This window comes from Staurois parvus, unplaced genomic scaffold (genome assembly GCF_062004578.1).
Source record: "Staurois parvus isolate SC_StPar_1 unplaced genomic scaffold, SC_StPar_1.0 ptg000136l, whole genome shotgun sequence".
Lineage (NCBI taxonomy): Eukaryota > Metazoa > Chordata > Amphibia > Anura > Ranidae > Staurois > Staurois parvus.
In genome coordinates, this window is record NW_028317932.1 from 8,179,856 (window position 1) to 8,248,275 (window position 68,420).

The 68,420-nt window shown below is 40.0% G+C and overlaps 1 protein-coding gene across 1 annotated transcript; it reads right to left on the reverse strand.

The window, feature by feature from the left end:
• Positions 1-15,535: 15,535 nt before the first annotated feature.
• On the reverse strand, positions 15,536-59,240 carry LOC149465933 (ATP-binding cassette sub-family B member 5-like). The gene is made up of 27 exons (XM_089673157.1): positions 59,128-59,240; positions 52,882-52,942; positions 52,608-52,758; positions 51,544-51,586; positions 50,376-50,567; positions 50,059-50,230; positions 49,316-49,440; positions 49,016-49,190; positions 48,362-48,475; positions 44,790-44,900; positions 42,761-42,886; positions 41,519-41,722; positions 39,847-40,017; positions 39,571-39,732; positions 39,281-39,430; positions 38,017-38,160; positions 37,658-37,762; positions 35,696-35,773; positions 35,517-35,600; positions 33,459-33,662; positions 29,172-29,272; positions 28,416-28,556; positions 26,603-26,759; positions 26,303-26,500; positions 21,219-21,425; positions 20,436-20,582; positions 15,536-17,570 (listed from the first exon to the last, which is right to left on the reverse strand). Exons 1-27 carry the CDS (start codon positions 59,208-59,210, stop codon positions 17,373-17,375), a joined length of 3,804 nt encoding a protein of 1,267 aa, XP_089529283.1. The 5' UTR covers positions 59,211-59,240; the 3' UTR covers positions 15,536-17,372.
• Positions 59,241-68,420: the final 9,180 nt, after the last annotated feature.

The window sequence follows — 68,420 nt, forward strand, 5'->3', positions numbered from 1 at the left end:
GGAGCTTGCCCCTCTTTGTTTTTCGGTCTCTTCAGAGTTCACCTACCCTCTCATTTTTCTGTCTCTCCAGAGTCCTCCTACCCCCTCTTATTTTGCCTTTCTAGTTCTCCACCTTGGACAGCCCTTTCACAAAACCACAACATTTTTTAAATCAAAACTGACTGGGATTATGACAGATACACAGATCAATAGATATACCTGTAGCGCTACTCCCATAGGAGCCGCAGGAATACTGTCCAGGTCCTCCCAGTTACTTTGCCACACTGTAGGTTCAAGCACACGTTTTTCCAATAATCAGTCCAGAGGTATTGTTTTTGTTGTTTTTATTATTTTAAAAATTGGGATAGGGATGAGGGAGATGAGTGGGATACTCCAAATTAGGAACTATGTACATTAAGGACTAATCTTCAGAGTAAGCTATATATGAGTCCATGCTTGAATCAAACAGTGGACTTTAGCTTAAGGCAGTAGCAACAAGTAAGAACAGTAACTTCTTTAGAGCTTAGAGCAGTGTCCCTTTAAGTAGTAGTTGACCAATGGACATAGTTTTTCGGAACACCAGCCAGTATTCCCTTTGCTACACCCTCAGCTGACTTCCTAGCACCAGACGGGGTTAAACAACACACAGTCTCTAAGATCCTTAGGGATGTCTGTACTCTCAAGGCCCAAGAGCAACTGGACCAGATCTTCAGTAGACGGCCCCTCAGTCAGCCCACCTGAGGCCAATGGCAGCAACTGCCTAGGAATGCAATCCTACCAGGAAAGACCCAGAGCCCCATGTGCTCACATAACATATACAGATACCCAGGGTGCCTTAGAGCCCCTCTCTCTGGTATAGGCTGGGGCTGTATCAATATTCATGCTGCCATATACATAGCTCCACACCTATCATCCAGAAACATCTGCACTTTGCTGGATACAGAAGAAGCTATGTAGACTAGCACCACCTGAACACACAGAGCAGACTTAACTAAATGATCCCAGCTCCCTCAGTACAATGAGCTACCTATGCCTGTACCTAACAATAATTACAGCCACTCTACTTACAGAGTGAAAACTAAATTTACCTATCAATAACACAACTAATCCTATATATCTAATGCCAGCACCTACCTAGGAGGGAGCTGGGATGGCCAATAATCTCAACAGGCCAGAGATGCAGGGAACCTACTAGGGAAGCAGAACTAGAATAGGTCTGGCAGAAGAGAACCGGTATTTCTGCCTGTACAGTGTACACTTCAGTACAATTCAGTCTGAGACGAGTCACGAGTTCCATCCCCAGCTCTGCCCAACCACTTCCTCCTCCTGCAGTTCTGTTACCTCATCCATATCAGGGTTAGGAGGAACACTCGCTTCTCCTCCCCACACAGCACTAAACGATGATCTGCAGCAGAAAAGTGGATTATTTTAGTTCCACATGCAACAGTCCTCCCGAATCCTGTGTGTACCATGTGTGCAGAGCAGAAGGGACCTTGTGGAAGTTCTGTGTGCAGTGTGGGATGGGAGGAAGAACTCAGATCTACACAGCATCCATAGCAGCTGGGTGGGAAAAGGGGGACACAACTGAAATCTGGGGGGCACAGCTCACCCCAGCACTTTCCTAAATCCAGTCCCGCTGAGCATTCACTTGTGTACAGGAACCAATGTACGCCCGTGGACATTTTGCATCCAGGGCCACTCATCTATCACTGTACACGAGTGAAAACAGATGAAAAGACATATACAAAGTAGAGGTCAAAGAAAGATCATAAAAAGGAACAAAACACAATAGTCCTGCAATAATAAAACAAAATATATTACTGTACATCCTAGCTTAAACTAAAGGGTTTCTGCATAAAAATAGCAAATGCAGACATGGTGAAAAAAGTGGACAAAACACTGAATATTTTCAACATTGCAACCAAAAAATATGTGTAGAAAACAGAATGAGAGTGGTGCTGCGCTAATCCTCTATAAGTGTATAAACACTATATTCAACTGATGAAAAAACAAAGATAATGGGGGAAAAAAAAATAAAGCAAATGGAAAAATCGTGAAGAAGTGACAATAAATGCGTGATCAGAAAATACATAAGCAATGATATTCAATAATTTGTAACATATTATAATACCAGAATAACAAGCAATGTGTTAGAACTCTATAGTAACAAAGTGTCTCAAATGAAAAATTACAAAATAGTCACAAAAACAAACAGTGCTCAAGGTCAAACATCCCAAATGTGCCGACAATAAACGTGAGACTGTGAATAACAACCTAGACAGGACATGAACAACAGATCCACAAAAAACACTGACACTGCACAAAGGTAGAAATACACAGAAACATATATAATTTGAATCAATGCTCCACAACCAGATATTAGAAACCCAAGGACTCAGATGTATAAAGAGAAATGGTGGTGAGAGCCTCAAAACAAACACATCGTCCCAGACAAAGGGAGTGGATGTGGAAACCTAGTAAGGCATCCAATAAGGAATATAGGGATTGAACATAGTGTGCCCACCCAGTGCACCAGTATGTACTAGCCTATGCTGTCAAGAAAAGGAGGGTAAAGTCATGGAAGATATCATATAAAGATCATACAAAGTATCCAGACAAGAAAATGCCAACAATAAACTGCATACATCAACTTGCATACAAAGGTTTAAAAGCTATAAAGCACATATACTACGGTACAAGCAATAAAATGTCAGTGCTATAAACTATGATTGAAAATGGTTAACAGGATGGGAGGAGGAAGGTACTCCCAACCAGGAAAAGGGATATCTACTCAGACATACAGTGTGCATCTAGAAACCATAAAAATATGATATACCACACCACACAGTCAAGCATTGCACATAAATTGCTAGATACGGCCAAACACAGCAATACACACATTTATGTCAGGGAGCTTCCTGAGGATATCAAAACCACAAGATGACCACACAAGTATAAAGAGGCCCATCGATCAGATACTCACCCAGTCAAGGAACTAACTGTTCTACCCATCATTTCTCGGTGCATCAGAATGGTAAAGGCATCAGTCAGCAGTCACCCAGAAGTTCCAAAGGATAATAAAAAGCAATTGAGACTAAGCTGTGTATTAAGTCCCTTAGGAGCTGACATTTGTAATTCATGGATCCATTAGTTTTCCCTTTCTAATAACAGGTGATGGCCCTCACCCCACTGGGCATGCACTTTAAAGTCAGTATAGAAAGGTTTTGCTCTAAATAGATTTGTGCAACCAACTCATTAGAAATCCAGCAATTGCCTGGTGGATGGCAGATCTGTGGCTGTCTAACTGGTCCCTAAAGGGAGAGACAATCTTGACTATATAATACATTCTGCAGGGACATATTCCAAGTACAGGAAAGTCTGTGTTTAATATAGACACACTTGCCTAATTGTGGGTGTAGAAATAAATGTTCGGTGAGCATATGATAATGTGGTACAAAAAACAATACCAAAACAGGTCTTTCAAGCTTTGTATCCCCCAGTAACTCATGATAGGGGAAGGTGTGTTAGCTAATGTTAGGCCTTGATTACTGGAAATGATCATCCAACAGGTATAGACCACATTCTCCACTGTATGGCCCTCTTTTAAGTAACAAGTGGCAAAATAAGTTTGGTTTTATAGGATGTTGTCCAAGGAGTACAAAAGGGACTCCCCAGCACTTGCGACTCGTTTTCTTGAGTAGCCACATTCAGAAAACTATTCCATCATTTTGTCACACTGTAGTTCACTATTAGGGGGATGGAGGGTGGGCATTATGTGCATGGAGCAAAGTCTTTTTGTCAATAATCCTGATAAGATCCAGGAAATTGATGTCAATATGAGAAGCTGTAAGGCCTAGTTCACACTAATGAATGGTCATGGCGGCCTATTCATTTGAATGGGCAGTTGTGCCTGCATTTAGTTCAGGGAAAAGGTTCCTGCAGCATTTTTAGAATGCAGCGGCAGGGAAATTTCCCTGTGGTTCCAGAACCTGCAAATGTGCTGCATTTTTATTTGCATGGAGGTACAATTAAGAACGAATGGTAGCCCCACATGTTTTCAAACTGCAGCACATTTAGCCAGGTGTGGGAACAGGTGTGATTCCTGCACCTGCAACCACCTGCAAAAGTGTGAATCAGGCTTGATAGGTGAAGTCATATAGTCGAGCTCATCTTCATGTAAGGTCATCACTACTTCCAGGCCAAAGGAGCAAGAGAAGGAAGGGAAGGGAAGAAAGTAATAGGTGATTTGGCATATTCCAGTTTCATAAGGGCTTTGTGTACCACCTGAATCCCTTCATAATGTGGGATGACAGTAAAAAGGCTCTTCACATCTAAATTAGCTAACACACGATCAGATCTGGGCCAAGTACCTGGAGTAGGTTTATAACCATTCCAAAGTCCTTTAGAAACGCCACTATACTTTTTTATAAATTCTCCTCTGTATAATTGTTGTTATACATGTTATATAAAAACAACTAAAATATATATCAATGTTTTAGATAGAAACTACAAATAGGAATATTTAATAAAAAAAATCCTATGACTAAATAAAGAACTGCAGTTTTAAATAATAATATATAAAGTTTAATAGCTTAGGAAGGAGAGATGATAAATAGTGGTCCTCTAGTGGGCCCTGTGCACTGGGTCCTGGGTTCCTCCTGGTGCACAACAATGCCTGGCCTTGTGGCGAGAGTATGCAGGCAGTTCCTGGAGGATGAAGTAATTGATACCATTGAATGATACCCACACTCACCTGACCTAAATCCAGTAGAACACCTCTGGGATATCATTTGTCGGTCCAACCAACGTCGCCAGGTTGCACCTCCAACTGTCCAGGAGCTCAGTGATGCCCTGGTCCAGATCTGGGAGGAAATATCCAAGGACACCATCTGTCTTCTCATTAGGAGCATGCCCCGATGTTGTCAGGCATGCTTACAAGCAGGTAGGGGCCATACAAACTACTGAGGACCACTCTGAGTTGCTGCAATGAAATTTCAGCAAAATGGACTAGCCTGCTGCATAATTTTTTCACTTTGATTTTTAGGGTGTCTTTGAATTCAGTCCTCTGTAGGATAATTTTTATTTCCATCAAACGATGGGGCATCCTTACATTCCTAACACATTACCCAGACCATATCAGTATAAATATCCAGCATGATATTTTTCCCCATTGAGATCTGATGTGTTTTCAAAGTGTTCCTTTAATTTTTTGAGCAGTGTACCCAAGCCAATTAGTATGGGAGCAGCGCTGCCTTTGTTACAAAACAAACTCTTCCAGAAAATATAATAGATAAATTTAAAATGCAATAAAATATAAAATGCAACACATGCAGTAAAATCTACCAGTAAATAGCAAAACATTAATGTGTGTACACATGTGTTGTATTTTATATACTATTCCATTTTAAGTTTATCTATTGTATTTGCTGGACTAGTTTGTTTTGTAACACAGGCAGCACTGCTCCCATACTAATTATACCTGGAAAGGTGACAAGGGGAGAGCAGTGGTGGAGAATGAAACTGCTAAGGTGCTGGGAGGCAGGGAAATTCACAGTCCGGGGTATAGTAATAAGGATGTCATGGGGAAGGAAGCTTTAAAGTTTGGGGGTGCAATGGTAAGGGTGCCAGGAAGTTCAGAGTCAGGGCTACAAGGTGGTGAATGGCAGGTAGAAGCAATGTCGGGATGCAGAGTACTAGGGATATTGTTTTTTTTATAAAATGCAAAATCTCTGCGGCGTGGTCTGCCGAGGGGGGCGTGGTCTGCCAAGATCCAAGATGGTCGTGGGGCACAGGAGCTCCTGCCAGCCAGAGACCTTGCATCGATATTAGCAGTAGAGCAGGTGAGACAGAGCCATTACATGATGGGGAAAGCGGACCGGAAGGTCACCGGCTCCCATTCCCGCTCTCCGCGTGCACATAACCCCCAGCAGTCCAGACATATTCAGGAGCTGTTCAGCTCTCAGTTGAGGGACAGACCACATGCAGCATCCCCCTTTCCCTCCACTACAACAACATGTGCTCATAGCACAGACACGGGCTGGCATGGAATCTGTCCCACAGCATGATCTCTCTTCAGGCTCACATACACTTTCTTTAAGAGATCTGCAGGCAGTTGCAGCTGACATTAAAGCTACTTTGACCACAGCCCTCATTGACCTAAGAGAAGACCTTCATTTGTTAAGTACAAGAATAGAGGAGGTGGAATTCACAAGCAGATCTAATGCTGATGCCATAGTGGAGATACAGCAGTTGTCAGCATCGCACTCATCTCATATTTGTGATTTTTATAGACAGATTGAAGATCTGGATAATAGAGGTCGCAGACATAATATCAGATTGCGTGGCTTGCCTGAATCTGTGGAGCCGAGCGACATCCCCAAAACAATAATTGCGATCTTCAGTGATCTGCTGGGCCGTCCACCTGCTGCACCCATTGATCTGGAACATGCACACAGAGCGCTTTGCTCCAGAGGTAGAGATTCTGACCCCCCAAGAGATGTGGTGTGTTGCTTGGTCAGCTTTCCAATCAAAGAAGACATTCTCAGAAGGGCCAGAGAAAGAAGACGCCTTTTATTTCAGGGTAATGAGATAGACCTGTTCCAGGACCTCTCCTCCATAACCTTGCAACAAAGGCGAGAACTTCGCCCCCTGCTGGACACACTTCACTCTCATAACATACCATACAGGTGGCGATTTCCATTCTGTCTTTCCGCTCAAACTCAGGGGCGCACAGCCTACCTGCGAGGTCCAGAGGATCTCCCCAGCGTCTGTTCCGCACTGGACATTCATCTAATTGAGCTTCCAGACTGGTACAGATCTCTGCGTCTTCCAAATGCTACTGAATCTGGTCGAGTACCAAGTGACATGGATTGGCAAGGCCCCCATCTCCTCCGAGACTTCCTGCCAGAGGCTCCGCTACCAACAACAGCCAGACGGCCTCTCCCTGCCATGATGCCTAAAGGCCTTTCTTCGATCTTTTCCCTGACTTTCTCTCATCAGCAATACTTATCCAGACTATGATCTTACCAGATCCCTCCCATCTGACTCCAGGACCATGCCGGTAGCACCTGGGGTCCTATTTGGCCCCTTAACTGTACACCTTCACCCTTTCATTTTCTGCTCTCTAACCCATCTGCCCTGGTCCAGGTCTTTTAATGCCCCTGCAGATGTTGCCAAATTCGCCTCATCGATCATGAAGACCTTTTCCCTCTCCGTCTCAGCTTCTCCAATGAACTGCCAATCCTGATATACCTCCGCAGGCACCCTCCATGTCACTGGCCTTTTTATTGCTGCATTTTCACTACCTCTGATGGAAGCCTGGGGGATGGTCCTACAGTCTTTCTCTAGCCCTGTTTGTAATGTATATGCTGATTTGTCCGCTGCCTAGAGTCTCTGGATAGTATGGATCTCCAGACCCTCTATGCCTGGCCCCTGTTTGGTTGTATGGCCTCCCAGGGGTCTTTTGTTGGTCTTGCAGTGGTCAGGGGTGATTTCCATGCCCTCCATTACATATTGTCTGTATTTCCCTGACCATGATCCCTACTGTTCTTCATCAGAGTTTACTGTGAGAGGCTTCATACTCCAGCTCGCCTTTATACCTTTTCCAGGGGTGGTGTGGGATGGCGGGGGAGGACTGGGTTGGGGGGAGGAAGGGATCCAGGACCCGGGCTGTCATTTCCATACTATTATTATGTTACATATCTGCTTGAAATAAAGTATCACCTCGTTACACTCTCCAGGTGTTGTACCCTGCGGGGTCCGGCCCCCTCCTCCACCTCATGTCATAACACCCATCTAAACCACATTTACTGCTTACAGGTTTTGAAACCATCATTTGGAGCTTCTGCTGAGCTCCCCCCTAGTCCCATCCTCTCCCCTCTCCCCTTGCCTAGCTACCGCTATTTTTTCTTTTCAGACATGAGGTGCTACTTGATTTTTAGAATGTCGTGGAGTCCTGCGGGAGCGGGGTGGGAGATGGATGGTTTGAGTTTTTGGGAGGAAGTCGGGAAGAGAAGAGTTAGGACAGATGAGAGATACCTTAGGATTCCAAAAAGAAATGGTGCACTATGTCTCATTTTTCCCAACTGTTTCCTTTGATGGTTGCTTTTTTTTTTTTTTTTCTGAGTGGTTGCCCTGATGTTTCTGTGATGTTGCAATGTTTTTGCCCTAAACAGATTATGATACGATTTGCTTTTCATCTTAATGATATGCAGGTTTTCCATCTGGCTTTCACTGATGTTTTATTTTCAGGCTGGACTCGCACACTGGCCCTACCACGGCACACCTACGATGCCACAACTCTGCCCATAACTTTAGGATCATGCCTCGACTGCATTCCACTTAGATGTGCATTTTCTCATTTCCCTACATACAATGCTTCCACCACGATACGCCCTAATGATATATATTCGGTCTCCTTGCCCTCATGACATTTGTTACATTTTCCTTCTGATATCCCTAAGCTTGTTGCTGCGTCTTACCTCACCCATTATGCTGGACGATGGTGGTTGTGCCCCCATCTATATCTTCATTCAAACGAATTGTGCTCACCCTCCCTCCCCTATTCTTGCATTTTTTTAAGGTCCATGGCCCGGTGGACTCTTTCATTTTGGATCTAAGTCCACCGCGTTTCCCACACAGCGAGCTTTGAGAGCTCTCACTGAACTTTTTCCGTCCGTCTTTACTCCCTTGTCCTCTGCCTCGCATCTCCATACTCCCTTTTCCCATCCCTTTAGGTTCCCTTTACTCTCCTGGACATGCCTTCTCTCAACTCCCTGTCAGGACATCTCTCGCTGAAAGTTCTGTCTATTAATGTGAAGGGTCTGAATACCCCTGAAAAGCGCTCTCTCATGCTTTCGCACCTTTTTAAACAGAGAGCGGATATTGTCTTTCTTCAGGAAATGCACTTCCGTCACGATGCCATACCCAAGCTTACTAACTCCCATTTTCCGACAGTTTATCATGCTCCTAACCCTCATGCTAAATCTAAAGGCGTTGCCATTTTGATTGCAAAGCACCTCCCTCTGGCTATCTCGGAGTCACTTCCGGATCCGGATGGTAGATTCCTGTTTCGAAAAGGTAATTTTGCCAATAGGCCCATCACATTAGCAAATCTTTACACACCCAACACTAGACAGGTATTCTTTTTCCGCTCCATTACCTCTTCGCTTTCCTCCTTCCAGACGGGTATCCTAATCTTGGGAGGTGATCTTAACGTTCCCCTATGCCCTTTATTGGACTCTTCCTCGGGAAGCTCTTTCTTGCCATATAAATCCATTAGACAGATTCACACTCAACTTCAAGATCTGCAACTTCACGACTCTTGGCGAGTCCTCCACCCGAATATCAAAGACTATACATTTTTCTCCCCTCCACACAACAAATATTCCAGAATCGATTACCTCTTTATCACGCAAGCTGACCTCTCTTTCCTCCATGATTCCTCCATCGAACCGATGATCCTCTCTGATCATCACCCTATCACTATGACATTACGATTTCCGGAGAAACATTCCCGTTCTAAGATATGGCGTTTGGATGCCTCTCTTCTTTCTGACTTGGCCAATGAAGCAGAGGTTCGCTCCCAATTAACGGACTACTTTTCGAACAATCAAACTCCAGATACCTCTTCGTTAACTCAATGGGAGGCACATAAATGCGTCATTCGAGGAGTCCTAATAGCTATGGCCACAAAATGTAAAAAAGAGAGACAGACTCGCTTACAACTCTTAGATCGCATTAAATTCCTGGAAAAGGCATACAAACATAATCAGGCCGCCTCGACTTTATCTGATCTTACGAACACCCGCAAACAGTTCTTAAACAAACTAGGCAGCTAAACGCAGATTCATTCTGTCGCAAAAACTTTTTTATGAGTTTGCTAACAAAAGCGGGAGATTCTTAGCCAGATCCCTCCAGACAAAAAAGTCGAGTTTAACGGTTCACAAGATTAGGGGCTCGGATGGCTCTTTGGCCACCTCAAATGAGGATATAGCATCTCACTTTGAGCAATACTACAAAACATTATACAATCTCCCTCCAGAACGTCACCCTTCTGAGGCCAATAAGCCCAGAGACACCCTAATCTCTGACTTTATTCGCCTCTATAGTCCTTCCACTGTACCTGATGATACTGTTCAGGATTGGGAACATCATATCATGATGGAGGAACTCTCCCGAGCCGTCCAGCAAATGAAACCTGGTAAAAGCCCAGGCCCTGATGGTCTTTCTGTGGCATATTACAAGGAGTTTCTAGATATTTTGAGTGGACCCTTCCTCTCTGCCTTCAACACTTTCTCTTCACCCTCCACGCAACAGCATCGCCTCCTGGAAGCTCATGTCACTGTCATCCCCAAAGAAGGTAAAGATGTCACTTTGGTTACCAATTATAGGCCCATCTCTCCTTTGAACATAGACATCAAAATCTAAGCAAAGATCCTAGCCAACTGTCTCCTTCCCTTGTTACCCTCCCTGATTGACGTTGACCAAGTGGGCTTCATCCCGGGAAGGGAAGCAAGAGATAACACCAACAAGGCTCTTAACCTTCTCCACCGACTTCACGATTCTCGCAGTCCAGGATTTATTCTTTCCCTAGAAGCCTTTTGATAGGGTGTCCTGGGATTACCTAAAGGCATCCCTACAGGTGCTTGTTTCAGGGGACACCATGCTGAATTTCATTATGGCACTGTATTCTGGTCCAACGGCTCAGGTCCGTGTGAATGGACATCTATCTCATCCATTCCCTCTTGGGAATGGTACGCGCCAAGGTTGCCCCCTATCCCCGCTTCTTTTTGTGATATCACTAGAACTATTGTTACGCAAACCTTGCTTAAACCCAGATATCAGGGGTATTTCCGTGGCGAACAAGGAATACAAACTTGCTGCCTACGCAGACGACATTCTTTTGTTTCTGACTGAGCCCCGGATTACCTTGCCCAACCTACTTAAGGATTTTTCCTTCTTTCAATATATCTCGAACCTCAAAATTAACCTATGCCTTAAACATTACTCTTCCTTCAGACCTGGTTTCCTTTTGTCAGTCACAGTTCCCATTTCAATGGGAAAGGGACTCCCTTACCTATCTGGGAATAAAGCTTACGAGTAACCTCTCTGATCTTTATGTCAAAAACTTTCTTCCTACCCTTGGTGCCATCCGAGCAGACCTAACTAGGTGGCATCGCCCATGCTTCTCCTGGTTTGGTAGGGCTGCTATACTAAAAATGAATATCCTACCGTGCCTCCTCTATCTATTTCAAACCTTACCTATCCATTTACCACCTGCATTTTTAGTTTCATGCAGAAGAATGTGCTCTCTTTTTCTCTGGAATCGTAAACGGCCACGTATTTCCTTCTCCCAACTTGTGCTCCCCAAATCCAAAGGGGGGATTGGACTACCTGACCTGCAACTTTACCATCGGGCCTGCCATCTTACTAGGATAATCGATTGGACTATTCACTTTACCACCAAAGCGTGGGGTCAGCTGGAACACTCTGACCAAACACATTCCTCAAGACCTCCTCCTACATCCAATAATCCTTCCTTCCCTTAAAACCTTTCGCTTAGCCTGTAAATCGGCCTCCATTTCCGATGCCCCCAACCCACTAACTTCTCTTCGCCTCAATCCGGACTTCCCTCCAGGTATGCATAAGTCCTTTCCATCAGCACATTTGCCACACAGTCAAGTATTGGCGAACCACTTTTTTCACAAAGGTCAGCTAATGTCTTGTTCTTCCCTGGCAAGTACTATGGGTGATCTCACCTTTCCATTTTGGGCCTATCTTCAAATCAGACATTTTCTTCTCTCTCCTGCATATCGCCATAAATGGGTCTGCCTTCTCACCTCCTTTGAGTCACTCTGTTCAAAGGCTGAACCACGAAGGCATTTAGTATCATTTACCTATCTGCTTCTTCTTGGTGACAGAACCTCTGATTCACTTCCCACCTGCAAAGCTTGGAAAAGAGACTTAAATATTGACTTTTCTTCCTCTGATTGGGACCAAATCTTTACCTTTTCTCATAAATGCTCCTTGAATGTTTCGGCACAAGAAAACGGATACAAGTTGGCGACACGTTGGTACAATACACCTTCTAGAATCCATCATTTTGATCCATCCAGACCTAGTAATTGTTGGAGATGTGGGGCTCCTGTTGGATCTCTTCTTCATATCTGGTGGGACTGCCCTATGGTTCAGCCCTTTTGGCAGGAGGTACATCGGATTACTTCTTCGCTGTCTACTCTTGATATTGAGTTCTCTCCGGCCCAACCCCTCCTCCACCACACTTCGCCTCCCAAACGTCTATATTTCAAATCTCTGGCTATGCATATGCTTAACGCGGCTAAACTCTGCTTACCGGTTCTCTGGGGGTCTGTTCACCCCCCCACAGTGCGAGATTGGTTCATACGTTTGAACAGAATTGCTGAAATGGAAAAGTTGATTGCTTCTTCTCTGGATAACCTTACTAAATTTTCTCATACGTGGTCCTGTTGGATTCACTTCCAAACAACCCCTGAATATCGTTCTTTCATGGGCCTTGCTGACTGATTCTGAACCTCTCTGATACCCTGTAGTGTTTCTGGCGATATATCGTCTCTCTGTTTTTTTTAAGGTTGTGATTGAGGTCCTTTGTCTCGATGTCCTGTACTGCTTGGAGCTAGTTACGCTTGGCATCCTGCTACGCCTGCAACTGTCCCCAGCTTGCTTCTCTGCCAGGGTTGCGCATATCCCTCAAGTCCTGGGAGTCTTGAGTAAAGGGGGCTTACCTACCCTCCTACTCCTCCACACCTCCTCCCTGTCCAACCCTTCCCCAACCCCCCATCTCCCCCCCCTTTTTTTTTCATTCTTCCCCTCTCTCCCCTTCTTTTTCATGCTTATTCTTAAATTCTTAATCCCCATTTCCTTGCTTTCCTACTCAGAGTTTAGCTTTCATTCTCCCCTTTCTATTTTGGTACACTATGCATAGGAGCCCTACTCCCTATCTGCAATCCAGCTGCACATGTTTTACTTTTACATATCTCCTTTCCCAATCCCTTTACCCACATGCTGGCAACCTGTAGTGGGTTACCTCAGTTTCATCAAAAGTACAAGGCCATATCCTACAAGCCCTTGCACCACCCCCTCCACACCTACTCTATACATTTCAAATGCATACCTTTGACTCACTGGCCCTGCTCTTTGCTGCTGCTCGGTAAGTGAGGTTATATATCATCGACCCTGCCAGTGCTGTGATTCCAATATGCTGAATAAATGCTTGAGACCAGATATTCCTATAATGTTCCTGCGTTTGCATGTCCTCATTTTTCCCGTTTTCTTTTCCCTGGGATGACTTACGTCTGATTTTTGCCTATGTATTGCTATGTTTTTTTTTGTTTGCGGTATGTGTATTACCTCCTATTGTATTTCTGACTGATACCTTGTATTACCTGTACCTATTGTATGCTCTGAGTTTATTAATAAACTTTATGGAAAAAAAATTGCAAAATTGATCTACTTGTATGTCCACATGGAGTCTTCTCAGGCTGAGTGTGGCATGTGTGCTATGCACATGGGCAATCAAGGCATGGAGCTCTGATCTAAGGGGGAGGGAGACTCTGATGTAACAGGGGACTGATCTAAGGGGTTTCTATGTAAGGGTAGACTCTGATGTAAGTGGGAAGTGATCTAAGGGGGGGGGGGATTCTAATGTAAGAGAGGATTTTGACGTAAGTGAAAACTCTAATCTAAGGGGGGACTCTAATATAAGGGGGTTCTGATGTAAGAAGGAACTCTGATCTAAGGTGGTACTGCTATGTAAGGGGGAACTCTTATATAAGAAGGGGCTCTGACATAAGAGGGCATTCTGATGTAAAGGAGGACTTAGATAAGAGAGGACACCTATGTAAGGGAGTACTCTAATGTAAGAGGGGACTCTGATGTAAAAGAGGGGGGCATGAAATAGGCAGGGACTCTGATGTAAGGTGAATTCCTAATTTGAAAGGGGGGCTCCTGATGTAAAGGTTACTAAGTTGTCACTACCTTGCTGCTTGGTTATGTCGTGCATTGTCAGCCCAGTCTTGATCAACTGACTGCCTTAATACAGCACATTAATGTGTATGCCAGTAAAACAGCAATGGAACAACATAGCGTGAAGGGAGGCCTTTAGCATTTTCACTGGTTCATCTGGCCAAGTAATGTGTGAACTATGGGGACTTAGGGGCATTGATCAGTTTCCTGATCCCATAGAAGTTTATGAGGTTCTGCTGCACATGTGCAGGTACCCTGACCCAACATTTACTGACAGTGTTGCTGATCTCTTCTGGCCTGAAGCAACCCTTCCACATACCAGCAATCAGCTCTACTGATGAATGCCACCAACATATTATTAGTGATGGGAGACTTCTTCCTGAGCTGGTAGCTGATTTGCCAAGATGACTGCAGGTTAGAGGAGAGCTGCAGCACTGTCATTAATGACAGGTCCTCTCTAGGGTTGGAGTAGTGTTTTCAACATTGTGTTACCAGCACACATAGACATGGTATTGGCACCATTCTGACCTCTCTCTAAGATACTACTGCACATGTATATGAGCATCAAAATTTACATGTAGAGCAGTACAGTCCACAAAAGCCGTATCAGAGCAGTCCCTGAAGAAGGTAGTTTTTGTTGCAGTGGGACTTGACCTTCTAATTTCTGTCCCCATTGGCTCACACCACCTCTCTACCCCGTGGATTCTGCTGCTGCTCACACAGGCATTGTAATATCTGTCCTGGTTGCTCCCACCACCAACCCTCCAGGCCAAAAGGATTGATGCCGACACCTGAGCTACAGAGGCATCATTCATTACCTTGCCTTCCTGATAAGCTAGCCTCTGTTGATTTTGTTTTGCAAGAGATGGAAGGCAAGCATTCGTAAATAGCAATAACAATAGGGGAGCCTAAAAATGTTACAACATTCCACATGCAAAGGCAAAACATAGATTAGCCCTTTTGGTAAATTCACCTTCTTTTAATCTGTGTAGAATTCTGATTTGGGCATATCATTGTGTTCATTGCTACTTGTCTAATGAATGGACATTTTCATATTTGAGTCCTTTTACACTATACTTTTATATTAACCTGTTTCTTTCGGCCATACACATATATGCAGCCACCGGGTGGGTGGGCTTTAATGCTGACCATCTACATATTTTATATAAATCCATGGAGAAGTTTTCCATGCTAAGATTGCACTTACTGCATGCTCTCAGCACAGTAACTAAGATGTCACTGGAAGCTTTTGTAATTGGGAGCTTTCGATCATGTGACTGCTGTGACAGCCTGCCTCTGCCTTGTGGCATTTATAATCTCTTAATGAGCTGGGGGGTGGCAGTGACAAGGGGTTAAAAGGAGGAGTTTATATTATTATTATTATTATACAGTATTTATAAAGCGCCAATAGTTCGCTCAGCGCTGTACATTATAAAGGGGGACAGAACATGTGACAGAACAAAACCAATACAATGCAAAACATGAGGGGATCGAGGGCCCTGCTCTTTCAAGCTTACATTTAACTAAAACAAAAAAATGGTTCAAGACGCAATACAACAGTTGAATACTTTATATTTTATTGATTAGACAGAATATACAAAGATATTTAGTATGATAACTTGTAGAGAATTTTGCAAATGTGCATAAGAATATAGTACTGAATATGTAAAATGAAAATATTTATGATATATTATAACGTATGATATATACTTTCTAATAGTGCATAGTTTTTTGTAATGGTTGCCGTCAGCCTTTAGGCCATTGGTGCTAAGTGCTATAAAGCTAGAAAAGACATTCAGGGACTAACAATACTTTCATTCTTGTTTTATGATAAATAATGTGATACCAAAGACACACACGTAAAAAAAAAGGACAGAAGGGTGACCAGGTCCAGTGAGTGGTAACATTAAAGACTGCATTCTTCAAGAACTGTCTTTTTTAAATAAAAAAGATAAATGGGAGAGCATTCTTTAAAGAATAGAAAAATAAATCAACAAAAGAATAGCTATAGTACATACACATTTATAAGACATGACACATCAAAGTGTCAATAAATGACATTGGTATATTTATGAAACTGTGAAAACACAGCCTTTGGTATTTCCCAAATTCGTCAATGTTTCAGTTCCTTTCCATCATAGTTTAAAAAAGTAAAATGATAATAAAAAGCATTTTTTTCATGAGTTGCTATGAGTTTTCCCATAGTTTTTGTTCTAAATTGATTTGGCAAAGGATTACAGTTAAAACAAAGACTGTTTAAGCCACTTAAAGCTTGCAGTTGCAATTTCATTTACCAATTAGCAATGTTTAGAGTGCTTGCTATATTACTATACATTTTTAATAGTGTATAATGAAGAATGTTAACTAGGAGAGATGTCATTTGAACCTTTACAGGTTCAAAAAACTACAGTTTTGTAAGGCTGTCAGGCAGAACCTTGGTTCTCTCTAAACCTTCTAGGAGTGGTCAGAGAAAGCTATAGGTGTATCTTAATGACTGAAGCCTGGATCAATGTGCTTCTCCTTATCATTAGTTATCATTCTGATTAATAATATAAATATTATAATAATATTGCAACAGTGGTTCTTTCTATTTCTTATTGTAGTGATGGGTTACAGGGGGTTTAGCATATTGAGACCCAATGGACTCCTTAGTTCAACTTAGAGGAAAAACTTTGATAATAATTATTTTAAAAAAATGTAAAGAAAATATAATAACAACTGCATTTAATAGACGAAGTACCCATCTGCACTTCGGAGTAATTAACCTTTTTCACAAAAATCTTCATCTTGAACCAGTTAAAATACAACAATGGGCAGCAAAGTGAGGAAAATTATATTTTGTACACCTTGAGGAATTGCATAGATTCATTAGCAAAAAATGGTTTAAACAAATATCTTAACATCTGAAAAATATGTTTTGACACCAAATAGTATAAAAATATCAGGAGATATTACTATTCTGTCAAGTATATTTTGTCACACAGATCCTTTTACAAAACTGTGTTTCCAAGAAGTATTTATGTTTTAAATATCAAGAGATCAAAGCTGTGCTTGACTAACTCCGTATAGAATAACCACACATTTCAGATTTTATCTTTGCACATTTCTAGATCCATTAATAACCTTTTTTGATATAGTATCTGAGCAGCGACAAGAGTCATTTATCAGTTTTCAGGCTTCCCAGCATCAGATATGAGATGAACTGCACACTCCTATCAGAACAGATCCTGTATTCTATAAACCTTTGATCCAGATCTATATCCATGTAACAATACAGAACTTCCATGCTTTGCATTGGTTTGCACCAGTCGTTCTTCAGGAGGCCTTTATGTGGGTTTTCTCTCCTATAGAGTAAACCATTAATTTATATCCACTCTTCCGTGTTTTTCTAATTACGTTATCGTTTGTGCATTCACAAGATCAAAATATGCTCCTCGATTTGACAGAAGTTGTTGATGTGTTCCAAGTTCAATTATCTTCCCATTCTTCATAACGACAATAAGATCAGCATTCTGGACTGTAGACAGTCTGTGAGCAATCATGATACAGGTTCTTCCTTTCCTGGCTTGATCAAGAGCTTGTTGTACAACCTGAGTATGAAAGAAGTTTTGTGTAAGTAATACAGAGTAACATGTATCAACCCTCTGAGACATAAAAAGTGACCTATTTAAAAAATAAAGATAACTGCCCCCCATTCCCTGCCTGTTCATGGTACCTCTCATCTTACCAAACAATAGAAATACATACAGCAAATGCTTACTTTATTGATGTATTGTATCTGTTTTAAAAGTATCAACAACCCCAACATCAAAAACATAAAATGTGCTGCATATTCAAACTGTAGAAAAACACAGGGGCTAATAGAGGTCTTATACTGTAATTATCACCCAGAAATCCATGATTTTGTAGTCTAGGCTAGAATACAGAAACAGGCACGATAAAAAAAACATTATAATGAGTGAACTCTTTAATAAATAAATATGAGAATCAGAAGCAATTTTGGATCTAAATGTAAACTGAAAAACAAAAATGTAATATGTTGTAGCTTATCATATAAAACAAAAATAGTGCCACACTTTCCACACAATACAATAATTTACAACCCCAATACAATATCCAGTGCAAAAAAAACTCATAAAATATAAAAAAAATTATAATGAATAAATAAAGTCAGACAAGTCAAACAAGTCCCATATAGCACCAGAGCAAGCATAATAATCCACAACAAACTCTGTATACATCTCTTGGTGTTCTCAGGTTACCAGTCCACCAGACACCGTGAGCAGCATGATGTCATCAAGCCCTTCCCCAGGGGAGGGGCTTGGTGACCTCAAGACGTTCACGGTGTCTGGTGCAATTAAGCACCTAAAACATGTAAGTGGCTGATTTTATGGTTTTTATGTGTGAATAAAGCATTTTAAGGATAAAGCACTATTCTCTGCCTATTTAGTTTTTATGCTGAGCGGTGGAGTAAGGAGGAGGAGGATCTTCATGAAGGAGGTGATCTACCCTAGAGAGAGTTTTGACCCAGGAAACATCATTATTAGGTCCAATAAAAGGGACATAAGTGCTATTTGACCAAACATTATATGTGAGGTCAAAAGCTCCAGGTGACAACACATCTGGGATGGAGGTGCACAACTAATGAATGAGAAGGCACTGAATGTATTTAATTGAATATTTATGTTTAGTGGCTCATTGAATGAACACAAAGAAGGACTGATTGAACATATGGGACTTGTTTGACTTTATTTATGCACTATAATTTTCATTTGTTTATATTACATGAGGTTTTTTTGCATTGAATGTTGCATTTGGGTTGTAAATTATTTTGTATTGTGTTTAAAGGGCACCACTATTTTCATTTTATATTTGGCATACAGCACATTTATATAAGTACGTGTAGGTGTGGGCAGCTTTCATTGAAGTCGAAGGACAAGGTGTTATATAGTTGATAGAAGGTGTGCAATTTATTTGTACAGAGCTATTCACAAGCTTTTACTCTTTTGTGTTGTAACTTACCATTCTTTAAATGTGGTGGCTGCAAAATTTTGATCTAATTTAATTTTCATTTTTCATGCTAAGAACATTTTCAATAAGTACAGAAAATACCTGTTGATCTTGTCAGAAATGCAGTGTCCTTGTCACTTACTGTGAGCTGAACTGATAACACAAACAATCTTACCTTTCTTTCAAGCTATCTTTAATAAACTACAGTACAAAAGTCCTCTTGCCCTCCATGCAATGGAGATGAAGAGAAGAGGATATGTTTGTAGCGCAAATCAGAAGAGCAACCTGGATGAAAACTATGGCTTCTTAATAGATGCAGTGGAGTGAGTGAGCATAGCCATTGTAGCACAGGTAGTGTTTCTCACAGGATCATGATGTTAAAAAAAGGGAAAAAAGCCCCCAAAAAGAAAAAATAAGGCACCTAATTTAAAGTGATTCTAAAGGTTTGTTTTTTTATAAATGACAAACATGTCATACTTACCTGCTCTGTGTAATAGTTTTGAACAGGGAAGTCCTAATCCCCCTCTTCTTGGGTCCCCCACGGGCGCTCCTGACCCCTCGCCCTGCCAAGTGCTAATCATAGCAAGCTGCACCCAGAAGGTTATTTATCTTCTGAAGAACCTTCTGCCTTTTACAACCACCTTAAGGATTGGTAATCTGAATTATTTTAAAGAACAACGTTATGCAAACTCTTTTTTGTTTTGGATGGCGTTAGGCCTTCTATCAAGTTTTTGGTGCTGTTTGTGTCCCTGTTGTGGGAGATTTATAACTCTTTGTCCTGCTGACAATCGTAGCCGAACCAGAAATCAAGGGGAAAGCAGAAGGTGGTAAAACAAGCAGTTGAACAACATTTTTACTGCTCCCCCAATTGGGTACCTCTAAAATAACATGACAGTCGGAGGGGTGAGTACATACTGACGTGGCTACAATGCTGACCTTAGAGGTGCAACAATTATAACTCAGCAGCAAACTCTCCCACTGAGGTCAATGGGACCATACTGCAACCACATGCAAAACGTGGCTAAGATGGTAGCGGCATGGTAGTACAATGTATAATCCAAATTGGGATAAAAAAGATTCTCCTGGGGATCAAACAAACTGCCATGCAAGAGGTGGTAGTATCACCTTCTGAAAACCTGTAAACCATCTGTCTGAAAAGGGATCCACTGTGTATCACTTTTCAGAGGGAGGTAAAGTCTAATGCCAGTGTGAAAGAGGCCTAAGAGAAGATTTCCTCTAACTTCCTCTTGTGACTCTGGGACAGGAAGTTCTGAATAATATCCCCAACGGTACACAAAAGAATAAAACTTGGCAGGAGTGTGTATATTTTTTCACTGAAAAAATTAAATATTTTGTTCAATTCACAATCCTTACAAACTCATTCAAAGTAGTATAATTACATTTCGCCAGTGAATAAGTAAAAGATTGCTAAGTTTCATTCTCACCTTTTCACTTTCGTTGTCCAGTGCCGAGGTGGCTTCATCAAGCAATAATAGTTTTGGAGCTCGTATAAGTGCCCGGGCTATGGCTATTCTTTGCTTCTGACCTCCTGACAGTTGAGTTCCCTTGCCACCAACTGGCGTGTTATATTTCTGGAGACATTAGAAAAATTGTGTATTAGAAATTTGTTTTATGGGTACAGAGTGGTATATTTAGAGTAAACTGCTATAAAACAACACAGGATGTCTGTTGGGAGTTATGAAAGGATCTTTTTTGCCAAGACACAAACATGGACATCAGGCTATTGGTTGTAGGCTATCCAACCTAATCTGAAAAATCCAACCTAGCAGTGTCAGACAATTGCTAGGGTATCAGGGATGGACAAACTGCATGCTGTGATACACAGAGACACAAAAGACTTGGTAGAGACCCAGATAGAAATAACAGAGGAAGGTTTTTTCCTTCACTACTGAGTTCTGTTCCCTATTGTAAAGGTATAAGATCTTAACTAATATGTGTATGTAATCTAGGGTTGTATTAAGAGCTGTATCAAGGAAAAAGGCAACATGCACCTACTTTACATATCCTGCCAGGGAGAGACTCTTGACAGGACATTTGTATAAATTGCTCAACAGCGATGAGTGTAAAAAGGGGCCCTAAATAGCATTTGTGACCTCTGCAACATATGTTGGCTATGGGGATTTGAAGAGTTTTACATTTCTGATTTATTTGAATAAAAGAAAAATCTTGTAACTATTATTAACACAACTCTGATCACAGTTATTTACCTCTGGCAGTTGTTCTATGAAAGAGTGAATATTGGCTGCTTTTGCGGCCTCCTGTATTTCCTCCATAGAGACCATGCGGGAGTTGTCCCCATAGGCGATGTTCTCAGCAATACTGCAATCAAACAGCACAGGTTCCTGGGACACAATGCCTATTTGAGAGCGAAGCCACTGGACGTTTAATTTCTTTACATCAACATTATCAAACATCTAAAAAATTGAAAGGGAAATTTTAAGCTATTTGTATTAAAGTTGAAAACAGATTATACTGTACTAATTAATTCTAAACAAAGTTGATTAAAAGACATACTGTAGCTTTTAAAGGGAATCTGTAAACAATGTATTTTCTGGAAAAATTAGGAACAAAGAAAAAAATTATAATGTATGTGAATATAGTCAGCTTAATGTAAATAATCCTATTAAAATACCCCAAGGCACACAGTAAGACATCTCTGCAATCATTTAGACATTGAATATATTTTTTATGCAAGCAGTAAGTACCTGAATTTGACCATTTATCAGCCTCTAGCAGTTCCTGTACAGCAAAGCTCAGAAAGGGGGAGAGAAAAGCAGCACAAGGAGCCAATCAGGTGTACTTCAGTGCAAGGAGCATGCTGATAATATGAGTGATCAGAATGTTATAATGATCGGAGAGATAAGCTCATCACTGGGCGGCTATCACTGCCCTCTCACAGGGTGTGGGTGGGGAGGAGACCAATAAGTGAAAGTGAAAATGCAGCAGAGAAAGCTCAGGTTCCCTCCCCTGCCAGGCTAAACTATGCTGTGCAGGAGAGCTGGGTTAATCTCAGGACTGGATTGGCAGAAACACAAATTCTTTGACAGATAAAGCAGATCACCTACAGTGTATGCATTGCATGTGTGTATTTGGTCTTTTGTCTGGAGTTCAGCTTTATTGGCATAAACAATAAATTCTTGCTATTGTACCAAGTTGTACTGATTAATTATATAGTGTACATGTGAATGGTAACAGAATCTTTTCTCACTGTGGTTTGTGCATTGCAGGTCATTACAAACATGGTGTTTTAACCTCCTCACTCATCCCAGAACAAGGCTACAGAAAGGCAATGGACTTATTTCAACCGGTTCTCATAACATACAGTATTCTCTGGACAGCATACTCTGTAAACAGCAATTAGCCACTAGAAGTATTAAATATATACATAGAATACAGTCATGATAAGAAGATACTTCAAGCTCATAAAGATAACTTTCAAATAAACTTTACAATTGTAATTCAAACCCTGAAAAATAAGAACTGCTCCCTTTCTATAATGTTCTATGCTTCATGTAATGTTTCAGTAGATTTTTTTCCTAGAACTTCCAATTTTTTTTAAATAGTTACATTAAAAAAAGTTGGATGATATGGACTATTACCATTCAAGAAGAATGAGACTTTTATGACACTATCATTTTTTTTTTGCATTCAGATGCCATTTCTGATTTATCAGTCAAGTCACATTTTATTGGCTCTGTATTTTCTTTTGGTGAGCATTGAAAGGATGCTTGGTGCAGGATTAAGAAAGTATAATGAAGAGTTGATTAGATTAGTATTAGGAAATTGTTTAGGGGTTAGGTTGGCATAGGGGCCAAAGATAAGGGGGTTGTTTAACAATTAGGGTTGAGTTTAGATAAGGCTTTACTATAGTGGTTTTACTTTAGGAGCCAGCGTTTTTTTGGCTGTACTTCCCCTGTGCATTACAGGAGTGCAGTTTGTTATGCACTCCTGTGACCTGTTTTCAGCTGACAGCTGGCTGAAGCCTGTTGTTGGCTGATGTCATGAGCTGGTCCAGGCTGGGGAAATACCTTGACGTTAAAGTCAGGACCCACCCCAGAGTCTGGAGTGGCACCTAGCTCTGCCTGTCAGCGATCTGCTGAGAGCCTGAACCAGCCGTTCCCTCCCCCTCCACAGCTCAGTACTCCAGTGAGCATGGTGGTGCTGGTGGGGGGGCAGAGCAGAGATTGACAGTCACCGCTCTCTGCTCACAGCAGCAGTGAGAACTCAGCGATCAGCGGTCATGTGTTATCACCCTTAGAACAAACGGGGGAATAGGGAACAGATGCAGCATTGGACCGATGCTGCATCCACCTAGGTGAGTGTTTTTAGGAAAAAAAACAAACTTCTCTTTTATGTTCTAAGATCGGGTTAATGTTTGAAGGTTGAGGCCCAAGTTGACTTAAGAGATGAGACTATTTTTTTTTTTCCAAAAAAAACGTTTTATTGAAGTATGAAAGGTAAACAAATGATAGACAGATACGGATCGCAGTCCGTGCAAAATTTCTTGTACGTTCTCCCGTAACGCAGACGGGAGAGATGAGACTATTTTAGGTTAGTGTTGGGTGTCCAGGACGAGGAAGGGGGGCTTAAAGTTACATATACCCAGTTAAGTGACTGGTCTCAGGTGACAGACAAAGATGAAACAAATCTTCCTACGTTGTACCTGTCTATCTGAAGTTTTCTCTTCTCAACATCCATTCAATGTGCAGAATTTAAAATGCTTGTCTGAGAGTTCAGAAAACAGAGATGAAATTACACACTGCAGAGCTCAGTGAGAGCTCTGAGAGCTGATTGGAGGGAAGGGATTTCACACAGCACACAGGAACAGAGCTGAGGCTGTCACTCTGCTGGGGATCCCTCGCCTGTCACTGTTTTTCTCTTAGTGTTAGGTAAACTTGTCAGAAGTGATTCATACTGATAGCAGACAAATGAGGCTGCAGAGGGAAATGACATCTAGTGATCTGGATTGAGGCAAGTCCACACTATAAAGGGATATGCTTTTTTCATATTTCATGTCTGAGGTTTACAATCCCTTTAACATTCCAAAGACATGCTGGTAGGTTAATTGGCTCCTGTCTAAAATGGCCCTATGTGTATGTATAAATGTGAGTTAGGGACCTTAGATTGTACACCCCTTGAGGGTTAGGGACTGATGTGAATGTACAATATACAGTTGTGTTCAAAATAATAGCAGTCAGACATCACTAACCTGATCAATCACTGTTTTTGGTAGAAATGATATTTCTACAAGGCAAATAATTTACTAGCAGGTGTAGTAGAGTAATAGAAATCCAACAGACCCAACAGTCATGACATGCATGCTGCTGATTCTGTGTAATTGAATCACTAATTGAAAGGGGCATGTTCAAAATAATTGCAGTGTGGAATTCTATTAGTGAGGTCATTCATTCTTTGAAAAACAGGTGGCAATTATTGCCCTTATTTAAGGAAGGAAGGCAGCAAATGTTGTACATGCTGGTTACAGTGCATTTCTCTCTGAAATTCTAAGGAAAATGGGTCGTTCCAGACATTGTTCAGAAGAACAGCGTACCTTGATTAAAAGGTTGATTGGGGAGGGGAAAACATATAAAGAAGTGCAGAAAATGATAGGCTGCTCAGCTAAAATGATCGCAAATGCTTTAAAATGGCAACCAAAACCTGAAAGACGTGGAAGAAAGCGAAAAACTACCATTCAAATGGATAGAAGAATAGCCAAATGGCAAGGACTCAGCCAATAATCAGCTCCAGGAAGATCAAAGAAGGTCTAAAGTTACCTGTGAGTACTGTTACAATTAGAAGATGCCTATGTGAAGCCAAACTATCTGCAAGAAGCCCCCGCAAAGTCCCACTGTTGAAAAAAAGACGTGCTGAAGAGGTTACAATTTGCCAAAGAGCACATTGACTGGCCTAAAGAGAAATGGAGCAACATTTTATGGACTGATGAAAGTAAGATTGTTCTTTTTGGGTCTAGTGGCCGGAGACAGTTTGTCAGACGACCCCCAAACACTGAATTCAAGCCACAGTACACTGTGAAGACAGAGAAGCATGGTTGCGCAAGCATCATGATATGGGGATGTTTCTCATACTACAGTGTTGGGCCTATTTATCGCATACCAGGGATCATGGATCAGTTTGAATACATCAGAATACTTGAAGAGGTCATGCTGCCTTATGCTGAAGAGGAAATGCCCTTGAAATGGGTGTTCCAACAAGACAACAACCCCAAACACACCAGTAAACATGCAACATCTTGGTTCCAGACCAACAAGATTGACGTTATGGAGTGGCCAGCCCAATCCCCGGATCTTAATCCAATAGAAAACTTGTGGGGTGACATCAAAAATGCAGTTTCTGAGGCAAAACCAAGAAATAGAGAAGAACTGTGGAATGTAGTCCAATCATCCTGGGCTGGAATACCTGTTCACAGGTGCCAGAAGTTGGGTGACTCCATACAACACAGATGTACAGCAGTTCTCAGAAACAGTGCTTATACAACTAAATATTAATTAAGTGATTCAAAGGAAAGCAAAATCTTCAAACATTTTTCAGTTTATATAGTGAATGTTTGAGTTTGTAAAGAAGAATACAAACACTGCTATTATTTTGAACAGTCTAATATTTACTTTTCTTCAATTGTTTTAGAGGAACAATACAAATTTGATATATTTTTCTTCATGTTTCGATTTGGAATAGAATGTGTAGTGTTTCCAATGTATTTGTGTGTATGGAAATAAAAGCTATTAGAAGGATTTTGAGCTTTATTCACTTTTTTCAACACACTGCTATTATTTTGAACACAACTGTTTATGTAAAGCGCCGCATAAATTGATGGCACTATATAAGTACTTGTAATAAATAAATAAATAAATTAGAGACATGTCCTTAGTTAGGAGCTTTTAGTGGACTTTTGTGATTTTAATTTGTTTTCAATACCCAAAACTACAAATGGAATCTTTGGACTGAAGGCTAATGTAATGAGATTTCAGTTCCTTCTTTTTTCACTTAATAAGCAAGGTAGAGTTACCTCCCTTTTCATTACCCTGAACAATATTGTGATTTTATCTGCTGTATTTAAACAGAAAGGCTGAGCTAAGATAAAAACACAGCTATGAAGTACACTACGATACTTTTCTATGTAAGTGAATACATTTTGTCAGGTCTAGGTATAGAATTTATAAGGGCCAAAGTGCACTTTTATAAAGACGAGCACTTCTGTCAAAAGTTGTTTTTTCAAGAGTTCAAATCTGGACCTGCCAGACCAGTGTACTTCAGAAAACAATAGGAGTCTCACCACTGCCCCATGGAGGGGATCGTAGAACCTCTGTAGGAGCTGAATAGAAGTACTTTTCCCACATCCACTGCTACCCACAAATGCCACAGTTTTTCCACTGGATATTTTGATTGATAACTCTTGGAGCACTGGTACATCTGGACGTGATGGATAATTAAAGGTGACTTTATGCAATTCTAAGTTTCCTTGACATTTTTCCTATTGGTAACAAAAGAAATTGTAAGAAAATACTATTTCTTGGATCAAAAGAACAATCATGACTAAGACTTGTTTTTCCTTTTGCTCAGCTACATGACTTACCAGTTTTTGTCCTTGTTCACTGTAACTGTCAATAGCTGGCTGACCATTGAACAATGCAAACAAATGGGAAGCTGCTGACTTGGCTTTAGCATAGTCAGGAGCAAATGAAAATGTCTGTCCTACGGTTATCGCGCCATATGCCAGGAGAGAGAACACACTGTAAAGAAAGATAAGTATGCATTGTTAAAGGAGAAGTAACTGTAGGACAGTAAAGGATGACCAGATCACTCACTGATGCATTAAATGCTATTAGGTAGAGACGTGGTGGATCAAGTTTCATGATCTGACTCTTGGTGGTCCAATGTGGAAACCCTGTTCCAAATAAAGCTCTTTTTTTATTTTGTTTTGGACAAAGTTTGCTTAGAACCCTTGTCAACAGTTTAATACAACCTCTGAGTGCTTTCTCATCACTATTTAATGAGTGTCAGACAGATCCAACAGTAAGGGTAAATCTCTTGAGCCATAACTGGACTAGATTTGCAAACATTTATCATCACATTTTGTCCACTGATATCATCTCTATTTCCACACTTTCCTATAAATAATATTAGTATGAGAAATATTTCTTTTGATCTTCTTGGGTCAAAGCAGTTGGAATCATAAGGTACCTTACTAGCTGCCATGTTAGTTCTACCCACTATCAGCACTTGCTAAATTTAGTAACTTTTCATTGTCTCTGTGGCCAGACTATGGACATTTAAGCATTTACATTTCCTAACATGCAGCAAATGTGCTTTAAAACAAGGACTCACTGGCTGCAATTTACCAGCAGAAGCAGTAACGTTACCCAACTCCTACTCACTTCATTCTTCCCAGCAGTGACTATGCAGCCTTCCAATCTGTAATATATACACAGAGCACAAGCTCTGGGATGGGGTAGGAGGGTAGCAGGGTGAGCTGAACTGCTAAGAACTTATGCTTTAAAGTTTGAGGACAAACTGCTACAGAGTGCCTGCAGCTACAGAGATCAGTGAGAGCTTGTTTTAAAGCTCATATGCAGCTTCTTAAGAATATGCAAATCCTGAGCTATGATTTTTATTGCTTTAAAGCCCAATTGAACTGTTTACACCTTTTGTTTTCAAGCACCTAGAGTGTATTTAGCTGCTTTAAATTAAAAGTTCAGTTGGGCTTTAAAGTACCAATAGATAGAAACATTTTTGGGCATCTCCAGTAACAATTCCATGCCCTTATATAGGCATTGCAACCTACAGGTGGCCACTGCTAGGAGGAATGGCTAGCCAGACAAGTTAATAAATGAATCCCAGAGTGTACTTTTCCTGCCAATAATCCAGCTCTAGCAGAATCCACTTACAAAAACCTTACACATCCAATCACCCTGTAAAATCTAAGAGTAGATTACTGTATTTATCTACACAATGAAGAATGTGGAAGCACTGAGGCATATAGTAGTGTATTAGTATTTCGGAAATCCCGGGGATTGTTTAAGGGAAAGACTATTATCACTTCAGTGTCAAGCTGATTAGACACTTGGGGGGGGGGGGGGGGATTTACTAAAACTGGTACACTCAGAATCCAGTGCAGCTGTGCATGGTAGCCAATCAGTTTCTCACTTCATTTCAATTAAGCTTTGAAAATAAAATCTGGAAGCTGACTGCACAATATTTTGCAACATGCAGTTTTCGTAAATAACCCTCATAAACTCTAGTTAATTGATGAATGTTCACATGCAGCTTCTCCAAGGTGTACAATGTCAGTTTACATAATGGCGTACATTGTTTCATTGCCTGCATGTAAAATCAAGCATAAACATCACATTAATTTTACAATTTATAAAATACAATAAGATACTTACAGGAATACATCTTCTGGAGTCATCCTGCCAACGTCAATCAAAAATGCTCCAAAGCGGTAAGATACAGCATAGGTGAAATGTATGAATGACTGACTGAATGCAAAACAGATGCCATACACTTGAGCTTTACGCTGAGAGTTCCTAAAAATACATCAGTTTAAAAAGCAACCATAAAAATGTGATTTGCAGAAAAAAAATAAGAATTTAAAAAACACTAATCTTTGTCAAAGTTGAAATTTCAGACTGCTGTCATAGTTTCACATCTGGAATACCCAGTATTCAGTAATATAGTGGGTTTGGATAAAACCTGTTGCAAATGAACAGGCATTGTGCAGTGGATGTTCCTCAAAACTGCTGACCCAGGGGTATCTTCTGTCTTGACAGTTTCTAATGAAAAGAAGCACTTCATAAACAAGAGGATTACCCAGGTCAGAATGTATATCTGTGAATCCCTTGAAATCTGAATGACAGCAGTAATTTATACATAGCACAAACTGCCACCCTACAGTAAAGTACCACTGGATGAAAAGAGGCAAATGATCACAGCAGGTGATTTCTCTCATCCTGTCTCCCTTTTATAAAGAGGTCACTAATTATTTCATATCAGATGCACAATCTGCGGTCATGGGGTGATACCAGAAACGTGACCTGTCAATAATGCACTTCCAGAGAGGGGAGAGATTACTCATCTCTGTTTTAGATAGGAAAATGCTCACTGTAATGCTAACAATCATGTAATAATTATAATAATCTGACCTGTAGGGCTTTTGTAGGCTTTCGGAGTACATCTCTTCAAAGGTTCTTTCTCTAGTCAGTGACACGACTGTTCGGATGTTATCCACTGCTTCTGTTGCAATCTGATCATTCAGTCAAAACATAGTTTAAATTGTTGAAGCTATTTTTAATTAGTTTGTATTATTTTACTAAAAAAACACAAGCCTGTTGCTTATAAATTTTTCCTGGTGGCTGGACTTGCTCAGCTTAAAGTGGTTCTAAAGGCTAGACATTTTGGTAGAGAGGTACTAAAACTGGTGCACTCAGAATTTGGTGCAACTGTGCATAGTAACTGAACAACTTTTAGGTTTTATTGGGAAAACTTAAATGAACAAGCTGAAGTTAGAAGCTGATTGGTTACTATGCACAGCTGCACCAGATTCTGTGTGCTCCAGTTTTAGTAAATCTCCCCCTTTTGTTACCTTTATACATTCCTTGCATTAAGGCAAAAAATGTTCCAGTCTATCCAGTACTGTGCCCATCTGTAGTGGCTCTTTCCCCTCTCCCCACTCTCACAGGCTTTGCTGAGGCAATGAAGCCATTTACTCCTGCTGCTGTCAATCAAATCCTGTTTGGAGGGAGAGGGGCAAGGTTGGGCCATGCTTTGTGTGCCAATGGATGCACACTTCCTAGCTCAGAAGTTAGCTTGCAGATGCACCACTATAGGAAGAGGCTTCCTATGGGGGTTGCACCAAAAAGAGTAAGTATGACTTGTCATTTTAGTAAATGTCATTGACCTGTCATTTTAGTAAAATAAATACCTGAGCCTTCACAACTACTTTAACAGATGTGCTATATAGCTATAGAAATCCCTGTTTTGGCACATTTTTACTTATAAAGAATACAATGAGACAATAGCTATTAGGGAAACCTTTCTTTAAATTAAAAATACAAAACTGCCAACAGGAATGGAAAAAGTGAACCTGAAGTCTAGTTACAGGCAGGCCTTGATATCTGAACAGTCAAAATGTACCTTGGTCTGGGACAGCACAAATCACAACACATATTACTGTCAGTTAAATCTTCCTGTGTATGGTTAAAGGCCAAATATAGCTAAATAATCTTCTCGGCCTCAATCAGAAATTTAAAAAAAGGAGAACATTCAAACCTAACGAACGTTCGACCATGAACTTTGAACAGAGGGGACAGGTCACTAAGCGTTATCTTACTGCATCTGAGTATGCGATAAGATACCGCACAGCTATTAAAATACCACATGAGTTATATTATTAAGTCATGCAGTATTTTAGTAGTGAAAACATTATTTCATGTTTCAGCTGTCAGCAGGGTTCCCCACTGACAGCTGAATATAAAAAGAATTGCTGGCATTGGCCGGCAATTACATTTTTTTTTTAAACATGTGGGGTCCCCACGATTCATACCAAACCCTTAGGATCTGGTGTAGATTTTGAGGGGAACCTCCATGCCAAAATGTAATAAAAAATGGCATGGGGGCCCCCCCAATGTCCATAGCAGACACTTATGTGGGCATAAAACGAAGCAGATCAGGAAAGGGGGTGAACGAGCGAGTGCCCCCCCCGAACCATACCAGGCCACATGCCCTCAACATTGGGGGTGCTTTGGGGCAGGGGGGCTCCCCTCAAAGCACCTTGTCCCCGTGTTGATGGGGACAAAGGCCTCTTCCCCATGACCATGGGGGTCTGCGGATGGGGGCTTATCGGAATCTGGAAGCCCCCTTTAACAAGGGCCCCCCAGATCCCACCCCCCCATGTGAATGAGTATGGGGTACGTGGTACCACTACTCATTCACAGAAAAAAGTGTAGTGTACAAAATGACAGAAGACCCACGAAGTAGATCCAATGTCTAACACAATGCCCGCCACCACTGCCACTGTCTCCTGACACTGGCTCCCGCAATCTGACAGCTGCACCAGGATGACAGTTCTTAAATACTGTGAGGATGTCACAAGGGGAAGGGGTCACCCCCTACGCCTTGTGACATCATCATGCACTAACTTGACCCCTGACCCTGTCCTGGGTGCAGTGCATTGTGGGGCACAGTGGGTGAACAGCCCGCCAAACGCCCCACACATGACGAACACATGAATGGTTGATGTTCAAATCGAACTTATGTTTGACTCGAACATCATGCCCGTCACTAGTGCTGACCATGGTTAATCATTAGAATGGCCTTTCCCAACCTTTTTAACCCAGAGGAATCTATAAAAACATTTGCAGGTCTAAGTGGACCCCTGTTAAAATCTTTATCAGAGGTCAGTGGGAAAATTGCACCTTACATTGATGGTCAATTAGATGAATGCCAGAGGGGGATAAAAACACCACCTTTACAGGCAAGTAATAAGACCACTGGTGTCAAACTGTTGGCTCTTCCAAGAGGCATTGGCCATGGAACTATGCAGGCACCATCAAATGTAATGTCAGCTCAAGGAATCCCTAACAACCTCTTAAGGAACCATAGGGTTCTATGGAATACTAAGTTGAGAATGACTACATTAGAATAACATGCCCAATAATTTTTGGACCACTTGAGTTCACTACAACTGCTGATATGCTGCCACAACATTTATGACAATCGTAAGCCTTAAGTCTTTGGGTCTTTAAGCTTTCCTGACAAAATACTGCTTAGTCGGTCAATGTACATGTCTTAAGCCTACTTTTGGGTTCTTTAATATTATGGACAGCCTAACTGACAAATAGGGTTGCTAAGAAGGTAAGAGGGGGCTGGCCCAGGCTTCACTTATAAAATGAAAAGGCTTGAAAAAAATCTGTGACTTTTACAAACCAGAGGAGAAGAAGGAGGGGGCATTTGCCTTCTTGGCCAGTACTAATAGGATATGTTGGGCCCGTGACCCAGACTGGAGACAGTTCTTCATTTCGACATTAATCAGAGCAGGACCCACAGTCAGTGATACATGCTGGGCAGAATATACCAAACACATCTGTGATAGCTTTGTCTAACTGAGTGCTGTTAGCCCCAAAGGAAGCCAATGCTAGAATAAATGAATTTGTGTACCACAATAAACCATGTACTTTGGGAACACCTACAGTCACTGTACATCACTGTAAGCTTCAGTCACTGTAAGCCCTGTATGATTTAATGACAGGTCAGTGGTACACTTGGCTATCTGCTCTACCAGTAATTACCTGCAAGAACTGCTGCTGGATAAACTTTTTGTGCAATCTGCAGGTAATCACTGGCACAGTGGATAGCCACGGATAGCTGCAGCTGTCACTGACCTCTCATTAAAGTGTACAGGGCTTGGTGATCACAGGTAGCCACTCAAAGGTGGCAAAAACAGCTACAGGAATCAGCAGATTTATGCCACTGTTATTTGGACCGTTGTTAGTCACCTGTATGAATGTAGCCTAAGTCAGGCCAATGCAAGATGGACTGTGATTGGCCAGTATGGGTTACTTTGTATAAAGTCAACAGACATAGGAAGGGGTGAAGTAACGCATAGCAACCAATCAGAACGTGTCACCTATGTGACCAACCAGAAGTGACGTGTGATGTGACTGGGTGCTCCGGGTGATTGCATCTCCTGGTTGCAATCAGAGCTGGCTAACAGAATGGAAGCCCTATTATATACACTATGTACAGCATCCACTGTGTCATAGGAAGTGACAGTGTCGGGCCAGAACTCTGGTGTTATCACTATGCAGTCAGATACAGTGCTTGCTGGGACCTGTAGTCCCAGCACACTTCAGGGGAGCCCTAGAATCCATACAATCCCAGGTCACAGCACTGCAGGAATGTCAGATAAGTTATAGGATAAGTTATAGGAAGAGTTTGTACAGCAGCACTGTAGAACCAACATTCAAAGGACTGTTGTGGGCAGAGAAGTGTGCGTAGGATGGGCCGGTGCAAGGATTATTGTCTTATCTACACGGGGGGGGGGGGCGTTTTACTACCCCTTCATCCCGTGGCAACATTAGCCAGCTCCTTTTAGAACATGTGGCCCAGTGGCCCCAACCCACTGGGTATATACTCGGTGTACCCTATGGCCAATCCAAGCTTGCACATATTGTTTGAAGTTTTTGACAGGCTTACTTGAAATACATCTATAGCTTTTAGTTAGGTTGACAGCTACATCCTTTAATTTAATTTTCAGCAGCCATTATTTTACTCTATAGAAAGCTCAGTTTCAGTTGTAACATTGTAGATTTAATGACAACATTACTAAAACTCTAAATTGCAAAATCAAATAATGCACTGCAACATGGCTAACTTATAATTGTTGTATCAAATTTGAAGCTTGCATGACAATAAAACATGTATACCATTACCTTCCCAGCTTGCTGAAGCTCTTTTTTATCTCGATTAGCAAAACCAGTGAGTGCTCTGAGCTCAAGAAATCCAGAAGCAATGAGGACAGGTGAAAGTGCTAGAACCAGCAAGGACAACTCCCAGCCAAAAACTAGAGAAATTACAACGCAGAGCACCATGCAAGCAAAGTTTTCTGCAATTAAACCAAGTCTGGAGCCAGTTGCCTAAGAAAAAAAATAAGTTATAAAATAGCAGTGACACAAATATTCAAAATATATTATAAATCAAATATCATAGGTAGTTTGGCAAGTTACAGTTGTGTTCAAAATAATAGCAGTCAGACATCACTAACCTGATCAGTCACTGTTTTTGGTAGAAATGATATTTCTACATGGCAAATAATTTACTAGCAGGTGTAGTAGAGTAATAGAAATCCAACAGACCCAACAGTCATGACATGCATGCTGCTGATTCTGTGTAATTGAATCACTAATTGAAAGGGGCATGTTCAAAATAATAGCAGTGTGGAGTTCTATTAGTGAGGTCATTCATTCTTTGAAAAACAGGTGGCAATTATTGCCCTTATTTAAGGAAGGAAGGCAGCAAATGTTGTACATGCTGGTTACAGTGCATTTCTCTCTGAAATTCTAAGGAAAATGGGTCGTTCCAGACATTGTTCAGAAGAACAGCATACCTTGATTAAAAAGTTGATTGGAGAGGGGAAACAATATAAAGAAGTGCATAAAATGATAGGCTGTTCAGCTAAAATGATCGCAAATGCTTTAAAATGGCAACCAAAACCTGAAAGATGTGGAAGAAAGCGAAAAACTACCATTCGAATGGATAGAAGAATAGCCAAAATGGCAAGGACTTAGCCAACAATCAGCTCCAGGAAGATCAAAGAAGGTCTAAAGTTACCTGTGAGTACTGTTACAATTAGAAGATGCCTATGTGAAGCCAAGCTATCGGCAAGAAGCCCCCGCAAAGTCCCACTGTTGAAAAAAAGACATGTGCTGAAGAGGATACAATTTGCCAAAGAGCACATTGACTGGCCTAAAGAGAAATGGAGCAACATTTTGTGGACTGATGAAAGTAAGATTGTTCTTTCTGGGTCTAGTGGCCGGAGACAGTTTGTCAGACGACCCCCAAACACTGAATTCAAGTCACAGTACACTGTGAAGACAGTGAAGCATGGTTGTGCAAGCATCATGATATGGGGATGTTTCTCATACTACGGTGTTGGGCCTATTTATCACTTACCAGGGATCATGGATCAGTTTGAATACATCAGAATACTTGAAGAGGTCATGCTGCCTTATACTGAAGAGGAAATGCCCTTGAAATGGGTGTTCCAACAAAACAACGACCCCAAACACACCAGTAAAAGTGCAACATCTTGGTTCCAGACCAACAAGATTGATGTTATGGAGTGGCCAGCCCAATCCCCGGATCTTAATCCAATAGAAAACTTGTGGGGTGACATCAAAAATGCAGTTTCTGAGGCAAAACCAAGAAATAGAGAAGAACTGTGGAATGTAGTCCAATCATCCTGGGCTGGAATACCTGTTCACAGGTGCCAGAAGTTGGTTGACTCCATGCAACCCAGATGTACAGCTGTTCTCAGAAACAGTGCTTATACAACTAAATATTAATTAAGTGATTCAAAGGAAAGCAAAATCTTCAAACATTTTTCAGTTTATATAGTGAATGTTTGAATTTGTAAAGAAGAATACAAACACTGCTATTTTTTTTGAACAGTCTAATATTCAATTTTCTTCAAATTTTTTAGAGGAACAACACAAATGTGATATATTTTTCTTCATGTTTTGATTTGGAATAGAATGTGTAGTGTTCCCAATGCATTTGTGTGTATGGAAATAAAAACTATTAGAAGGATTTTGAGCTTTATTCACTTTTTTCAACACACTGCTATTATTTTGAACACAACTGTATATATATAAAATAGTTAGATAATATTATATATATATATCTCTAAGAGATGGAAAATATGGATACAATATATATCTTATCAGATTATGCATATGTTATTAATTAACAATCAGACATGGTGCTCTTACAGTTTGTATCTGAGCAGCATCAGTGGCAAGCCGGGTTGTTAAAGCTCCTGTGCTATTTTTCTTGTCATCAAACCAGGATATTTCCTTTGAAGTGGAAAAAGGATGATAGTATATATTATTACCTATATGAACCAATAGTTGTCATGTACAGATAAAGCTTTTTTTAGTTCTACACTAACCTGCCGTAACATTGCTTTGAATGCCATCTGTCTCAGACGCATAGTGAGGACTTCCCCTGATCTTCCAAACATAAATCCCTGGCAATACAGATGGATATAGAAAATGTAATAGGAAAGGAAATATTAAATATGAAGTAAATGAATTTAACAAACATCTCCTCTACCCACTTTCATATCATAGGTATTAATAGGAGAGTGTGTGTATTTAAACTTGTTCCAGTCACTCCTAACCTCTAGCTCATCTCTCGTTCATCAAACAATTCTGTCACTCCCACTGCCAGCTTAAAATTGTGTTTCTGAAAAGTGTTCATTTTGACATTTTCTTTTAAATTACAAGAATACAAGCAATAAAGCATAGCACATATGCACATCACACACATACTCAGCACAATACCAACACTTTCCCTCTATCTACTGTAAATATGGTAAAAGAGCAAATTCTTATCTATAGAGATAAGCAATGCAACCTGATGGGAGTAAAGTCCCACCAGAATTAGAGTCGATCCTACCCACTAGCTGTTGACAACAGCAGATGGAAGAGAGCTTATAGCAACAGATGACAATACAACTTAAGATAGAGTCTGCTGGCTGGGGATCCCTCACATTGGTCAACCAGAACTGGCAATTTTATTAGAATTTTTGGGGACAGGCTTCTCTATTACTGTATATGTAATGTTAAGCTTGGTAACAGCACAGTGGTTAACACTTCCACTGTCACAAACCTGTGATAGTGAGCCCTTGTAGACCACCATCTCAGGGTTCCCCAGGGCGTGGACTCTAAGCCCCAGCCTGCTTCTTCACCAGAGCCCCTGATGGTGGGGATGGACTTGCAGCAAACTGGGACCAGGTTGCGGCCCCCGGGTAAGCCCAGCTGAGGATGAGGAGACAGCTTGCAGGAGCAGGAGTACAATGGGAGGAGACAAACGGAAATCCAATAGACTAGCCAAGGTCAGGACAGGCGGAAAACAAGCACAGTCAGAGATCGAAGCTGGGGTCAGTACACAAGTAGTCAATGCAGGATACAGGCAATAGCAACACACAGGAGCTCCGACTACTAGGAAGTTGCTCATATATAAGACTGAGCATGTCTTATATAGGCAGGCAAACAAGGAGGCGGGCCAGGAAGTGATGGAATGGAAGGAAATAAAACCCAGAGAACCTCAGACAACGCCCATAGGTGAGCACAGACAAACACACATGTAAAAGGAATCAGAAACAGCACTGCAGCAAGGAGGTAAGAACACAAACAAGAAACTGCAGGCTAGCTTGTGACATCCACCTGGCAGCACTAGGGTGGTCAGTTTGAATCCCAACCACAGTACTACCTGCCTGGAGTTTGCATGTTCTCCCTGTGCCTGTGTGGGTTTCCTCCCATACTCCAAAGACATAATGGCAGGTTAATTGGCTCCTGTCTAAACGGGTCCTAATATGTGTGAATGTGACTTAGGGACCTTAGATTATAAGCTCTGGAAGGGCAGGGACTGATGTGAATGTATGATATATGTGTAAAGCGCTGCATAAATTGTCAGCTCTATATGAGTACCTCTAATAAATAAATAATAATTCCAACATTCTGGGCCAGTTTGAGATTTTAGCTGTTGCATATAAATCCATATTACTTACATTTCAAGAATTTGTCAACCTTTTCTCTTTCTGAGAGATCAACACCCTCATTTGGGGTGGAGGTGAATACCCCCTTATACAGCATACACCAGTCAATACTATGTCTGTTACATAAAACAACCCTACTTGGTGGAGGAGGAAGTGAGGTCATTGTGGTGTTACAACCTCCTATACTGGAGAATTACATGCCATGAAAGACGTGTGGAGTTTTTTTTTAATTCCTCTCCATTTCAGAATCATCCATCCTGTATAAATCAACCCTCACTAAAACTGCACAAAACAAATCCTAAACATTGACTCATATTTTTCACATATGCTTCCGATGATAAAAGCATTTACCTGTGTAAAGTACGTAAAGAAGGATGCCACACCAATCATAGTAATTATGATGGAGTAGATGTCAATTTCATGCTGAATCAGTGCAGGATCATTAGTTCCAAATATCTGGAAATATCCCAAAGTTAAAATAGTTAATATACAGTAGAATCTGTATGGATATAATGAAATGTATGTCAACAAAAATTAGATAACCCACTGCTAAAAAGAGAAATTACAGTTACTAAATTAACTCACTCATATGATAATTCTAAAATCATTTCCAGGCATGCTTTGTTAAAAAAATGTAAGGAAAGAGATATCTTGCTATAATTATCTATGATAGTTTTGGCTTCAATATTCTTTGATGTAAAAATACTTACCGCTATGAATTTTGCAAATATAATGCTGAAACCTGGATGGGCTGCTCCATTTATGATTGCTGCAAGGGTTCCAAACAAGATATAAGGCCACTCTGATTTATTCAATTTAAGTAGTCTAAAAAATGAAATTTCTGGAAGCTTTTCCTGGAAGAAAAAGGAAAAAAGCAAAAAATAAACAAGAAGCATAGCATTTATGATTAGAACTATAGTCTGGCAGAGTTGGTTTCCTAGGTTTAATTACCACCAACAACACCAGTGCATAAGATTTTACTTTAACCTTCTTCATATTTGGATAGATTTTATATCCCAAAGGATAACAAAAAACTGATCAGCCAAAAGAATTCACCCCAAAATTCAGTATGTTTACATAAGAATGTGTATGGAGAAGAAAAGTTAGCCTGTAGACTTATGCCAGCAACAGGGACTGACGTCAATACCTCTATACACTCAGCGGGAAAATCCAGCTCTGTATGACTGTGTACAATAAAGTGTACTTTTACTGACTTTTTACCTCAATCCCCCAGCAACTAGTGCTTTCCTCTTTTCTCTCAGGCTCCGGGTTGGGCGGCCCGTCAATACCCTCATTTACAAAGGACTTCTTGTCTTGCATTGTACTGGATGATGTCAGCATGATGACATGATTCAACAGAACAACTGAAGTAGAAGAAGATTGAATAAAACTGAAGAAGCGAAGCCGCTTTAGATAATGTGCAAGTGGTAGGAACCTTGCAGGAGCGAGGGATACGGGAAATAAAACTCCAATTAATCTACTGTAATCTAATGCTCCACCTGGAAACTCAGAATGGAGATAAAGTATGAAATTGTAGTTCCTGACCTTCCATCATCCAAAATGAGATGGCATCTAAGGATAATGTTGAGCCAGACATGACTTCATAATTAAACTAAAAGGCCAACTTCAGACAAAAAAATTAGTTTGGAAAAGAGCAGGTAAAATATTAAACATCTTCCAGTTTTTATTGTTTTTGCTGCTTGTGTCCCTACTGAGGTGATTTTCTTAATTTATGTTCCTGATAGACATAGGAAATAATTCCAATCAATACACAAACAGCACTATAATCTCTTTTTTTAAGTTGGTAGGAGAAAAGTTAGAACTCCTGCTAGGAGTTTTTTTGTTGAGAGTTATGTCATTCTTTAAACCTAAAAATACATTTAGACATCAGTTTCCATCATGGAAAGTATTAGTTATACAATGGATGGCAAAATAAAGTGTACTTTAAATTTCTATGTAAAAAACTCATATTACCTTTTTTTCATCCTCTGCAAATTCATCTTCTTCCCCTTGTTCAGACATGGAGAATTTTCCAGTTGACATATTGGAGTTTATCCTCTGTACTAAAGATGGCTTTTCCAGTGTCCCTTGTCCTGTTTCACTTTCCACTGTCATCTGTATGGCCTGAAAAATATTCACAGAAATGGAGAGTTTATTATTACTGTTAAGATCTCAATAGAAAATATCTGAAAACGTTATATCATGTGAAAGAAGGTGTTGCCCAATATTTGGACTGAGATTCCTGTTCTAGCAATTCACAGTACCTGAGCTGTTGCAAGAGAATGATATAATCCTTTCTTCTCCATTAATTCAGAATGAGTTCCCTTTTCAGCTAAAGCACCATTCTCCAACACTACAATAAGATCTGCTGTCCACACAGTGCTCAAACGATGGGCAATGACAATTGTGGTACGACCCTCACTGGCCTGAAAGAGATCATTACAATTTTTGACTTACCACCCATAAGATATCTGCAGCTACTGTAAAGAATGATTGATGTGACTTTGTAGAAGATCACAGTGACATCGCTGGAAAACTACCTTGTCTAAGGCAGCTTGTACAACTGATTCACTCTCAGTATCCAGAGCTGAAGTAGCCTCATCCAGTAAGAGAATCTTGGGATTTCGGACCAAGGCTCTAGCTATAGCTATTCTTTGCTTTTGTCCACCACTAAGCTGGGCTCCTCTTTCTCCTACTAAGGTTTCAAATTTCTAAAAAAAAGGAAAGAAATAGCATTACATTGTTTTTAATATTTCCATTATGATGTGCAACTGCAAAAAAAAACTGTTGAATGTATCGATATATATGTTTAATCTCCCCATTGCAAATGAGAGAATGAAAACATAACAAAAAAACTTAAAAAACTCTTTTGTCCCATATTCAGGGACTTTTCAGGTACCCTAAAGTACATGCAAAGATACAAAAAGATGGGCAGCACTCCTGCTTGATCTTTGCTTCATTTTTCATAAATCCGCACCAATGCTCCTTATTTATCACAACAGGGTTGATTTCCTAAAGGTGTAGAGAGTGTATGCCTAGAAAACTGAACATTCACTTTGCTTAGAAAATAAGGAGAGGCTGGGTTCATATCAACCATTCAGTCACATGCAAGCAAAAGCTTATTTTATCATTTATTTTACACAAGACTGGGTGGCCAAACAGAACACAGTTGTTCCTTATTTACTAAGCTAAGTGAGCATATATTTTGCAGTAAACAATCTACATCTCTAGGAAATGATTCCCAGAGTTTGATTGAAGAATTATCTCTTGACCATAGCTCCATATAAGCATTTTCCTTAAAGGTCAGCTTTACTTTCGTGGGAGAAAAAAGAAATTGAAAAAAAAATAATATAATGTATACAATTGTGACACAAGTCATATTGTAATGAAATGCTATTAAAATGTAACTTTCCTTTTCAATCTGCAGCTCTGCAATTTTATGTAAAATGCAATGCAATATGGGTATAAGGGGGTGTTCTGTACACAGATGGTGTATAGAACTCCTCCCAGAAATGTCATTTGCAGCTTGTGTGATTTAATTACTGATTTTCCCAGAAGTCTGCACTAAGGTATAAGCCAAATTTTGGGCTTTCCCTGCAACAAAATATCCTTTTTGGTGTGATGCTCCCACAGGGAAAACACGTAGAAAGGGATGCAGACAATTTTCCTCATTAGAGCCCTGCAGATGCAGCAGCTGGCTCCCAGACAGATTTATTTTCCACATAGACACAGAAAAACAAACAGCTATTTCTTCAGAATAACAACAGGAAGGAATCTGCAATAAAGTTTGTACAATGTACATAAATCACCCAGAGGGTAATGTTTTTTTTCTCAACAAAAGTAGAGTTACCCTTTAAATTCCCATAGACTGAAAGGAGTCATTGATTTTGTTTATATATTAGTAATATAGCTTAAAGGTATATCCCAGCCCAGGTGTACAGTTAAGGAATAGGAAGATAACTACTCATCTTCAATGAAGGCTTTGGAGAGTGACATCTGCTATGAACCTCACCGATAGTGTTGGTTCCAAACTCGGTTTTTATGACTATCATCCTCTAGAATTTTAGCAATAACCCCATAATCAGAAGCAATATTTGTGTTCAATAGAATGTCTTGCTTCTATAGATATATTTATGGCCAGCCTTTGTTGAGAGACTGCCTATAAAACAAGTTTTACATTAGCAAATCTTGTTTTAGTCTGCAGATACATACATCAGGAAGCTCCATAATGAAGTTATAGGCATTGGCTTCTTTAGCTGCCCTCTCAATTTCTTCATCTTTCACATCTAACCTTCCATACTTAATGTTGTTTTTAATTGTTGTTCCAAAAAGTACAGGCTCTTGGCTGACCACACCGATTAATTCTCTGTATTGTCTGATATTGAGAGATCGTATATCATGGCCATCAACCAAAATCTGATGAAAAAAAGACAAGATAAAAGACATTAGCCGGGAAAAAAATGCACTTCTGCACAAGTAATCCATAATGAGTACCATTTAAATAATGATCTATATTATTCACCCAATATGATACATAAAATACACAATATTTACTTGATGGAAAAGAACCTCTATCAACTCTTAACTTAACAGGTGAGAAATGTCACATATAACAGGAAGTGAGGAACCCCAATGTAGTTCTAACCACAAAAGGGTTTTTTTTGGCCAAAATTCATTTTCTGCTTCAAGGTAAAAAACCTTCCACTAGCTATTCACCCCATCCCTAAACACTTACTTGAGCTCTCTATCAATCTAGTTTTGTGCCTGGCTGTAGGTCTTCTCTTCCTCTTCTCACAGGCTTCATTGAGAACAGCGGGAACCATGAGTTCCTACTGCTGTCAGTCAAATCCTGTGAGGTGGGACCAAGGGATGAGGCTGAGCATGCCCACTTGGAAGTGTGCACTCATGAGAGCCCTCCCAGCGGTTTGCTATTGGGGCTCTCAGAGAAGAGGAGGAGTGACAGCACTTGTGGAGAACCGAAAAAAAAAAGAGGTAATGGGCCGCTCTTTATACAAGTACAACATGTTTGTTTTTTGTTTTTTTTAAGTAAAAAAAAAAAAGTTGAGACTTAATATCACTTTAAAGCTGAAGTATGGGTAGACATATTTTGTTATAGTTACAATGCTCCAACTGGAACCAATGTAAGAATGTTTGTCTGAAAGATCACAATGGAAGCTGGAAGCCAATCTAGTAGACACTAGTTGCTACTACAGTGATGGCTGCTAGCTTTCGGGTTCTATGCCAAGTGTCTCTCCTCTCTACCTAGTCCAATCAGAGAATGCTTTGCATTCATTGAGAAAAGTAAAGTGTTCTCTGAATGAAAGGTGAATAAGCTGGTTCAAGTGTGTGAGCTTAGGAAGATGTCATTTTGCCCAGAGCTGTTGAGCTTTACACTTGGTAAAATATTCGCTAATACAGATAAGGTTCCTTTTTGAATGGATAAAAGATAATCACCTCTCCATCTTGCGGATCATACAGTCTCTGCAGCAGCTGCACCGTCGTACTTTTACCACACCCACTTTGTCCTACCAGTGCCACTGTCTGACCAGATTTCACCGTCAGGTTGAATCCTTTCAGTACCTTCAAAGAATAGAAGTGAAAATTATAAGCATTTTCCCCTTACTTTATGATCATATGAGACTCATGAAACTTTAGATTGCATGAAACTTTAGATGGCAGACCCCACATATGGCTCACTATGGGCATGTTCTATTATTTTTACTATACTAAAGGTTTTGAAGAGATGGCATCTCTCCAGCATAAAACATATAGTTCTGGGGTCCTGAGATAAATGTTCCTAAGGATATAATTCAAGGGGCAGTGTGCTATTATCTCACGGGCATTTCAAAAAGTAATAATTAAAATTAATGTTTTAAGATCTTGTTTTATACATTGTGGTATATATGTATAATTGACTGAGTTTTTATCCTGTTATCATTTTCATGGTCTCTCCTGTTCCTTTGGAACTACTCAATGAAAGGTTGGTTGCAGGAGAGCAATGCAGAAGGATATTAAACTTATAAAATTCTCTGAACTGTAGAGGAAAGGGAGCTGGCATCTGCCACCATCTCAGAACTGCAATCTTTGGAAGCCATAAGTTATAGAAGAAGTCTAAATGCCCAGGAGAGAAAACAATGTCTGAGCACTAGGAATTTTTTAAGAGCTTTCAAATTGTACACTCACTGGCACTGGTACACCTGTTCAATTGCTTGGTAACACCAATTGCTAATCGGCCAATCACATGGCAGCAACTCAATGCATTTAAGCATGTAGACGTGGTAAAGGCAACTTGCTGAAGTTAATACTGAGCATCAGAATGGGGAAGAAAATTGATTTAAGTGACCAGGTGGGCTGGTCTGAGTATTTCAAAAACTGCTGATCGCCTGGGATTTTCACGCACAACCATCTCTAGGGTTTACAGAGAATGGTCTGAAAAAGAGAACATTTCCATTGAATGGCAGTTGTGTGGACAAAAATACCTTGTTGATGTCAGAGGAGAATGGGCAGACTGGTTCGAGATGATAGAAAGGCAACAGTAACCCAGATAACCACTCGTTACAACCAAGGTATGCAGAATACCATCTCTGAATGCACAACAAGTCTAACTTTGAAGGAGATGGGCTACAGAAGCAGAAGACCACACTGGGTGCCACTCCTTTCAGCTAAGAACAGAAAACGGAGGCTACAATTTGCACAGGCTCACCAAAATTGGACAATAGAAGATTGGAAAAACATTGTCTGGTCTGATGAGTCTCGATTTCAGCTGTGACATTCAGATGGTAGGGTCAGAATTTTGTGTAAAAAACTTGAAAGCATGGATCCATGCTGCCTTGTATCAACAGTCCATGGATGTGCAGGCGACAAATCTGCAGCAAGTGATTGATGCTATCATGTCAATATGGACAAAAATCTCTGAGGATTGTTTCCAATGCCTTGTTGAATCTATGCCACAAAGAATTAAGGCAGTCCTGAAGGCAAAAGGGAGTCCAACCCGGTACTAGCAAGGTGTACTCAATAAAGTGGCCAGTGAATTGTACGTAGCCAAGACTTTTTATGCAAACTTTGTTGTGTCTTAACTAAAGCATCTATAAACCTTATAAAGTTGAACAAGTGAACAGATCAGTGATAGGATCAACATCTATTCAGCTAGTTGTGTAGCCAATACTTGCCTATAAAGACACATTATTTTGTTCATTGCTTTGCATGTATAGGTAGGGAGGTTATGAATTTACTAAACAGATTTGTATTATGTTGCGTAAAGATATTTTCTTTGCCTAACTCAAGAAGATTTGATTTATAGTTATTATTGGTGGTGTGCTATGGGTCCCACTACATTTGTCCCCTTCATAAGAACAGGACAGGCACAATGTTCTCAAGTTTAATTATATAAAAAAAAAAAAAAAGAGCCAACCAACAGCTGCCCAGAGCAGTACTATCATAATGAGACATGTCCAAGGAACACTTTGGCTTAAATATCCCTTACCTGAACAGTCATCCGTGATGGATAGGAGAAATGCACATTTCTAAATTCTATGTTTCCTTTTATATTGTCCGGCTTGTATCCTTCACTTGAAAAGCTGTTAATTTGGGATGGCTAGAATTATAATAAGGATAATATATTTTATTACTGAAAAGTCTGAAAACTCCAGTCTGAATATTGATGTGTACTGTAACTATTACATAAAGCTTTCTTCAAATGTCTCTCAGCTCATAAAGCTCTAAAACCACCCTTTAACTCCAGTTTAGAAGTGTTGAATTCAGACCTTAAAGGGAGTGTTGGCTACGAGTAACTCAACTTTAGTTGAAAAAACATTCCCCTCAGGTTATCAATACATTGCATGGATTTTAACAAACTTTGTAGCAGATTCCTACCTGCTTCTTCTATGAAGAAAATGCTTTTATTTCATTATATCAATACTGTATGCAGAGTGAATCCGAATGAGAGTGACTTTTTAGTTTTTAATCAGCTGATGCACTTGCAGTGTTCTAATGAGGTAAATAGTAGAGTCTACATCTCATTAGAAATGATTAACCCTTTGGGAGTATCTCACTGAATTTTTTGTTGCAGGGGATGCCTAAACTTTGACCTGTATCTTAGTGCAGACTGGAAAAATAAGTGAGCTAATCACACAAGAAGTAAATTACATTTCTGGAGGCATTCCATATACAGTACCAGCTGTGTACAAAAAGCCTCCAGGTTGCCATATTGCATTTATTTTTACAGAAAATTACAATGCTGCAGATTAACATCCAGTTACAATGTGACTTTTTTAATGATTTGTTTCCCCATGAATGTGGATTTACTCTTTAAACAAGCTTTTTGAGGGCTTTCAGCAATGTGCAAGCTATTCTAAAGTTTGCTTAAAGCCCAGTAATGCTTGTTTGAAGCCACAATCAGAACCTAATCCATATTTAGCACTCTCATACTGGAGCTGGTGGGAACTTTAAGGGATTTAAAGCAGAGCTCCACCCAAAAGAGGAAGTCCCCCGATCCCAGTAAAGGATTGCCACCTTTGGGGAGTGGGGAGGTACCCGAATTTGACAGGTATCCGCTCCCACTTCCGCTGTGATCGCCTAGGTGATTGGAAGTAGAAGTTGTCCCCCCCCCTCCCTCCCCGTAGTTTTTTGGTACAGGTGACAGGTCCCAGAAGACTATGGGACCATTCACAAAGCACAGCACTACTCGCTCATGTGCAATGGGCACTCGGCTGTGAAGCCACAAGCTGTCACAGCCGGGTGTTCAGGAGACAGAGCCGAGGAGACAGGACGGTCGGTCAACCCAGCCGGTGTGAGGATACCATGGGATCAAGGGACATGTGAGTGTCTGCTTTTTAAAAGTTAGCAGCTAGAGTTTTTGTAGCGGCTGACTTTTATTTTTTTTAATTCTCACTGGACCTCCGTTTTAAGAAAGCTGCTCCAATGTTGCTGAATGCTCAGTAAATACTTATTGTATATTATACTGTTCAAACTAGATTTTACAAGTTAAAGCCCTTGTGAAAGGTTCAGCCTTAGATAATAAAAAGTCATTTTTAAAGGTTAATTCTAAAGTGTAGTTACTCATCATAACAACTGATTTCAACCGAGCTTAATCTGATTGGATGCTAAGGGTTACTGTCTCCTGTTCATGTGTTGATTGACAGTTGCTCAGTGAAGCAGAACACAGTAGCAATGCCTGGATTTTGTGGTATTTGACATCACTAGTGTGTCTGTTACAACAAATAACACATCTGCTAGTACATAGCAGAGAGTGCATTGTCAGAGCAGTAGAAGAGGTAATTACTGTTGTTTTTGCGTGTATACAAATGCAAGAGTTTGTAATGTTTAAAGTGACCCTGTCACCACAAGGTTGTTTGTATAAAAAAAAAGAAAGGGGTATGAAGAATATACTTACCTTTAGAATACCAGTTTTTCCCACTGTATGCTTGAAACGTAGGTATTTTCACTCTTCTTTTACATTTTAAATTTTTAGTTTTGTAAAGAAGCAACCCTGTGCTTAAAGGCTAATTTTAATGAGGTCCACTCCCCTATTGGGATGGAACATGGTGTCATCATTAACAACGTCATCTATGTTTTCCAGGTTCCTCATTGAAGCAACCTATAGGTAGTGTCTTGTCTTCTATATAAAAACATCACCAACTGAACCTAATGGCAGCCCTGGAGCAGCAGAGGGCACAACTCCCACCCTCTCTATGTCATTCTTCATGTCTTAATATTGTTCTTGGGGTGGGTCGTCCTGCATTGTGCTTAAAGAACAAAGGTAAATTTATTAAACGTGTTATTCTTTGAATGGTTGGCTTTTAAGGCTAGGGTATTTGGTCATTTGTAAGTTTTATTTACAAGGCTATAATGTTGATTTTAAATAATTTGTTACAAATTGTAGTAAACACTACCGCTTTTTAATCCATTAAACTATTGTTTTATTTATTATACTTTATAATAATTTGTAAAGTTTATATTTTGACTCCCGTGTCCCGTTCCATAATTTACTTTAAAGAAGATCTATCATTTTACAGTTCTGTTCTACTTTGTCCCATGTTGTTAGGCATTTCTAACCTCAGCTATGAGGGTCAACCTGCCACCCTCCCCTCTTGCAGTAGCCAATTCAAAAACTGTTATGAAGGAAATGGCTGCTTCATAACAGTAGTGTGTCTTGGCTGTGAGCACTTTCCCAAGACAAACATCAGCAAGAGGAGTATTGAGGGAGGTTGAAGTCTCAGCATCTGCATTCCTTTTTCCACTGTTAGTCTTGGGAAAGTGTTTACCTGATGACGAGATCCTGGGGCATGGTGAGTACTCCAAACCCAGTGCCAGGACAAGGTCATCCAGCGCCAAGTGCAAAGATGCCAAACTGCACCCCTCTTCATGATGTGCAACTTTAGGGGATCCAGCAGTCATTCGCTTATCAAAATCACTGCTACTGTCAATACTCAGTCAGTCTTTTAACAGAAGGAAGGCTCCCTCATCCCTACAGTAAACCATTGCGCGCAGGGCAGCCACTCCTCCTGCCCACCCCTTGTTCTGGTCCCACCCAAACCTCACAAAATGATGCTCAAGCACAGTGCTAGTGGTGTCTTTTCAGTGAGATTTGGAGTACTCTACATTCCCCAGGATCTTGCTGCAAGAAGGATGATGTCACTCTCACCTAGGTGCCACAGGCAAAAGCCAAGAAAAGGTAACTATACTATATACATTCCCCATCCTCGCAGTTTTAAAAAAAATATATTTCTGCTGTTTTTCTGCAAAGTGGGGGGGGGGGGGGGGCTCACTTAAATAGCAGACTATGCATTTTTGTTGCAAGGGCTGTTCAAACATACCCTTTACAGATAGGGCTTTTATTTCTCAAAAATTACTAAAGGTGATATGTTATAGTGTACTTGTAGGTACAAATATTAATTAGTGTAAGTATTCTTTCATTATCCATAACTGATTTTTATTGTAAAAGTAAGCAGATGTTCAGAAGCAGTTTTCCTTTTTAGGGGCTCTGCACTGGAAACACTAATCTGATTTTTTTTCATAAAGTTTTATTTTTTCAGTGTATAATGCTGAGTCTCCCACCTGATCAATGATGTTGAAGATGTTATAAGCAGCACCTCTTCCCACAGAAAAAGCTTCAAGATGAGAAGCTGCCTGACCAAGGCAATAGCTGCTGAAGACCACACTGAAGAAGACCTGTAAATAAAATAGGCAATTATAAAATAAAATAATTTACAATTGTACATTATATTTCTCTGCTATTTACAATTGTCAATGCACATAAATGTGTACATATAAGATAACTATCCAATCCAATTATTTTATAAAACTTGTGGTTCTATTTTACATATTTTCTAGCTTACTATATCTCCTTTCCTACAAAAACATTTTTTACCGTACATTTATGTTCATTTACGTTTAAAAGCTAGAGGCGAATTTTACACAGAGAACTGAATGAGTGTGACTTATTCCCATCTCTGCCCCTTTTCTTCATTCCTCATGCTTTCAGTAGATGACTGATATATTGTTTCAAAAGGAGAAACAGCTTCTGCTGTGCTCTCTTTTCAGAAAACTCATAGTGCTCTTTAAATTATGTTTTAGGTTGCACCCTGTATTAAATATTTGTTTAAACATTTTATCTAAATAAAAAACAAACAAATATAAAACCACATAAAGGTTCTAAAAAAAATCTTCAAAACAATTATAGATTTCCTAAAGTCAAAATGTAGAACTTACCAACATAATTCTACCAACTGTATATTCATTTTCACTCAATACCAGCGTTGTTCCATACCAAAATCCAAGGGCATAGGAAGCATAGATGATAAAGTACATAATTCCAACAGCCAACTGGGAAGTGATAGCCTTTTTTATGCCAAGTTTTTTAGCTTCTCCCAAGTTATTTGTGTACCTGAATATAGAAAATAATACACTGAAGGAAAAGTAGGTACCCATTTATTTGGGATACACATGAACATCTACTATATATTTGTAAAACTAATTGTATGTTTATTTATAAAAGATGGTGATAAAAACCTTTTTATTTCTTTCTCCTGTCCTCCAAATGCCACCACTGTCCGTATGGAGGAGAGGACCTCTTCAGCCACAGCTCCAGCCTTTGCATATGCTGTAAGCTCCTTGCTTGTCAGTGATACCAGCATCTAAGGAATTGCAGGAAGTCAGTAGGCAGCTAAGGTTTAAAGGGAATCTACAATGAGAGAATGATGGGCTGCCATTGCTGATACTTTAGCTTCAATACTGACTGACTGGTTGACTCTGAACAGGTTTAGAGATAAGGAATTCTGACACTTATTTACAGAATTCATGTTCCAGGTGTTTTGTGATTTTCCCTGGCAATTTCAGAAGCCACCAATGGCAGTCACTATACTTCTCTCATGCCAATATCAAAAATACCCTATCACCTTAAAAAAACATGAAAAGTGTTAAAGTGGCCCTAAAGTAAACCAGAAAACTTTACATTTCTGGGCCCTTTGAGGCTGCCATAAAAAAACTGTTTCCCACTCAGCCCACTCCTTTTACACCAGCCAACACTGAATATTTTTGTCATGGATGTGACAGAGGAAGGAGCAGCAAGGGAGTGCAGGAGAGATGAGTATAAAATGAGAGAATGAATGGGTAAGGGACAGGATCTTTTGATACCTGTCTTTTTAATGTTTATGTGGCCTAAAAAACAATAAAAATGTTTAAAAAAATAATTCTCCACCCTGATTGGTTGCTGTAAACTTTGTCAATGTTTCATACCACAAATTATTCATTACCTTTGAAGATATGGCTGTTGAAATTGCCACAACGGGACCAGTTGCCATGAGAACTAGAGCAAGTTTCCATCCATAGATTAATCCAATTAGTAAACCCGCTACAAAGCTGGAAATATTTTGAACAAGGTGTCCAACCTTGTCACCAATTCCATCATTGATTTTGTTAACATCTCTGGCAAAGGCAAAAACACTATATATTATATTTAAGAAAATTATATTTTTATATGTTTTATAAGTAAATTATGTTTTTAACTAAATTATAAAAAATAAGGTTTTAGTCAAACAAGATCAATTTAAAAATAAATTTAAATTCTTACTCTGTAAGACGAGTGTTAAGTTCACCAGACTGAGTGACATCAAACCAGCCAATTTCCTTTGATAACACAGAGTGAAAAAACTTTTGTCTCATTCTTCTAGTCTGTCTTGCAGCAGCTAGAACCCAAAAGGAGACCTGAAAGTATGCACAAATTATAACTCCTGCTCCTATTCCAACATAGTATAAAGAAAACCTGAAAACAAAGAAAATACATTATCAATTGTTATAACAATGCAAAAACGTAGTAACTGAAAGGTTAGGTAACTCCTATATTCTTTAATGATTCAGTGGTGAGATATCAACATTTGAAATCACAGTACTGCCCATATAAAGTGCTTCCATGTACAATAAGCAGAAACACACAATTTCAAGATTAGCAGTAACAGAGCCACTGGAGGAATATATCATTGCTGGGTTACACAGGAGGAGAAAAAAAAAAAGCTGATGAGTGACCTATCTCTCTAGACAAGCAATTCTTAACTAGTGTTCTTCCAGAGACTGCATTGTTCCAGAGCCAGTGCCACTTGGCATAGTCAGTGGCATGACACCAGAGACGTTTTTAGCTATCAGCAAGAGTAACAGTAAGATCACTGTGGTAAGGGGGGCATTATTTCACATGACCACCTATGTAAGAGGCATTTTTCCCAGTGGTCCCACTAATTGGTTTTAGCAGAGGTTGCTTGAAATCTGGAAATCATTTTAAGGGTTCCTCTGTTGAAATAGAGGTTGAGAAAGGTTGGTCTAGACCCATCTATACTTGATATGTCATTTTAAAGGGTCGTTCCATGTGTGTGTGATATTTAATTTTTGTTAGATGTCTGTGAATATCTTCACTCTCTATCTTTTATATCTTTTATGCACTCTAGCAGCAACATTTCTGCACTCACAATCCCAGCACTACCCGCAAGGAATGTGCATTGTAAGAAACTCACTCTACTCATTGGGGTTTTCATTTATTTTCACTACAGGAAACACAACTGAAGAAGTGTAACTCTAATGTGAGGAACAGCTGAACATTCTAAACCCTCTAGACCTCTAAAAGTCACTAGATTATTTGGGTCTTTGGTGTTCACCCATAACCAAAAGTCAGTTTTGTCTATTAGATGTCAATCTATATTTAAGCATGTTTAGCATAATTTAAAAAAATCCATATTGTCAAATCAACTTACAGAGTCATCTGTTCATTTAGTGGTTTGAATTTAGCACATTCAGCTGAAAAACAAATAAAAGCACATATAAAACTTTTTATTACGTGTAAATGTTGGTTGACATTGTATACAGCAAAACAATTTTAATTTAACCAAACTGAGCAAGGACAGGGTAAGTTTATCCTGGCAAACACAACACACCACAGTTCTTGGTGTAGGCTCTCTTGTACCTTTATATTATTTATCAAGAAACTGCATAATGTTACAGTTTTGTGACATCAACACAGAACACAAGATTCCTTCTTTTTTTGTGAATTTAACAAAATTAACTTGCATCCCATGTGTTGCCTCCTTAAAAGCACAGCAAATGCATTCTGCCATGCTCTGCCTCTGCTGCACTGAAATCCCAAGCAGTGTTATTAGAAGTTTTTCTCTGTGGATTACAGAACATCTCCATTGTATTTTATGGAGGTGAGAGGAGGGGGAGGTGTTCTTTTTTCAGTTCTCAAAGTAAAAAAAGACCCCTATTTTTGCTGCTTGTAACCCAAATCCCTCCCCATATTTCCAAAGAATGGCAAAAAAATAGATATATGTGGCACAAAGGTCAGGGGTTGACACTATTACCCTGTTCTGGGGGGCTACTGGCTCAATTTCTCAGTGCAAACCCTGCAGAGTAAGTGAGTTGCCTCACTGCTTTTCATGAAAATGCAGCACTGAGTACACATTGAGTGTGTTTTTCATACACTATGGGCCTCTGAAATAAAAGTGAACTATTTAGAAAGTCTTTATGTTTTCAATATGTAGATATCTGAGACAATTTATAGGCCTCAATCATGCAGGGCAATTACATCCGTGCCCATGCAGGGCTGTGTTTTCCTAGCACAGGTGCTGCATGAATCCCATGCCGGCAGTTCCATTGTTGTTTATTGGGACACAGTGGCTCCACAGACACAGCTGCTGTGTCCCAACATGGCATATGTGTGGGTGCGAGTCTCTGAGTGCACACATAAATCAATGCTCACTGCAGTTAGTTGCTTACTAGGTCCTCTTATTTATTTAATCAAAATTATGTGAACAAGTCTTACATGTGTTTGATAGAGATGAATTGTAACACAAAATGCTATCAGTCATGTCGCCGAACACAATGAACATTAAAGGTTGGGAAACTCCATTTCCAATGGCTCCAAGAATTCCAATAATCATATAAAAGATATCAAGCCCATTGGCATATCGAAACTATCAAACAACAAAGAAAAACTGTTAAAACACAATATATTAAAGGAAAAAGATACACAGTCTCTTGCAAGAATCATATTTGTCATTAAATATTTTAAAAATTAAAATGTTGAAGTGACTTACAATTTGAATTGGTCCAACAGCCTTCATTTTTTCTTTTTCTTTGTTTTTCATTTTTGGATTCCTGGAGAAGCAATAATGACTCAAATTAATAGAAGCACAGAGCATTTTGCTAAGGCTGAGACATGTCTTGGTGTTGTAACACTTACATAATATTTCCACAATTGTATTTAATGATATGAGCCACTTATTTATTTTAATTTTATTCTTCACTTTTCAGTCAGCCCATTAGGACACTTGAATTGTTTTCACATGTGCTATTAAGGTTATATGTATGTGGAGGAGTTTGATACCTCTATCTCTCGTATTTGTACTACACCACCAAGTGAATGGAAATTAGTTAGCATTGTCCATAGTTCATTTGCTGGTGTATATTTTCTATTTGATTGCTGCCAGACAGTTAAATATATGTAAAGCCAATCATTAATTAAGGACTTTTTAGATACACTGCATAACTCTTTGTTTTCAGATAACACTGTTCAACAAATTTTTATTTTTTGCCAGTTTTGGAAACAAAAGGATCCATTTCTTAATGAATTTCACATTCTGAGTTCAAATATAACAATGAAATTTGTCAATTGGCTCTAGTTTTTCTGTAAACGGAAAGTTTTCTACTATAGGCGTAATGGCTACATAATGCACAATAATTATATAGATAGATGTCTTTCCACAAATATAAAGCAAGTGATATTGACTACATAACAAAGCCTAAATGGCATAATATATTGCATAGGATTACCAAGAAAAATTATAGCCATAAGCTAAGTTGAATCATTTTAATACTTAGGATTCTCACTAGTTTTGTCTTCAGTTTGTGTCGGTTTTGCTTCTCTTGGCTTTTCTCTTGTATTCGAGGAAAGGGCTATCTCTTACAACTGCACGTGACTACACGCTTCAGGTTCTTCCTCACTTGACTCAACCACGAAGGATTCTGGTGCTTTAGGAATTGGTAGCCCCTCTCCATGAGGAACTGGACGTCTTGCCGATGGAATATTTGGATAGTGCAGATAACTTTTTCTTCTTATTTAGCCCTTTTACAATTGGAGGCACCATACAAAAGTAACAATTACTAACATGATCTGTTGGCTCTCTCCAAATCATTGGCACAGCGAAAGGCATAGATGCCTTTTTTCCATTCAACCATTGCTCCAGTGCCGTCCCACAAGAATTGTAGCATATATGTGGTGCCCAGCTCTTGTCCTGGTCTCCTATCTTGCAGCCAAAATACAAGCTGTAGGCTTTCTTAATCATTCCTGTTATCCTCCTTTTTTGTGAGATAAAAGTTATTTCACCGCAGATATAGCAGAAATTATCTGCTTTATTCACACAAGTTCGAGGCATTACTGAGTAGCCTATATAAGCATAAAACGAAATGTAAAGACGCTGTCGAACTACAATCAGCTACAGATACTGCAGCTTTTATGCAGTGAAGTGATGCAATTAAAGGCTAATATTGCATCATCTCAGTATACATGCAATTTTCTATTGGTCACCAGTATCAATTGCGCAATATGCAGCTGAAGTTGCATCATAATTTTGAATGGCTTACGTCATTAGATGGGTGAATATATCATGGAAACTAGAGCCAATCAACATTTTTTAGGGTCATTTTCGTTTTCAGCACCCCAAAATTATGTAAGATTAGCTAATTTTATGCCCAAAACTTTTTACCTGTTGAACAGTGTAATCCACACTAACACTAATAGCAAAAAAATATTTCCATAGTTATTTGATGCCTGTTGACCAGTTTAGTATTGGCAGGCTCAGAAAACAAGCAGGTTGTCCAGGGACAGAGAAAGCAGATGTATGATGAGTATTGGCAAAGTAAAAAATGCTTAACATTTACAGAAGGCAATAATATTCCTGATTCTATTCTATATCTAAAGGTGCAAAAGCTTCTCATAATGCAAAGTTTGGTGTTTAAATTACCTATTGCCAGACTCGAACACTGTGTTGCATGGTCTATTCATTAGCTGGTAGTTATTGGCAGAGAGCATACAATGCTGAGAGCAATGCTCTACCCTATGCCCTTCTCAAACTAACCCCTTACTGTGACCCAAATACTAAAAAAACCCTCATACAACCTTACCTTTAACCTTAATTCTCCTTGTAATCCCAACCCTAAATATAACCCTAATACTAACCCTGCCTGCAACCTCAACCCTAACACTAACCCTCTCTGTAACCCCTAACTCTAACTTTCAGAAATGCAAAAGTAATTTATTTTGTTTTGACTCTTGAGAGGTTTTTATTGGTACCTTCTGGTGTTTCAGCAGCTGTTTTTTAGGAGCGCTCACTATCTTTTTACTAAATAGTTTGTTTAGTTTAGTTTAGTTTAGCCCTAAAAATGGCCAGAACTTACACCAAATGTGCCCCCCCCCCCAAAAAAAAAAGACTTCAATGGGACTTCATCAAACTTCAAACAAGATTCTCTGAATCCTTGGTGAGTCAAACCCGGGAATATTCACTTCATCTATGCCAGGACACCAGAGTCAGAAGCCTAGCTCTTAATGAGTTTGGGAATTTACAACACAAATAGGATCTTCAGGTAGGCAGTGCTATACAGGTAGGGCCACACATCTGAGTTTGCTGCTGTAAAATGTATATAATGATAATATTCAAAGGCCAAGTAATATCTAATGGCTAAGGGTTTCTTTACGGACAATTAAGAATATTAACCACAAATATGTTGTATTTTCTAAAAATAAATAGGAATAGGAAAAAGTATATTCAATGAATTTGTTTCAGTGCAGCACTAGAAGATTATCTTTAACCTTAATAATTTCATCACTGGCCTTTGTTTTTCAGAACAAGTATCATATATTTTATAACTCTATGTGAGAAAGTTAGATTTTAATCATTAATCTGGGTCATGGGTTTATATTTAACTAACATGTTCTCTGTAACGATATACATCTCCTCACAATTACACAATCCCCTCCTCTCCTTACACAATTTGTAACTGGAAACTTGCTCATGGTTAGCTAGGCTAAAATAACGTTGGTCTTCTTATTCTAGTTTCCTGGCTGTATATGGCTTCAATACCTGTGATCTGGGACAAAGAAGCAGATAAATAATTCAGAACTCCTAATCTCCATATTTATTGCAAGATAGAAAGTATTGACAGAATTAGATTAGTGCAAGGCAGCCATCATTATCCAAAGAAGTTATCAAGGGTAGCTTCCATTTTCTCCCATTACATGTTTCCTTTAAAATCGACCTGAACACAAATAGTAAAGATTTGCTATCTAATATTGTATATCTGGAAATGTTAAAGTGATATTAAAAGTTTTTTTTTGTTAAAAAAACAAACATGTTATACTTACTTGATCTGTGTAATAGTTTTGATCCTCCTCTTCTGCGGTCCCTCACCGGCGCTCTGGCTACACTCCCCCTTCCTACGCTGAATGCCCCCGCAGCAAGCCACTTGCTCTGGGGGCACTCCTGCATGATCACTCCTGAACCCTGCTTTATATGTCCATAGGACACACAGAATTGGACTCGGCCCCACCCCCCAATCCTCATCGCTGGTTCTGGTTGATAGCAGCAAGAACCAATAATTTTTGCTGCTGTTTCTGAGCCAGAGCATTGAGACTGGCTTGGCTCTTGTGCACATCGCTGGAGCAAGATCGGGCTCAGGAATGTATTTGACCTCCACTCTTCCAGCGCCGTCTTGATAGCCAAGAGTTCTTGATCCCCTATGTCATAATTCCCCTCTGCTGACGTGAGTTTTCTTGAAAAGAACGCTACTGGATGTATGAGTTCCTTGGTACCCCTTCTCTGGGACAGGATGGCCCCCACTGCGTTCTCAGACGCATCTACTTCCAATAAATAGGGTAAAGAGGAATCTGGGTGGCTTAGAACAGGGGCTGTGGTAAATAATTCCTTTAGGGCCTCAAATGTCGCCTGTGCTTCAGGTGTCCACTGGAAGCCAACCCCCTGCTTGGTGAGCTGGGTAATGGGAGACATGAGACCCGAAAAGTTCCTAATGAACTTCCTATAGAAGTTAGCGAAGCCTATGAAACGTTGCACACCTTTCTTGTCGGTGGGTACTGGCCACTCCAAAATTGCAGAGATTTTCTGGGGGTCCATTGCAACCCCCGTGGTGGAGATAATCAGCCCCAAGAAGGTGATGCTGTGCTGCTCAAAGCTGCATTTGTGTGCCTTGGCATACAACCCGTGCTGGCGTAGATGCTCCAACACGCTTCTGACATGACTCCTACGTGTTTCCAGGGAGGAGGAGAAGATCAGGATATCATCTAAGTAGATGACCACAAAGATGTCTAGATAATCTCTAAATACGTTGTTTATGAAGTGCTGGAACGTGGCTGGTGCATTGCATAGTCCAAAAGGCATGACCAGGTACTGAAAGTGCCCAAACCTAGTGCGAAATGCGGTTTTCCACTCATCCCCCTCCCTTATGCGGACTAGATAATAAGCGCCCCTCAAATCTAACTTGGTGAACACCACTGCTGACTTCAACCTTTGGAACAGCTCGGGAACCAGAGGGAGTGGGTAGCGATTTTTCACCGTGACTTTGTTTAACTCCCGATAGTCCGCACAGGGCCTTAGGGATTTGTCTTTTTTTTCAACAAAAAAGATTCCAGCTTCGGCTGGTGACATGGAGGGGCGAATGAAACCTTTTTGAAGGTTTTCGTCAATATAATCTTTCAGTACCCCCAGTTCCCGCTCAGATAAAGGGAATATTCGCCCGAAAGGGATCTCAGATCCTGGTAGAAGGTCGATTGGACAGTCATAAGTTCGATGTGAAATTTCTGTATCATTAGATTTACCTTCAATATGTAGTGCAAGGGCTTGCCCGATTGGGTACAAATTGAAAGTGTTGTTTAGGTTTGCCCTTATATTATATGGCTTTTGGTAAATCTAAAGGAAAATTGTACAAGAACATTTTATAATGTACGGCCAGTTTAAGATACACTATATTGCCAAGAGTATTGGGACGTCTGCCTTTACACGCACATGAACTTTAATGGCATCCAGGTCTGAGTATATAGAGTTGGCCCACCCTTTGCAGCTATGGCAGCTTCAACTCTTCTGGGAAAGCTGTCCACAAGATTTATGAGTGTGTCTATGGGACTGTTTGACCATTCTTCCAGAAGCACATTTGTGAGGTCAGGCACTGATGTTGGACGAGAAGGCCTGGCTTGCAGTCTCCACTCTAATTCATCCCAAAAGTGTTCTGTCAGGTTGAAGTCAGGACTCTGTGCAAACCAGTCAATTTCCTCCAGCCCAAACATGCTCATCCATGTCTTTATGATCCTTGCTTTGTGCACTGGTGCACAGTCATGTTGGAACAGGAAGGGGCCATCCCCAAACTGTTCCCACAAAGTTGGGAGCATGAAATTGTCCAAAATGTCTTGTTATGCTGATGCCTTAAGAGTTCCCTTCACTGGAACTAAGGGGCCAAGCCCAACCCCTGAAAAACAACCCTATACCATAATCCCCCCTCCACCAAACTTTACACTTGGCACAATGCAGTCAGGTAAGTACCATTCTTCTGGCAATCGCCAAACCCAGACACATCCATCGGATTGCCAGACAGAGAAGCGTGATTCGTCTCCATTGCTCTAGAGTCCATTGGCAGCATGCTTTGCACCACTGCATCCAATGCTTTTCATTGCACTTGGTGATGTAAGGCTTGGATGCAGCTGCTCAGCCATGGAAACCCATTCCATGAAGGTCTCTACGCACTGTTGTTGTGCTAGTCTGAAGGGTGCATAAAGTTTGGAAGTCTTTAGTTATTGACTCTGCAGACAGTTGGCGGCTTCTATGCACTCTGCGCTTCAGCATGCGCTGACCCCGCTCTGTCATTTTATGTGGCCTACCACTGTGTGGTTGAGTTGCTGTTGTTCCCAGTTGCTTCCCCTTTGTTATAATACCACCAACAGTTGACCGTGGAATATTTAGTAACAAGGAAATTTCACTGATGGACTTATTGCACAGGTGGCAACCTATCACAGGACCACGCTTGAATTCACTGAGCTCCTGAGTGTGTGCTTGGTTTAAAACGCCTGTGGCCATGGAGGTGATTGGAACACCTGAATCCAATTATTTGGAGGGGTGTCCCAATACGTTTGGCAATATAGTGTATGTGAAGTTAGGTTCTCCAGTGATTTGATCTAAGGTTGTTTTACAAATAGATACAGTTTTTCAGATTTTTTTGTGAAATAGCAAAAGGGAAAAAGGAATACATTAGACTTGTAACATGCTGTTTTTTTTTATACATACTTGAGGTCCTCCTGAATCCCACCATTTTCAGCTGTAGGCTGAGCTTTATTGAGACCTGAGCCATTTTCTGTAAGGTCAGTCATCGCTTTATTTGTGTCACCCAGTATCAAAGCAGCTGTTAAATGAAGAACAACATGTAAAAATCATAAAATATCAATAAAATGGCATTATTTTTTCAAAATACTGACATGTGAGCCCACAGATGACTTAGTGGTCACAGACAGTGACACAGTAGCTGTACCTATCCATGGCCCAAACTTTGCAAATGATGCCTCAAATTTAAGCATTACTTGCAATCATCAGATGAGGACTGATCTGTGTAATGGTGGCCACACAAATATTAATGTGATCATTTAATACAATCAAATTGAATAAAAGAATCACAGTGCAAATACCCTCACTCTCCATTCAAGCCACTAAGTGAACTCTCTATCAATTTTAATTCTGCCAAGTCAATTGACCAAGGTGGAATCGATTAAACAAATATACGCATGTAAGAGAACCCATTGTAAGTCAAATAGATTAAATTATTGTTTTTTAAAGATCATTTACCTTAAAAAACCAATGGACATTTCTTTCATTTCTTTTGATATTTTAAGTTACCAGCAAAATGCAAAACACTACGTGTCTTGTGTCATTCAATGCTTAAAATCTATGACTGATCACTTATTTGCAATCGTTCATATATAAATCAATCACAAATCATTACATCTATGGCCACCTTAAGGATTTCCTAGCGGTGAAAATGAGCACTTCCATTTCTTTACCATGTGTGTGACAATAGTCATTAGCAGACGCTGGTACAGGAGGAGAGTAGAAGGAATATGATTGGTTTATTGTAGCAAGGCAATAAAGTCAATGACAGGCAAATCGATCACTGCCAATCGCTTTCAGTGAGACCCTTGCAAGTATATGGTTGGTTTAAAGGTAGTCACAAAATAGAAATTAGGGCTGACTAAAGTTCTCCTGATTGCTAGTTCTGGTATTTAAGATGTAATGTCTGCAAAGAGCATAAGTCCCTTATCTACAATTGAGAAATAAGTAAGTGATAACTCATAAAGGAATTTCATTCTCAATATGAGCTTTCTGATAAACAGTCATAGTGGAGAAACTAAACGTCCAACTCCAACCATGCTTTAACCTACAATGTGCCTATATACTCTTAAAAAAGAGCTAATCGTACAAAAACATCATAGCATAGAGTTGATTTTATGTGGATTATTTAATACAATTATATATTTTTGTATATATTATGTGAGGATTTTATGGTTAATTTTACATAGGGTGGATATAAAATAAAAGAGTATATTCATAGATTTTCCTTGGCTAAATAAAGGGATGCCAGCACAACATCAGAAACAGTGGGGGTTCCATTCCAGTTTTGGACTAAGGATATATCCACTGACAGAACAGTAGCAGTTAAACATTTATAAAGACAATCAAACAGGAAACATTTTAATATTTGTTTTGAGTGGAACTCTAGCTAAAACCTTTTTTATTTTGAATAGAGTTAGAACTTCTTCCGGGTTTCAATTGTGTCCCCATTAGGGAGTTTTCCCCTCACTTCATTCCTAGAGACATGGCAGGAGGTAATCTCCACCACCTCTGACTAGACATGTGTGGGTTGTTTGTTACAAATCAAAACTGAGACAAAATTTGTGTTATTTGAAGATTCGGATGTTGCCAAATCTCCGAATCCCCATACTAATGTATTTCAACTAATTTGAAAACAAAGTATTACAAAAACAACAAATTCATTCGTATTCATTTGTTTCATTTGGATGATATGATATAATAGTTTGAGACTTTTTTAAAAGTGTTACTAAACCCAGGACCCTGCATTCATTATATCTAGTCTCCCACAGTACACAGAACATGGAAAGCAATTATTTTAGTAAATATAAACTGCTAAATACCTTTTATCATCAGCAGTCAGAGCATTCTTGTGACTTCTATCAGTGTTCAGCAGAGCACTGGTTAAAGCTTGTAGGAGGAATTTTCTTTTTGCTCTAGGAGAATGTGAACCCTCTGACCTCTGTCTGAATAGTGCTGATTGGCCCTGTGCTGATCACATGCACTCTCCCCCCCAAAAAAAAAACACCTTTCTAGCAATACACACTAAACTGAGCATGTGCAGAATGGCTACAGTTCAGTCTACAGTCTACAGTCTGTCTTATAAGGAGACAAGACATGGACATTTGAACAAGAGGAGCAGAGAAGTCAGGATCAAATGGCCTTTTTACACATTTTCAGAGGATTAACCCCTTAGGTTCCACAGTGAGTATAACAAGCATGCTTTACTGCATATACAGACTGATTTTACTGTTGTGGGTTTAGTAACACTTTAATGTTTGAGGCAACAAAATAACATAATGGCATAATGAATGATCCAAATTGATTGAGATTGAGAGACCACTTGTTTAATTTGTATGTGCATGACCCAACAAACAAAGTCAGTTGGGAATGGGGAAATGAATTCAACCTAATAACATAATAAAATATAGTCAATCTTTCAAAACAACAAAAGAACAACAGAACTTTTGAAAATACGAATTGATTCAGAACAACAAATAAATACTCTCCCAAAATAATGAATCGTTCCGAAAATGAATGATTCTAACATAACGAATATGATAAAACAAAATTGTTTACTTAACAAATGAAAATAAAACAAAACACATTTTTCCATCATGCAAATCTCTTCCTCTGACAGCTGTCACCCATCAGGTGTCCCTACTAGAAGATTCTCCTCTACTCCCGTTCTGAAAACAACTGTCAAATTAGGGATTCCCCTCACTTTCTGTTCTGATGACAAACAGTGAGAATGAATCTCCCCAACAGGATCACAGACAGCACTAAAAAACCGACAGAGGTTCTAACTCTTCCCCAATCAACCCCAAAGCAAAACAGCTTAGACCGGAGTCCTCCTTTAAGGTGTTAAACACATTAAACTATAGAAATACACCTGGTGTGACTGGAGCCTTACATTTATCTTCTTAAGTCCACACACTGTAATTTAACTTTTAAAGTAAATTACTGTAAATTAAGAGTATTTTGTACATTATAATTTATCAAATATCTGTTTACCGATTTAAGAAAAACCCTGCTTCATCTGATTTTGAAAGACACAGAAGGTGTGAAATATAGCATGCCTGAATTCATCTCAGAATTCATAGAAAGTATTATGTACTGACCTGTGTGTAGCAGTTCTTTTTGTCTGTGGAATAACTAGGAATTAATTGTCCTCTTTCTTTTATGTGAAAGTACCAGAGCTTATGACTCAGAATGTAATCATTAAAGAGGCTGGAGTAAAGGTCAGTATTACGCAAGCAAGCAGCAACACTTGTGGCTTTACATGCTTACAATTGAGTGATGTCATTTTTCATTCTTCAAGTTTGAACAGAACATGTGCACCACAGAAAGTTAAGGGTGTGAATTTCTGTACAGCTTTTCTGTGATCTGCTTCATCAGAGAGATAAGATAATCATCTTATTTATGATCATGCAGTTTAATTATTATATCATATGCTGACTGAATCTAAAAGGAGGAACTAAGAAAAAAAAAGAAGAAATAAGTAATTACTTTTGAAAATTAAGCAGTTTCGTTTGTCCAATGTATATGAACTACAGTATATACACAATTTATATAGGTAATGTTATTTATTTATAGATTTATCTATCACAGATAAAAGCATTGTCTGCTTCATTATTATGTATGACGGTCAAAGCTGAAGTCTCGGTAGGTATAAACATATCATTTATTACATTTATATGTGTATTAGAAAATTAATGTAATTTTACCATGGACACCGTAACTCCCAACTGTCTTTCATTCAGAGAGATGGTCCCTCTTTTGGAACCAAATCTTTTTTCTCTGTTGCCCCTTTTCTTGTCTAATGTATAAACCAGCCTTTCTCAATCAGGGTTCTGTGGAACTCTAGGGTTCCTTCAGAGGTTGCTAGGGGTTCCTTGAGCATAGAGGATTCTGTGAAAAGAAAGTAGAACTACACTCATTAAAGCTATTTGTAAGGGGGGGGGTTATTCCCAATGACCACAAATGTAAGAAGAATTCTTCCCAGTGACCATCACACTAATGTCCCATGAGCTGTAGATATAGTAATTATTGGCAGGGGATCCCTGAGACTGTAAACATCATTCCTCTATGTTAAAAAAGTTGAGAAAGGCTGGTATAGACCTCTACAGGGGCGGACTGACCATTTGGAAACTCAGGCACTGCCCGAGGACCCGGGGTCAGTAGGGGCCCCCATGAGATGCCCCTGGTACCTTTTTCATAGGCTTTTTTGAGTTTGGGCAAGTACACAGGGCCGCATGATCCCCTATTGCCCGGGGGCCCCATGAGTTGTCAGTCCGCCCCTGGACCTCTATGTATTATCACCAGACTATTCCTCCAAAAAACAGATAGGATGCTCTTAAGAAAGGATTTTTTTCTTCCTCTTCTCCCTTTTCACCAGGGTCTGGCTCGGCTTTTCTTTTCATTACTCTATTGAATTCCTGTATGTATTTCTGAACATCAGCTCTTATACTTGTAACCCATTGTACCTACTGTATATTTATGTATTTTTTTTTGCTGTGATTCAACAGTGGAGTGAATATCTTTGTTGTATTATGCTTGGTGTTAGATGGCATACTAGGTTATCTGTACCTGTTGTAAAATTGTATGTATATGCCTAATACAAATTTATTGCTAAAGCAGTTTGGCTATGTGGTGTGCTTACTCTATACATTAACCCTTTTGCTGCCATAGCCATTTTTGCATTGTTTTTTTTTTTTTGCACACGTTTAAAAAATAATTTCAAGCCTAAAGATTACAGAAAACCCCCAAACATTATATATTTTCTGAAAGCAGACACACTAGAGAATAAAACAGTGGAAGTTCCAATTTTTTATGTCACTCAATAGTTCAAAGGTCTAGGAAATGCAAAATTTCAGTAGAAAAGTGAATTTTAGGGTAAACAAATGCAGGGAATAACCTACATTTTTTGTGATAAAATATAAAACACGAGGTTGTGCCGAGTAAATAGATATATAAAAGGAGGTAAAGCGAGCGCTCATAAATTCATTTTGAATAGCAGCTAGAACACTTGAGGGAATCACAATAACCTCACACACCAATAGTAAAATAAATGAAGCACAGCGCTAAAGCGCAGATAAATGGTAGATAAATGGATTAAAATAGTCTAAAATATATCTAAATGTTATGTAAAGATGACAGCTAGTCCATTTAGGAGATCATATAAACCTCAAATAATATGAATAATATAATTCATAAAAAGTTTGTTAAATTAATAATCGTCCACTTGACTAGAAGTGGTATGTGGCACCAATAATAACTTCCACAACAGCAGATGACTCCAAAACCAGTGACAGGGAATATATTGCAAAAATGCGCACTCACCGACCGCACATAGAATATGCGTATATATGTATATATCTCCACCGGATAGGGTGTAACCAGCCTGCAGATGGTGGGCTTCCTTCAGGAAAGAGAGGTCATCAGGTTTGGATGTAATAATGATCTGCTGGATCCAGAGGTCTCCTATAGGTAGTCTGGGTGTACAGCCTGGGTACAGGGCTCCCTCCTCTGGATGTTGGATGGTATAAAGGATAGCTCTGTGGATTTAACAGCTCCTCCAATCAGGAGCAAAGAAGAGGGGAGTAAATAGATACCCAACATGCCAAACCTTAAATTTGTGTGCCCTATGAAATTTCTTCAAACTTCACCACCCTATATTTTCAAAAGCGCCCTTAAGTCATCAGTTTAGCGTTACAGAGGAGGTCTGGTGCTAGAATTATTGCTCTTACTTCAGCATGCGCGGTGATATGTAACGTGTATCGCAATCAATGTTTTCACACACAGGCACCCCGACATGTGCGTTTACATTCGTACATGCATATATGTTGAGGTGGGCTTAATTTTTTTTGTGGGGGGTTGTTATGTGCTTGGGTGTAACTTTATTTTTTTACAAAAAAAAATAGTTTTTTACTTAACTTTTTTTCCCATCACATAGAGGACAAAAAGTCCCCTATGTAATGATTTTTTGGTCACAGGTAGTCTTTAATTCCTCTGTGATCCATTAGATGTATTGCAATGCAAACCGCATTGCAATACATCTCTTCTAGCTGAGAAAGTGACAGCTATGACCTGGAAGTGATATCATGGATGTCGCCTTTCAGGTCACACAAAGAAGAGGAGGGGAGCAGACGTTCATCCGCTCTCCTCTCTCCCCTCCACCTGCCAGCACCATCCATGGCTCTCCCAGGGCCAGCAGATGGGTGAGCAGAGCTTGGTTCCATGGCAAGAGTGCGCCCGCAGGAGGGGCACCATCACCGGGGGCTGAGGAAGCAATCAGCGGCAGCAGAGCCACCTGACTGCTTTCACCTGACAGGCAGGAGTCTGCCTGTCAGTTTTATACACAATCCCGGTAGCTGCAGCCACTGGATTGTATATAAAACCTCCTGCTGTCAGGTCCGTACACCGTACGGACCTGGCAGCAAAAGGGTTAAAAACTATTGTACTAACAGATTGATACACTGTGGAGAGGTGTAAGCACCGTACAAAATGCATTATGATGTAGTTAATAGTGGTGTGCAGACATTTGTTGCTAATTACATATTCCTCAAAAAAACCCCATAAGATTTTACGTACATCTAACATATTTTATTTTTACCTGTAAAAGCTTCCCTTGTATAGACATCTAACAAACCCTAAAACAGCTGCTGGCACTGCCATCTTGCCCCACCAGACTTACTGAAATAACATAATAAGTTTTACCATCTCTACTCCCCTGGCAGCTAGATGGAATGTTATGCATTAGACACTAATGAAGAAGAAGGGAGGGATATGATATGTAAGGAGGGAGGGGCTTTGCTAGGGAATTGACTTTACGTGGTGTAGCCTAGATTGTGACTATTTGCCATTGCAGAACATTATTCCATTTGCAGCAGCGCATCCCTCTCCCCTGCAGTAAGGATAGAGTTGAATGTGAAAATGTCTTCAACGTGGATCATGGCCATCTTGCTTTAGACCAAGTAGCAAGGGGATCATTAACAGTGCTTGGATTGTCTTTGACCATGGGGTAGCCATCTTGGCTGAACCTGGGTGAACAGGGATTGACGATGGTTGGCTGAGAGGTGTAGCCAGGAGGGGAAAGTGGAGAGAGGAGAGACTCAGAGGATACATTTGGAGAGACACAGAGGGGGACAGGTGTGAGACCAGTTACTGTGGCAGCTATTATTGATTACTGGTTCTAAAGGTGGACATACCTACCCCTCTTAATTGTGGCTTTGCTGCCCTAGGTCTTATTGAGCCCTGATGTTCTTGGTTGCTTGGGTACTACCAGCCTTAGCTCACTCCAAGGTAGAGAAAGTAGAACTACACTCAGCAAGGTGCTCTGATATGAAAGACTGTGTATGTGAATATCTCTACTGCTTTGTCCCAGAGCCAGACCTGGGACAATGTATTGAGGGTGTTGGTGAGTTTTGCAGCAACCCCTAGCATTGCACCACTGCTGCAGACAGAGAAGGGGATGGAGACTATGACTGTTCCTGGACTTGAGCTGAGTATCCTTTTGTCACACTGGGCCTTTAAAAGTGGTGAGATAGTTTTTGGTAATTAGTACATTTTTTACCAGTCAGTGAGCACTCCAAGAAGGACACACAGGGCCCCAATGTTGACTAGCATCAACTGGTAACTTGGATACTGTCAGAACTAGGAGTGTACAGTAGGTCAGAGGTCAAATCAGAGACTGTTCAAAACTGTTCAAGTATGTTCCAATCTTCTGTATTAATTTAGACTCACATCTGCTTAGGGCTGTAGTTTAGCTAATCGTTGTATTTGTGTGAACTGTGATGTACTGTACCAGGTTTCACCCCTTTTACTATTGTTTGTAATTGTCCAAATTATTGTTTATATCATCTGCAGGGCTGTGCAGTTTGTTGAAGTTGAAAACAATCCCAAGGTGTGTCGGTGAGTGTCAAGCAACTAAGAGGGTAGCACCAGGATTTTTTTGGCCCGAATTTGGTGGAACTCTGTTCTGCCTCTCTGGCAGTAACCCCTCACTCAGCAACTTGTTAATTCCTCTGCCAGCTTCTGTGTGTACAATGACAACACACCTCTCTGGTGGCTGAGGTGCACACATTTCCTGTTACTGGAAACACAGAGGAGGAGGTTGGCTGCACCAGCTTTGCAGCTGCTGCTCCTTATCCAGCAGCCCTTGCTTCCAGCCAGGACTTCTCCTAGTGAGTACTTGCTGTTCAGAACAGCACCTATCTCTGCCAGTCTGTATTTGGGAAGGGTGAGGACTCGGAACTGGTGAGCACTATGGGGGTATTGAGGGGAGAGCTGTTTACTGGAGAGAGTATTGAGGAGAGTTCCATACTGTAGGGGGTATTGAGGGCAGAGCTGTGTACTGGGGGAAGAGCAGAGCTCTGTACTGGGGGGGAGTTGGGAGAGAACTCTGTACTGGTGGAGGTTGGGGAAATGTTCTTTACAGGCTGGTATTTGGGGGGACAGCTCTATACTGGTGGAGGTTAGGGAAGAGGTCAGTACTGGTGGAGGTTAGGGAAGAGCTCTGTACTGGGGTGGTGTTTAGGAGGAAAGGTAATTTTTGGTTGTACAATAGCCTCTGTTACCCACTCCTTAGCTTTGCGCCTTCTGCAATATGCAATCTTTTCATTACACACTCCTGAACCATGTTACATTCTCCTGAACCCTGCAGTATGGGCATTATGTAATCCTGAGCCCCACACTCTGCGTGACACACAGTCCTAAGCTATACACTCCTAAGCCAAGCACTACATGTCATATTCCTAATCACTGCACTCTGTACACTGGGTTGAAACTCTTGACCACTGTACTCCTAATGCTATATTTCACATTACAGACTTCTGACCAAAGTGTTTATTGTCTCAACAGTTGCTGGTTGCTAAGTAGTCACTGACTATTTTGTGAAGTTCTTTAAGGTACACTGAAATCATACGTAAGGAGGAGTAAGTGGAGTTTTATTTTTATATAAAAATTGTTCTGATTGTTCTGCATTTTAGACTCTTGCTTGTAGCACAGAGATTGAAGCATATTGTGTGGGTACAAGGACTGCAAAATGTGTGTGCTATCTAGCAGTGAGTAGGCTCAAATTTTATTGAACCATACCTCTTTGAATACCCTACTAATGTTAGCAAACTTTTACCACACCCACCATTTGGTGCATATTGCGCATGGGACATTTCTACTGTCTTCTGAGGGACATGGGAAGGGGGTGGGCAGGGGTTGGCAAG

Bases quoted from the DNA above. Each gene is read 5' to 3' on its own strand.
- LOC149465933 (XM_089673157.1), bottom strand. From the start codon at position 59,210: ATGACTGACCTTACAGAAAATGGCTCAGGTCTCAATAAAGCTCAGCCT. The intron at 35,601-35,695 runs GTTAGTGTAGAA...TCCACTTCAAAG, and splicing joins TCAAAGCAATGTTACGGCAG to GAAATATCCTGGTTTGATGA. The intron at 26,760-28,415 runs GTAAGTATCTTA...CTTTCTTTACAG, and splicing joins ACTCCAGAAGATGTATTCCT to TGTGTTCTCTCTCCTGGCAT.